The following is a 72,089-nucleotide window of genomic DNA, read 5'->3' as shown; positions in this document are numbered from 1 at the left end:
AGTCATGATTCAAGTCACATCCTTCTGCATTAAAATTCTGAAAATTAATACATAACCTCAGTGGCATATCCTCCCAAATATATCTCACATTTTAATACTCCATGCAGGGTTGACACACAAAAGAAAATGAAAAAAAAAAAGTTGATCTCCGCGCGACAACTAAGGGGATCGAACCCTTGACCACGGGATTAAAAGTCACGCGCTCTAACACTGAGCTAAGTAGGCATATCAGATGACCCATTTCAATTAGCTATTTATCATTTCGGAGACTAAACATAATTACATTACCAATTAATGCACCACCATTTGAACGTCTTTCTTTATAAAATAAGACATGACATATCCATTTTGTTTGGGTAACCCGAAAAACTGTTCGATAAGAGTGTCGAGAACAACGCTAAGTCTATACCCTTCTTCGTTGAGTTGTGATGTTGGAATGTGATGGTAACGGAACTATACAATGAACAATCGCCATATTCTTCAATCGTCGTAAGTCATCCTCATGATATTCTTCCATCCAGAAAAGAAAACCTACACCTACCTCATGGAAACCACCACCATAGCCAACGCCACGGCATGAATACGAGCAAAGTATGTTTGATGACATATTCACCAGCACACATTTCTTTAGCTTCTTTCTTCAATTCAACAAAGAGATCACCTTCTTCATACATCAGAGCAGTGTTCGAAATTGCCACCAAAAGTTCCAAAGTTTTCCAAGTTTTTAATTACTCTTAAACTTGCAAGACTTTTACTTATATACAATTGTGGAGTCCTTAGCAAAGGTACTTATATATAGGGGTGTAAATTCGGGCAGGTCGGACCGCCCGACCCAAAAACTAAGACAGGCCGGGCAGGTCAGGCTTAATATTTGTGAGCCTGTAAACAAATTCAGGCCGGACAGGCCGGGCACAAGTAGATAATTTGCTACCCAAAGACCGCCCAAAGCCCGCTTTTTGTACGGGCAGGCCAGATCGCGCCGGACAGACCACTATTTTGATTTTTTTTTTTAAGTTTAAATTTTCAAATGAACGGTATTAAATACAATATCCTTTCCTTTCCAACATCGCATATCATAAGTGATAGTATTATTTTATATTTAAATTACACTGACAAATATTTAATTTTAACCTATAATAAATAATTAATTAGAGTACAATAAACTTTCTAATAAGAAAATATATTACCATTAATTTTTTGAAAAGGTTAATTATAAGTAAAAAAACAATTATATATTTTATTTTTCTTGACACAAAATTGACAATTATAAAATTGTAACTTTTAAGTCTTTTAAGAGGATATTAAATGATTAATGACACATAGAAGGCTTTCAGGCCGGGCACCGGGCCGGGTATCAGGCTGGGCATCATAATTAATCGCAAAGCCCGAGACCGCCCAATAAATTAATCCAGGCCAGGCTGGGTGGTCCATGACGGGCCATAACAGGCTTTGGGCTACTTCGGGTACAGGTGGGCTCGGGCGGATACAGGCAGGCCGAGTATTTTGGGGTATTATTTACACCCCTACTTATATACAATTGGAGAGTCCTTAAAAAAAGTGACTATAACCTAAAAACGATCTTGTATCATCCCGTATTTACCGGGATCCGGGAGTTTTCATGATAATATGTAAAGGAGAGGCCCATAAATTGTTTTTTTTCACTATCCACTCCAAAGTTCAAGCCCATACCTTGTTTTGGAGGTGGATTTTTTTTTTTATTTATTTTACGAAGGAGAATCTCAGGTCTGCTTCTGAGAAGATCCTATCCCCTGAATGATTCCAGCCTCAAATTTCAACTACGTTTATATGATGTTTCAACGGGAAGTTACCTCTGACCATCTCCAAAAGAAAAACCAGAAAGGTTTTACAAGAGCACTACTAACACTACCACCAGGAGAATAACATTTTCGACCTTTCTCTCGCAATAAAGAAGAGGGAATACGATCTCCATTGTAGTAGACAGTGGGATCACGCGTTGTCAACTTTTCTCCAGAAGATGAAGCGACAAGCAAATAAAAACAGTATCATCATTAGGGGCTCAGAAATTTGGACCACTCCTACGTTTGTCCAGATTAAGTTTACAAGTTTGCTCAATGTTGGTATATCCGTATATACCTTCTTCAACCTCGGTTTGGCAATTTATCCCAGCTTCAGTCGGTTTGGTTTTTCGGAAGGAGAATAATACGAGAAATTTTGAATACTAACAACTCGTATCAAGCGAACACTAGTGTTGAAGTGGGCAAGGACAGCTGGTTTTAGTCATCACATGAACACGTACGGATCAAAATAGATATTATTCTAGCTAAATATCTTTCACTAACTATTTTATTCTCCACTAATCACCAGTTAAACAACGTTAATTCTATAACAATAGCCTTAGATATTATCAACAATTTATCATTCGTACAATAAATTAATCAAAGCTCACCTACCATTAATTGGTGCATTATCAGTTATCTCGCATTTCCTTCAGTTCTTACCCCGGTTGGCGATTAAAATGATGTTTAACCACTGATTATTACGTAACTATGATCACCGTTCATGCGACAAAAATTATATGTATCTTTTTAGTAAACGTAATCTCTTACGAAAGCAGTGCACCCAAATATCTAAGTAAAACACTACCTCGAGATGAAGTCTTTACGTGAAACACGCTCCTGGTCACACGTAAACTTCCGCTTTCAAGTTATCGTCACTGTTTGATCATTTTGCGTACATATAATAAGAAGATTAACTACAAATCGGCAATTAAAAAGGGTTTAAATACACAGAGATCTTCTGTCGTTAAGGAAATCGAAGTTCCTAGAAACAAAACCGTACGAGATCCCATTACTGAAAATAAATATAAATGAACAAGTTGATGAATTCTGCCAAGTGCATTCAGTTAAGGATGGATTAGTTTATTTGATCATTAAACCATTAAATTTGTTGATTTGCTAGCCAATATTTAGTAAGCATTGGACCAAAACAAAAAAGGTTTATAATAATCGGGATAGCGCCTTTTTAACGGTGCCATTAATTAAAGTCAATCAGTGTTTAATTAAATTCAAAAACATACATTGCATAAAGAGATCAGTTTTAATCTGTAATGTTAATGTGAATCAAAACCAGTACTGTATCATGTTGCTTACCATTGGAAATCTCTAGGATGTACCTAATCGAACCGGAAAGTAGTCTAGTGATGGTCTGAATTTGTTCTATTAGTCTGCCTAAGCAAATTGTTTACGGGTTAGGTTTAACTAATAATTTAATCTTTAATTGTGATTTTCACTTAAGAGCCAAGCAGCCATTGACCACTAATTTCAACCTAGCCAAACCGGTGCTTAATAACCTTGACAGCATTATAAAGGACTCCACGACTCGGGTAACGCATCTTCTTGAAAAAGAGCAGTTGGTCTGGAGAATGAGCATCTGTAAGTTATCATTTGTCCCCGCAAATCAACGCTAGATGGTTTTGGCGGGTTGGAGATTTAGTGTGTTGATACGTGATAGCTTAACACTTACTAAGTTCTTAAAAAGGTCGATCACTTAAACCCTGCTCACATATAGTCAACCCAACTATATATGGATAATTAATTTAAGTTTTTTGGTAAAGCATAAAGGGATATAAAAAAATAACTCAAATTCCCCCTCTTTGGTTTTTCCTAAATAGTAATACACTGACCGACTGACGGCAGGTGGATCAGTCCATCTATAGATATGCAGGTTGAGCTGGCACTAATTACAACGGCCGGTGGCCCGACTAGAATATGTTTGTTTTTTTGCTGATTCGACGTTCGAATCTGATTCGGCTCAAGTCAGATGTTAGGTCATTTATTTTTTATTTTGAGTCAGATGTGACTCGCGGTCTAATTCAGACCTAACTTCTGACTCGAACACATTTCACTCATGGAATAAAATGTCCCTAATTCATGGATCCAAGCTACTGATTCACATATTTTGAGTCATATAAGTCAGATCTGAATCAAAAAAACAAATATATTGAATCAGGTGATATCAGTCAGATCTAAATGAGTCAAATTTAGACGACTCAGATGAGTCAGAAAAAAACAAACTCAATCGTAGATTTCATTTCAGTGGGAAAATTAAGGATAGGATTACACACTTTGTATACTTACTAGCCCTTAACCCGTGTCGTAACGGTACGTGCCATGATGTTGGTTCATTTTTAATATATTGTATAATTTTTATTCCGAATACTTATCAACTCCTTATGATTTAATTGGGTTTGTCATAAAAATAGTCGGGATTTTCCTCTCTTTTTTTGTTGTTTTTTTCCTTTAATATTTTACCGCCGGATATTTACTCAAACGAAAGAAATATAATCTTAACTTCCAGACACTTTTTTATTTAGGTTGATTGTTGTTGATGGTGGTTTTTAACTTAGGGTTAAAATCGTAAAACCTTACGTCTGACATGACGTCACTAGGACCACTAGCGCATTTATTGAATCATTCAATACGCCTACGTAAGAATTACCATGGTACTTTTTTTTTACATATATATGTGTCATGTCCCACGGTAGAACCCTTAGTATTAACCGACATCACCTTCGTACACCGAACCCTAAATTCTTACACCAACGTGCCAATGGAAAACCATGCCAGCCACGTCTCCACGCCAAAGCATGCCAACCTTGCCAGCCGCGCCACCGTGCCAATGGAAAGCCATGCCAGCTACGTCTCCGCGCCAAGGCATGTCAACCATGCCAGCCGTATCGTCGTGCCAATGGAAAACCATGACAGCCACGTCTCCGTGCCAAGGCATGCCAACCATGCCAGCCGCACCACGGTGCCAATGGAAAACCATGCCAGCCACGTCTCCGCGCCAATGCATGCCAACCATGCCAGCCGCGCCACCGTGCCAATGGCAAACCATGTCAGTCGTGTCTCCGCGCCAAGGCATGCCAACCATGCCATCCACACCACATGTGCCAATGGCATGGCGTGCCAGCCACACCTCAGCGCCAAGGCATGCCAACCATTCCAGACGCGCCACCGTGCCAATGGAAAACCATGCCAGCCAAGATTCCATGTCAATGCAATGTCGACCCCGCTACATGCCGCTGGCTGCCAAAACGAAGGCGTGCGACAATCAACAGCCACCCTTCCATCTTAGATGCAAATCTTAGCCGTCGAAGGTCATCAACGAACGCATGGTAACCTTTGGCCCAATGCCAAAACCCTAGTTTTGGCCACGCCTAAACCGCACCAACGCATGCCGACCATGCCACATGTGACAATGGTATGTCGTTTCAGCCGCCTTGCCTCGCCTAAACCATATCGTGCCGGCCTTCCCCTCACGGCTGCCAAAACGAAGGCGTGCGACAATCAACGGTCACCCTTCCATCTTAGGTGCAAATCTTAATCGTCCAAGGTTACCAACCAACGAATGGTAACCTTTGGCCCAACGCCAAAACCCTAGTTCTGGCCATGCCTAAACCGCGCCAAGGAATGCCGACCATGCCATATGTGTCAATGGCATGCCGTGCCAGCCACCTTGCCGCGCATAAACCATACCATGCCGGCCTTCCCCTCACGGCTTCCAAAAGAAAGGATGGCGACGATCAACGACCATCCTTCCATCTAAGATGCAAATCTTAGACGTCCAAGGTCACCAACCAACGCATGGTAACCTTTGGACCAATGCCAAAACCCTAGTTTTGGCCACGCCCAAACCGCGCCAAGGCATGACAGCCATGCCACATGTGCCAGTGGCATGCCGTTCCAGCCACCTTGCTGCGCCTAAACCATACCATTCCGGCCTTCCCTTCACGGCTTCCAAAACAAAGGCTTGCAACAATCGACGGCCAGATTTCCATCTAAGATGAAAATCTTAGCCGTCCAAGGTTACCAGCTAATGCAGGGCAACCTTTTGGCCCGACGCCAAGCGCTAGTTTTGGTCGCGCCCAAACAATGCCAAAACCCTAGATTTTGGCCGCGCTTAAACTAGGCCATATTAAATCCATGCCGGCCATGGTTTCATGCCACTGGATACCAAATGAAGGGTTGCAATAATCAACGACTACCCTTCCTCTCAAGATGCAAAATCTCCACCGTCGAAGGTCACCACCGAGCCGGCAAGTATCCCAAGCTCAACTTGCCGAACAACAACAACATGCTACATGTTTTCCACGAAAATACTCGAGACATCAACACATGTCACAAACTGGGGGATGGTCATTGGGTATTGGTTTGGCGGTTTACAGCGTGCGGCGTACACTACGCCCGTAATAAGACAGTGTCACAAGGATGAGGAGGTTAGTAAATACAGGGATTAATGGTGAAACGTTTTCTTTTATGGAACATCAATTTCAGGCGTTATCGGTTACCACCTCCTCCCATTTACTCATCCGTTTTCCATATCTTACGAGACCAGAGTACGTTTCACTTCGACTTGTATAAATAGGTCTTACCTATTTCCACCGAACAACAAGTTCTGGTCAGGAGTATATAACACTCAGAAAACATTTGTTAGATTTCCCATCTGTTAGCTTCCCACTTTCTGATGCAAGTCACAAAACAACTACTCTTCCAGGATCAACTATTCTGGTCTCAACACTCTCTTCGCTTCCGTCCCCAAAACCAACCCTTCTCTTCCTCTCTGTGACCGAAGCAAGTCTGGAACGGTCATTTCTTGGTTTTTTCCGGATTTGTACAGATTGATATTTTGAATCTAAAGTACTTCCTTGAAGTACATTGTTTAGGGTTTATACTCGTTTCTCATCACACGCTCGAAATTACCGAAATCAGCAGAAACCGTTTTCACTCTCAAACAATTGCTTATAATGAGATAATGCTCTACATGAACATGGAAGTTTAAATATTTTTTGGAAATATGTCGTCAGCGGCGTTCATCTCAGTGCAATCAACTAATCAATATCGTCCATAAAAGTCTCCCCATGCTCCTATTTTGCTCCAGCTACTCATCTATCATGGTCATGTTATCGATCCTCCAAATAGGCAGAGAATAATATTTTTTTGCATCGAACGGATGATACAGACTCTCCAATATGACATGATTTTCCTGTAATTTTTCAACACTCATTAGATGACAATGTATAAAATGTGTACCAATTACCTTTTCGAATGGATTGTATATATGCAAACCTCTACCATTAAATCTTCAACAAAGTATTGTGCCCAGCAGTTCGTCTTAACGAAGGATTTGGTAACTTCAAAAGTCTTGTACATTTTTTCACTTCCATATGTTCCTACCTTCACTTAGAATACAATCTTGCGACACATTACCTCATAAAGAATCTTGAACACATATTGTATTCCCTGATCCTATTTCAAATTTATAGGTTGTCAATAGATCCTTTACCAAAAGTTGACATCTTCTACGTTGAATATTTATAAAAAAAATTATGATATTGTGGATCGTTGCTTTCTAAGATTGTAGTTTTCAAAATTGGCCTCTTCAAGTACCACGGCTTTCTAAGTTTATATATCCTGTTTTTTTTAACATTTTAGTTAGCCATATTATGTTTGTTAATAACTTTAAACTTGATGTCATCTTCTACTGTGAACATTATATGATTTCAGAATCGAAATAGTTATACCTCTTTCATTCGTATCAAGTAATCCGTCGTATATCCCAACAATTCTTCTACAGAAATTCCTTTCTTTTGTCGTTTCCGGACCATCGGTAGCCATTATTATCAAACGCAATCTGTCTAATTTTTGTTGATATTATGTATTTGCAATGTTCATTTTTCTTAAATAAATAGATTGTGGAAAAACTACAAAAAAAAACATATGTATTACATCGGGTCTAAGTTACTATATCCAAAATACTCCGGACACTGCTTTTGGTGCCTTGTTTCCTCAAATTCATCGTTGCATTCTAGACAGTACATGCAACACCAATCATTTGAGAAGTGAGCTATTTACGCAAGTGTGGTCAATGTATCCCTCACCTGTAATAATAATAACAACACGTCATTTTTTTTCAAGGCGTCCAGTTGTAGATGGTACGAATATAATAGATTTGAATTGTACTTCAATCTTAGATATCACCTTCTTCCCGCATAACATAGCAATTGAGGAAGGACAAATCTTGACCACTCTTTACATAGGCAGAGTTAGCCAAACTATGTTTTTGAAATTGTCTAACGTGGAAATTATTATTAATCCATATTTTAGTCGGCTCCTATCGAAGCCGATCTAATTAGTCCTATAGAAAGTTAATCTTAAAATTTTGACCTTATTTCTTGACCAAATTATTGAAGTATTCTCAGTCATGTTCTGTTTTGTGTGATCTACACATCTGTATCTACTCTACCTTCTAACCCAGTGAATGAAACCTATACATATTGATCCGTAATTTGATATTGTTGATTTGTAATCAAGAGGTTGTATGATTTGAGAATGTAAAATATAAAATATATTTTATAAACATCGGAGGAGAAATTTAAATTTATGATTTAGAGTTTTTTAGGATAATTTTGATGAACAAACATAATTTTCAAACAGATATTTTATAATGTTTTATATCGGGAGTTGAGTGAAAGTTGTTGTCTTTGTAGGTAGTTGTCGCGAAACAACTCGACATTGATGGTCTTTCAGGAAAAAAAATGTAATAGTACTTGAGAGAGCGATATCGTTCTCTTACGCGGGTACACCAATTGCCTTTATATAATACGGATACCGTTTCGGTGATCCAACAGTCATGATCATATTGTCTTATACGTTCCGGTATCATCCTCGAAATATTTGATTTTTGTCCTTATCAATGGTGCTAAAAACAACTAATTACATCTTTCACAATACAATGTTGCATGTTTTGTGAAGATTTTTTTTTCTCGGTCAATAAAACTCACTAAAAAGCAAAAAAGTTATTATCCACTACTATTACCAACACCCACCACCATAAAAACCATACTCCGCCATTATTTCTTCCACCAATAGTAATGTTCCCGCCTCCACCATTCACAAACACCCGTCACCGTTTATACTAACCCTACTTCCACTACCACCATTAGAATTAATATAGCTTTTAGTACAATTATTTATTGATAAAATTATGTATTTATGTTAGATTATTAAAGGAAAATTTATAATAGAAATTTAATTAATCATTATGGACAATCAATGAAACACTAATTAAAAAAATATTTAAAAATGGTTAAGTTAAACAAACTCCAGCGATAAAATTATCTTTGGCAAGGAAAAATCCTAACCACTCTTTATATAGACAAATCGATAATAAATAATTTCATATGTTTTGATCTTGATTCGTATCGTTCGTTTAGTTATTACATAACATGGCAATTGATATCACCAATTTTTTAAAATAGATATGTGTTTTATCGAATTTATTTTGAACCCATAATTAGTGGATACTCTTAGAAATTGGGAGATATTCAAAAGTAAAAAATATTACAAAGTAATTAGAGTACCCCGTATCCAAAACAGAATAGGTATTGGCTTCATCAATATACCAATATTATTGAAACAGTCGCTATTGTCTTAATAAACATACCAATACCGACTGTAATTATGATCATCATAACCACAAACCCTATTAGACTCGATCAATAATTGAAATGAAAACTCATCATGCTTACTCGGTTGAAGCTAATTGGAGATGGAAAACCAAATATCAAAGACTTTCGCTTCTGTAGTTGAAAGTCTACAATTGCTGCAACAATCATGATGCCTAAATTATTTGAAAATCCAATTTTTTGTTTTGTAGTTTATGTCCTGTCACGAGTTGAGTAATGGTTTACGAGATAATTGGTACTAATTAATACAAACGAAGATTAGCAAACGCACTATTTTCAAATACCAACACAATACAAGATTGGTATAGTGATTGTACTACAGGAATAGTCAAATTGTATGAACTCATAATAGACTTGGTTGACGGTTTTCATACTTGTTGATCTTCATTGCCATCATTTCTAAACTTAATTTATGGATTTATGTTTTAGGGATTTCTTGTTTTTTGTTATGGTCAAGGAAGGGAAAAAGAGAATAAGAAAAAAAGGGGATACTAAAAAAAAGGCCCCTTAGCTACAATCTAATCCCATATAGTGGTTAGTATCCCCCAATTTACGAGAATATCTACTAATTGTGAGTTCTTTATTTTAACATTAGAATGATGAACCACGTTTTATACTTTATAATATAACGTTATATATTTTATGGCGTTACGAAATTAGCATAATATGTTTTTGTTCACCAATACCCGCCACCACCATAAAACCATATGAATCCATTTTTTTTATCCACCATCACCTAGTGGCAGAGCCAAGAGTTGACTAACCTGGCTCTAACCCCTTAATCTTTTTAATAACTACATAAATTTTTTAGTTTATTTTATAAATAGTACTTTGTCCATATATATTTATGGTTTAGTCCACCAAAGTTTACATGTTTTTTTTTTAAAAAGTAGGCCTCCTAAATGTCAATTTTTGACCACCACTGCCACCATCACTGCCGCTCACCCCGTGTAGGTTGTTGGACGCAATTCTAATTTTCAATTACAAATGCCTTGTATGAGGTTTAAATTGAACAAAATGTCGTCTATTGATTAGTTTTATTAATTTTTTTCCGTGTATATATTCTTTTTTGTATTGCAATCAATTTTATTTTAACATTAAAAAATCATGATTTATACGATATAGTATGGTACAATTTGGGTGATCCAACTACGATCATGAAAATATTATCTTGTATGATATCATCACTGAAATATATGGTACTTTCCTTTATCAAAAGTGTTAAAAACAACCAACCACATCTTCCACACTACGATGTTATCGATGCTGTAACGACATCATAAAATTAATATTGTCCATCACTACTCACCAGCACTCGCTGTCACTACTTCTTCCACCACAAACCAGGGGAGGAGCCAGGATTTTGAGGAAAGAGGGAGAAAAAACTCTTGGAAAGTTGGATACATGTGAAAAATGGACTTTGTATCCCATTTTATGATAAAAGAACAAAAATAAATATAATTGTGCTTGGCGCCACCCTTAACCACCACTAATCTTTCGGCTTCCACCTCTTCTACTACTCATTGTCGCCAAAAATGTCTATTGATATTATTTATCAAAATTACTTATTAATAGAAATAAATATTATAATTAATTAAGAAAACATTTATAATTAAAATATGATTAGTCATTTATTATGATTAATTAGTGAAACACTAATTAATAAAACACTTGATAATGAATAGATTATTTATTATGTGCAATTAGTGAAACACTAATTAATAAAGCAATTATGATATTTAAGTTGAACAAACCACCATGGTTGATTTATTTTTTCTATTAATTCCAACCAAGGTGGAACACTGGTTAGAGGCCACTCTTATGACACAATAGGTCATGAGTTCCAACGTCCCCATTATAATTTTTGAAAATCCATATCTTGATTTGAGTATTCATTTTTCATTCGTAATATTGAAATTAATGCCACGCGTGCGAGTTGTAGGGGTGGTCAGGAGAACCACAGCCCTTGATTTATCTTTGTTTGGACAAATCCTAACCACCACTAACACATTACTAACTTAGCCTAACTTTGTTTTATACTAATGATTTTGTAGGCCGTCATAAAAGCACGTGAGTCTAAAAGATTAATCATCCATGTAACTAATATCACCTCCGCTCCCGAAAAAGAGATATTATCATTCTTTTTATTTAAGCTTTAAAATATATAGGCCATCTATAAAAATGATAGTATGTCTTTCCATAAATGAAGGGAGTGTTAAATTTCAAAAACGTCTAGGTTCGAATTAACATTGAAATTCAAAATGTGTCATTTAAAAGCTTGGTTGGGGTTCTAACAGCCTATTATTACATTGAGAAAAAAAAACTAAAAATCTAAAAATTATGCGAGATGTTACTAATTTTCATTGAAGAATGCAAAACCTCACCATCTACGGCTACAACAACAAATTTTTTTTTTTTTTTGAAAGTTATGAGTTTGAAATATTCTAAGTTCGCATTTATATGATCGTTGCATACATATGCCACCAAGATTCGTGAGAAAAAAGTGTCATTCAAGCGTGGATTAATTATCATTAGGAAAAAGAATCCATCCTAGGTCGCTACCCAAACTGAGTGATTTTCCATTTCCCCACAAATGAAAGAAACAATTTAAAACAAGAAAAGAGGTCAAATTTCGGTTTAGAATGTACCTATCTTACTGAGGTTGACTAGTTAATGGGCTCGTGGCACTAAGTTCTTAATTTTATGCAATTTAGGGACCTATCTCAATTCATGGGGTGAATGATTATGGCACTCAACAAAACTTAATCATGATCATTGGTACTAATGATGATTTTCGTTTGCAAACGTAATTCATTAACGCTTGGCTGATTTGACTAATCCAGTCACCAACCGTATTATGAATAAAGCTAGCTGAATAAGCTTGCCATGGAGCACTTTTACGCGCGGCTATATGGATTATGTTTCATGGATACTTAAAAGCTTGATTCAAACTTAAACCAACATAGATTTTGGCTCGGTATTTTTGGAAGTATGTATCAAATATAATCCAACTTTTTAGATAACTGGATGCTAATATTCTTACTCTTCCTCGAATTTGTTGTCAATCAATTATTTCCTGCTCTTTGTGAGAGAATATGCAACCTAGTGGCTGTCTTACAAGTCATGGTAGTGTGTAAGCACAATCTTCAGCACTAGATTTGGATAATTGTCATCCAGACCAAGTTGTTATTTGTTAATATGTTTAGCTGATTAAGCAGCCTCCAACAAAAGTTATGAACACTGTTGCAAGTGAGGTAATTCACGATGTTAGTCTTTTTCTTTTTGTTTGTCATTCCATTCTGGCGTCACCGGAGATATCCTTGTATTTTAAATTTCAGCACATTAACTGACACTTGGAAAAGTAAATAAAAAATCAACTGACATTAGCTTAAAAAGATTCATAACTGCTAGACACTTCTAAATAGATAATCAATAAACTCCACCAAAACGGATTTGGGAGGACTGTTTACGATAGGTTTAGACGTGTTTCCAACACACTGCAAAAATCAAGAGATAATATAATACAACTAAATGGCTTCAATTTGGTTTGATAATAGTTGGTTAATTTTCATCCACATTTCTTTTCTTGTATCTTGTAGAAACCATAAAAAAGTACACCACTTGTTCAGTTATGACGACCTGATGCTTTCCTTTTTTTATATTTGATTAGCGGACAGGCGCGCACCTTATCTCGGCGGCCAAAGGCTCGCTAATGTCATTTGAGTTTTACATCCTAATCAACTAGGTGAAATTTTAGAAAAACATTTGAAATTTTTGGTCAGTGGAGGGAAGGCCATTCACAGTAATTTATAAGAAAACGGATTCGGGAACACTTTTCAAAATACTTACTTCGAGAAGACATATATGGGGCAAGAGGTGACGCCTCTCCCCATCGTAGATTAGCGAGGGGTGCTTTTTCACTTCAGTTTCTTGTTTCCACGGGAGCATCCTTCGAAGTTTAAAATAAACATGTTTAACTTAAAATAGTAAATAGTAATTAAATACCACACAAACACTTCCCTGTTAAAAGCGTATGCACACTGCACTTATGAGTCTGCATGGCAGTAAAAATGTTAGCGGCATTAGTCAATAGCAGGCCGTTGGCATGCTTTTATGAGAGTGAAGCTAAACTAGCATTATCCTGCAGGTTAAAAGACGGATGCAAGAAAAGCTCATAATGAGAGGACCAATCACTAGCATATATGTAATGTACTTTCATCTGACAGCCGCATTAGATGGGAAGTTACATTATTTAAGGGAAAATGATAAAGTTACCGATGCCAAATCCTGCAAGACACAGAATTTTTGGTGGTGCCCAAACCCATCCCCTCCATTGTCTCCCTGGCCTCAGGGGCTGTGAGTATGCCGGATTTCTCGGGAGGGAATGCTCGGTCAGTGTAGCATTCCCCTTATTTAAGTACTAAAAAGAGGTGTGTACTACTACTATTTACTGGACTAGTAGTCATGATTCAAGTCACATCCTTTGCATTAAAATTCTGAAATTTCGGCTCATCTTACAAGTACCATCATCATCGTTTACCTTCTTAATCATGATTCTCGATGGCTAAATTTCTGTGTTTGTCTTCTTAAATACATAACCCATTGGCATATCCTCCCAAATATATCTCATTTTTATACCCAAAAAAGGAGATAGTCTATCTCTTTGATACGTGGGCACATTTTAATACACTCCATGGAAGGTTGACACACAAAAGAAATTGGAAAAAAAAAGAAGTTAATATGCACGCCGACTAAGGGGATCGAACCCTTGACCACGGGATTAAAAGTCACGCGCTCTACCACTGAGCTAAGTCGGCCACATCTGGCAGCTAAATTAGTCTATGCTCTTCAGCTCTTTCAAAGAATGAACACTAAGTTTGGTTACCAGCTAATACCCACTAATGCATCATTTGATTATACCAAGAGTTTATGTCACGCTTTCACTTGCTGGATCGATTAGAGGTTCTCTAATCTCAAACCTAAAACATGGGTTTGGTCCGTTTGGATGTCGACAGCTTACATTTCTTTCCACAATCTTGAGTTTTTCATTTTTCCCAAAAATGCAAAGAAAATTTTACTGTTAACGGTGGGTTATCCCGCGTGACACAATCATCATGTGTCCCCCAACAGTTAACTGGGGCGGTTTTTAGGATTGGGGCAACCTTGACTGTTTCACGAGGGATAATCCACGGTGCCCAAATCAAAGGGGATTTCGGCCCGTTACAAATAAAAGAAGAAACAGACATTTCTGAGCTCTATAGTTTGCCGGGTACAAAATTAAAATGGACTTGTACTCCTATGAAGAAATTTAAACACGTGAGTGGGGTCAACGGCTACATCTACTCCCGCCAAACATACATATATACATGTTCATGCCGCCCCACGATACAAACCAGTGGTAGAAACAATGGTTTGACGAAGATAAATTTTCCGAAGTTGCTGTTACATCAAAATTTGAACGGAAGAAAAGGGAAATGTCTTTGCATCCTTTAATTGTGGACGGCAAGTCATTTATGGTTCCACATTTCCACTTGACGCTTCCTCAGTTGAACGGTTGGATAGTCTAGTCACTTTCCGATAGATAGTGAATCTCGATGAAGTTACAAATTTGAGACTTTTAAAATCTCAACATCTTGTAACGTACGCTCAAGAGGCGGAAACAATAGGTAGGGCAAATGGATACAGCGTACACTTCCTCTTTTCTTCCGTCTCGCTCCTCCCCCATATATGGCGCCCCCTCAAACAAGTAGAATGGCTTTTTTTTTACTTTCTGATAAAGCCTGCAAATAGATAGCAATAGATAACATCTTCATATTTTATCTTTTTCATTGATGCACTGAAGAAATGAGAAGAAATTATTGGAGTATCAAAGATATCTTTGATGACCCATCCAGTTTAGAAGAAAATGCACCTCATTGACTGACCTCACTAACAATGAAACAACCACTTGCCTTTTTTTAACACTAACATAAAATCAAACACATTTTCTAAGGCTTTCCTCTAATCTTGTTCACATCAATTCTGATTCATCTCCTTCTACACTCTCGCTTCTAACTGATCTGTCCATTTCATAAAAAAGTTGATTTTTTTCAGCTTTTCTTAGTCTTTGAACGGCACCTACAGGGAAGTACATAAAAAATGACAACAAAAACAGAGACCAGGCAAATAGAATTTTCAAACTACTTTTCCATTTCTTCTCCTTTTAGTTCCATGGTTTTCTTGTGTCTTTCCCCACTTCTACAACGTTAATTCAATTCGTACAACAACCTTAGATATTATCAGTAACTTATCATTCGTACAATAACTAATAACTAATCAATGCTCAACTACTATTAATTGGTGTATTATTAGATGTATGTCCCATTTCCTTCAGTTCTTACCCCCGTTGGTGATTAAATGATGTTTAACTACTGATTATTACTTAATTATGGTCACTAAGACGAGATACTTTCATGTATCTTTCTTGAGTAAATAGTAAACTTAGGGTTTGACGGTAAGTAATAATCTCTTCCGAAGGCAGCGCACCACAATACCGAAGTAAAACACTAACTGAAAAGGAAGTCTTGACGTGAAACATGCTCTTCTTCGCATTATGTAAACATTTGCTGTCGACTTATGTCACCGTTCGATCAATTTACATACACATAATAAGAAGATCAATTATACAAAGAACGTTCATCGTTAAGTAAAACGAAATTCCAAGAATCATAACGGTACGAGATTCCATTGCGAAAAACAAAAATAAATGAACAAGTTGATATACCTGCCAAGAGCATTCAGTTAAGGATGGATTATTATTACTTGATCATTTAATTAATTTGTTCATTTGCTGGTCAATATTCAATAAGTATTGTTCCTATTGGACGAGCGAAAGAATGTTTATAGTAATAGGGATTGACGGTGCCATCAATTAAAGTTAATCCGTGCATAATTAAGTATATATATTGCATAAAGACATCAGTCTTAATCTGCAACTTGAACCTAAACAGGTATCATGTTTACTTACGATAGCAAATCCCTAGACTCACCTATATGAACCGGAAAGTAGTCTACTGGTGGCCTGAATTAGTGCGATTTGTCTGCCTAATTTGGCAAATCATTTGAGGGTTATGTTTAACAGATAAATTGAACTTCGATTGAGATTATCACTTACAATCGAGCAGCCCTCGAGCAACACCTGGAACCCAGCTAGTCAATACGGGATGCGTACACTACAGGAAACTTAATCTATTGTAGTACCCAATGGCATAAGCCCCTATTAGTGCCGTGATAACCTGTGTAGCAAAAAGTTTATTGTTGCATCCACTCTCAATTACTGTAGCAAGAGATAATTTTTTTTTGCCACACTCTTTTCATATTGTTGCTATAATTATATGGGAAAGTTTTATTTTGCAGCAATAAATTATAGCTTATAGCTTGTACCTGCACCTGAAAAGTATTGTGACTAGAATCTTTTTTAGTGTAACAATAGGTAAATTTTCTTGTAGTGGTAATAACTTGGACCAATTATTTCTTCCTAAAAAATTCTTGCAAGAATGGAGCAGGTGATCCGGAGAATGGAGACTTCCAAGCCAAATATTAAAACCCTAAAAGGAGCCATTCTGAGACCTGACGGTTCAGAAAATCTCGCATATTCCGATCTCGCTGCATAGATTTATAATATGAAATACATTTATAAACACCCAGTGATGGCTGCACTCAAATGTAGCCCATGATTAGTGAGGGAAAAAAAAAGTCATATAACCATGGATTAGTCATCATTTGAAATAAAAAAGAAAAGAAAATCCATTTCATTTCGCTTTCCTAATTGGTTGATCTTCTCATTCCCCTACCAAAATATAAGAAGAATTTTTAAACAAGAAAAGGGGTCAATATTTGGTTTAGAACGTACCTATTTTAGTGAAGTTGATTAGTTTATAGGAATATCAAGATCCTTTATGAGAATATTCATAAAAGAAAATTCTCATATGGAGTATTCATAGAGTGTTGGAAGATATTGGTCATGGCACCCCAGTTCTTATATAGGATCAATAGAAATTTAGGGTCCTATCTCAATTATGGGGTGAATGATTATGGTACTCAATAAAACTTAATCATGATGATTCGTACTAATTATGATTTTCGTTTGCAAATGTAACTCTAATTATCGCTTAGCTAATATGACTAATCTAATCAGCAATTCACCATATATACCTGATTAAGTAGTGCAGGCCATATAGCACTTTTAGGCGCCGCTTTACTACTTATGGTGTAAGGATTATATTTAAGGGACGCTTAAAAGTTTAATATACAAACTTAAACTATCAGATCATAAGCACTGTGGCACTGGAAATGAAATATGAAAAAGAGTCAGACATGCGATATATGCTAGGCAATCGTGGAGATTTTGCACCAGTAAGCACAAGTTTCATTAGCACTAGACTTTGAATAAGCACAAGTTTCATTAGCACTAGACTTTGAATAATTGTTTGACTACTTAAAGCACAAGTTGTTATTGATTAGTAGTTTAATTTGATTGATTAAACTGCCACCACAAAAATTTATTAACACTGTTGCTGCTGCAAGTGACGATTCACGGTTTCTTCTCTTTCTTTTTGTACATCTTATTAGTCTGGCGTCACTTGAATTAAGAATTATCTTGTATTTTGATTTCACCATCAACTAAATACTCGAGAAAAATAATTTGGCAAACACATTTTGCCATCTAAGAAAAGTAATCCGGCAAACAACATTGTGGATCACTACTTTGGCTTGGTATTTTTTGTTTTTGTTTTGGAAGTTATCTTGGAAGTTATTCAAAAAGTTATTGTTTTAGAATTGTAATCTCCAAGTAAGGGAGTTCTTGTATATACCCCAAAATTACTAGTGATATCCCTTTATCTATGTACCCATTGATTTTTTCTTTCTACCCCATCAAAAATATAAATTTTAATACCCAACGCATCAAGAAATAGAGAACCTGTATACCTTAATCTTTTAGTTTCGACAATCCCCGATCTCTCTCTCCAGGGCGTGATAAAGAATAAGTATGTTATTTGGCAATTATTATTAGAAGTAAGGAAATCTTAATCCCTAAATCATTATTGTGAACACGTAAATCACGAAGGCATCTATATGTTCACAAACAATATTCACACTCTAGGTACCGACTCGTGCTGATAATACAATGGTATTGATTCCTTGGCTCAAAACCTTCGGGTTTATCATAGCCTCATCTAAGAACATCGCGAGTGGCGTTTACGCAGGGGAAGATAAAGAAAACGAAGCATAAAAGTAAAACTCATGGAGAGTTAAGCAAATATAAACTGCTGAAATGTAAATAAGACTGGGATTTACGTGGTTCAGCACTAAGGCCTACATCCACGGGGTTGTTGTTTCGCTATGTACTTGATGGTTACAAAGATAGTCGAGTGACTTTGGGGTTTACATAGGTCTGTATATTGTAAAGGACTAACTTACACTCACAATCTTTCTCTCTCCTTCTCCTCCTGATTTTGCTGATCCCCTTACTCTTGGTGGAGAGGGGGTATTTATAGGGTAAGAGTGTGGGACCCACCTCTGAGGACCGTTGGAACCTTATCTTCTTGTGTTTTGTGTCCATCACGCGGGGGTCTTCGTTTATTACTTCATCACGCAGACTCGTCTTCGTTCGTTCCACGGGTTGATCGACACGTATGTTGCTCAGAGTGTTTAATGCGGGTAGTTGAGGTGCCTGCTCGTGTCAGAAAAGTGTCTTCTGCCCCTGTCACATCCATGTCAGTTCATCTTCTCTCCACCGTTGATCTTGGCTTCTTTTGGGGATGAGATAAAGTAACTCTTCGGGAGTTATCTGGTGCTCCGCAGTACATCGTATTACCGGTACGTCTTTTTAACTTCTGCCCTTAGATTTGTTTGGGCAAAGATCCAACGTCGGCGGGATGGGTGGGCACATGTCATCATGCTTTGATGACTTTGTCCGCATGCTCTCCACGTATGTTCCTATATACACGTGTTTGATGATGAAATATGTGCACACAATTATAGTTTTATTTATTTTTAACGAAGGTTGCTCTTATCTATTTTTTGATCGGTTTGATATTCCTTATAGGCAAGGGGTTCTCCTCTTTGCTATCTCTCTCAATCAATCTCTTGTAATAACTCAAGGTTTTAGAAACTAAACATTCAAAAACCCAGAGCTCTTTGGATTTGGCTCTGTATCTAATGGTGATGATGGGTTCCAAAAATTACAAGCCACTAATGGGGTTAACAAGAAAAATGAAATTGGAGATTGTTTCATCGATCAGCTGTTGCTCATGAACGATTTTGTTTTATTGAAGTTCTCAATAACAACATCACCAGTTATTTGTGGACTTTAATCTTAATCTACCGTATATGTCAATTAATTTTCCTTTTCATAGAGAAGGGGGTACATTTATAAAAAAAAACTTGAAGAAGTAAATATTTTTGCATTAACCATATTTTATTTAGTTATTCTAGTTAGAAGGATACCATTAGTAAAATTCGTGTTACAAACAGGAACGCACCCCAAATAAAGGTCAAAAAGAAAAGAAAAAATAGACGTAAACTTCATCTTTTTTTTGTTTTTTTAAGCATAGACTTTACTAAATAATTTAGCAATAAATTCAGTTGACTTCCGCATGAAGTGACATAAAATTGGCAAAATGTAGCTGCTACATTATCTCCAAAAAGAACCACCACTCCACTTGGCCTACTGCAAACAGCTAAATGAAGCAGAAGGTAGGCGCATCTGCACGACAGCATACGACCGGTTATTGATCGGGTGTCTTAGCAACCAAAGATATAACAGTATAACACTATTGGCTGGACGGAGGTTTTTAATTAAGTCAGAAGGACAAGTAGAACTAACTACGTAACTACAAATTCTTGTTAATTATTTAAGCGTATGTCTCGGTAGTACAAGTATATCTGTATAGGGTATTGGATTAGTTGTGTTTGGCAGTTTGTACTAAAAATTCACATGTGATTATCACATTATGGTTGCTATGATACTATTTAATTTTCCGTAATTAATCATATACGTAATCATTCAATAAATACATTTGAATGAACAACCAAAACCGATTGGCCCCGTTAAGATTAACATTTTGCAAATGGAAAAAGAAAAAATAATAATTATGGATTGATGTTCTACGCTATGCTTGGACGCGTTTCCACCTCAATGCGAAATCAAGAGATAATATCAGACATATAATACACTTGAATGGCTTCAACTTGCATTGAAGATTTCAGGTGGTTAATTTTCATCCACATTTTTTTTCTTTCAGAAACCATAAAAAATAGACAACTTGTTCATTTTTTTATGTTTCGTTTTTGTCTTTTTGGTAATTTGCGGATGGGGAAGGAAGCACCTTACTCAGCTGCCATTTGAGTTGACATCTTTATCAACCAGATAAAATTAAGAAATATATATATTATATAGTATTTGAAATGGGAAATTTTGGTCAGTGGGAGTAAAGATAGTCTATTCATAGTAATCAGTAAGAGCATCCACAGTGGGCGAGTATAACCAAAAATTTGGGATGAGATCATAACGCAGTGGGACGGAGTAAAGATTAAATCCCAGCCAAAGATCAAATCCCAGATCATATTTGGTCGCGACCAAATACCAAATCCTAATATAGTCGGGCGTAAATTTAAAGTACGCTTGTTGCTGGGCGGACACCCAACCATCCGCCCGTTCACTTACTCATCAGGCGGGCACCAAACCATCCGCCCCATTCAAAATGAAATTCATCAGGCGGACACCCAATCATCCGTCCGTTCACATTTCGTCAGGCGGACACCAAACCATCCGCCCCATTCAAAATGAAATTCATCAGGCGGACACCCAACCATCCGCCCGTTCACTTACTCATCAGGCGGACACCAAACCATCCGCCCCATTCAAATTTCGGGCGTAAACCAATTTTACGCCCCATTCAAGCGTACACCAAATTTACGCCCGTTTTCGTGCGGTGATTAATTTTACGCGTGACCAAATTTGGTCTTCTCCCCATAACGTCACAGTACAGATTAAACTCATATTTAGTCTTTTTTTTTGGTCTTTGATCTTTGAGTTTAGTTGTACCATTGCAGTCGCTCTAAGAGTAAGAGCGTCCGATATGGACGACTAAACCCAAATATAGTGTCCAGTGGATAGACGTAGTGGGACGGATCATCAATTAAAATTTGATCAAAGACTAAAATCCAGACCAAATTTGGTGGGCGACCAAGACCAAATTCAAATATAGTCGGGCGTTTATATAGTCTACGCCCCATAACCAGGCGGACGTATAGTCCACATCCCATCCCAGGCGGACGTATAGTCCACGTCCCACACCAGGCGAACGTATAATGCACGCCCGTCTTTTTTTTTTTTTCTTTTGTGTGGGGCAGGCTTAATACCTCCGCCCCACTCTTTACAAATTTCAAATGCATGGGGCGGGCATGATATCTCCGCCCCACTTTTTTTCTTTTTGTTTAATTTTTTTTTTCTACACCGGGCGAACGTATACTCCGCGCCCCACACCAGGCGTTGGTATATTCTACGCCCCACACCAGGCGTTGGTATAATGTCCGTCTGACCAAATTTAGTTTTTCCACCGTAGGGTCACACATAAGATTAAACCCAAAATTTGATCTTTTTTTTCCTCTTTGGTCTTTGGTTATACTCGCACCACTGCAGTTGCTCTAAGATATGGTTGAAAGTAAATCTAGAAAAAAAAAACAGTAAAAAGAGGAGATTTGATCTTCTTCACTCCCCAACCTAACACGTAATTCAGCATGACAAGCTTCATGATCCTGAGTTTCTGACAGTACTTACTTCAGCTGTTGTCTGAGCAGCTATGCCTATGCGTACTTTGTACTGAGAGTCTACCCACTATTTACTTCAAAATAAACATGTTTGACTTAAGATAGTAAAATAGAATAGCTGTTCATGAAGAGGTAGATTCATACTTTTAGCAGATGGATAGATTGACATTGAATCTTCCGTAAATAGTGAAGTCTACACTTCTCTGTTAAAAGCTAGATATATTCATGAGTGCATGGCATGGCAGCACATACACAATTAGACATTACACAAACAACACGAGTGTTGGCGGCGTTAATCAATGGTAGGCTGTCTGTTCTTTAGGGTGGTGAAGCCATGCAGTCTAGCATTATCCTGCAGGTTAAAAGATGGTCGCAAGAAAGGTTCGTATTGATAAAGATCACTAATCACTAGCATATATTTAGTTATGTACTACACATCTGACAGCCAATAAGATGGGATGGGATGTTACATTATTCAAGTCTTAAAAAAGGAGAGTTACTACTACTTCCTAGACTAATAGTAATGATTCAAGTCACATCCCTCTGCGTTAAAAATCTGAAAATTACGGCTCAACTTACAAGTACCATCATCATCATCATCATCATCATCATGTCTATCTTCTTAATCACGGTCTTCGACGGTTATGTTTCTGTATTTGTTTTCTTAAATACATAACCCCATAAGAATGTCCTCAAGAAAAAAAATTTGCCCCGAAAAAGAGATGGATTCCGTGTTTTGATATTTGCTTCACATTTTGATACTCCACGAGTCCACGGGGCTCGACAAACAAATGTATAAAAAACACACCCACTTATTATTTATTATATATCAGTGAATAAATATCTGATTTGATTGGGGTATACCACATAAGACAAAATAAGGTCATTTTGAAGTAAAACACAGAGCCCCTTATCCACATATTTACAAAAATGGCTAATATTCTTGATTAATTAACACTAATAGATGTGATTAGGATAATTAATTTAATTAGTTAATTAATTGATTAAAATTTTGAAATTAGGTTTTATTTTAGATTGAACTCATGGATGTGGGTAGATTTTTGAGATTTTTTTTTTTTTTTAAATTCTACTTGTAACGAAAATGAAAGCGTACTACCAAACACTTATAAATATGGGATTGTAGAGCTGCTGGGCGATTTTATACTCAAAATTATAGAAGGAATCAACATTTTCAGTTCTGAAAGTACGAAAAGTCGACAAGGTTTACGGATGAAGAACATGCCGACTATATCTGGCCGGCAAGGTCTGCGGATGAAGAACATGCCGACAACTTATGGCCGGCAAGGTCGATAAAAGAATACCATGCCAACTAAAATATAGTCGGCAAGGTATAAAGATGGATATCTTGCCGATCCTGTAACTGCTAATTTCAGAAATGAAAAGTCGGCATGGTATTCAACCTTATACTCTACCGACTATATTTTGGTCGGCAAGATCGACAAAAAAATATTCTGCCGACTGTTGGTTCGTTTTGATTCTTCGTTTTCTTTTTTTTTTTTGATTTCACATGTATAGCTAGAGTGTAGAAGAAAGATTTTGATTTTTTTAATATGTTTTGGTCGGCATTGTTTTTTAGTATGGGCAATTTGGTCTTTTAACACTTTTTAGACACCCCTTAGCACACTAGTTTGGATAGGAATAAAATGAATATATCCTAATCTTGCCAGGAATATATGTCTTAGAAAAAAAAAAAAAGGATTTTTATGACCTACCGCCGACTAAGGGGATCGAACCCTTGACCACGGGATTAAAAGTCACGCGCTCTACCACTGAGCTAAGTCGGCAACATCTGGTCATGCTTTTCTATTAGTATATTCCGAGCTTTTCCCAAGATTAAACACTAGATTACCAACTAATACCCACTATTATCCAGCAATGCACCACCATGTGAATATCTTTTTAGCCTTAGGAGTGTATTATACTCTTCATAAGCTGAGCTGAGGTAGTCCATTTTCATAACTCTACTGATGATTATGTCACCCTTTCACCGCTGTATCCATTTCGTCTAATTTCAAACCAAGAATATGGGTTTTCCAAGTTGACAGACAAGACAGTCACATTCCCACCAATTGTGGTTTTAGTTTTCTCCGACTTCCAAACGTATGAAGAAAATTCTATGTGGTGTTTTCGTAGTTCTCTTTAGATATAAAGGATAGTCTAGACACTTTGGGTGCTCTACATTTTGTACGAAACTGAATTAAAACGAAATTGTACCAAAGGAAAAGAAAGTTTGAATGAGTTGAACTTGAACACATGAGTAGGGTCAGCTAGATCCGCAAATCGGTTGAAAGGAACAAACCATGTTTTTTAGTCCCCAGAGAATTTGATGCTGAAAAGCTATAGCTTAACTTAAGTCGCAGGTAACATCTCTTAATGATTTATTTTTTTTCTCCTTTTTGCAAAATGAAAGTATATTAAAGACGGATAATACGAGGGGTTAGCAACGCAGTTTACAGAAAGAGTAGATCCATCTAATGGGGAAGCAGTGAATGTCTTCCTTGCATTAGATTTATCTATTTCTAAAGCATTGGAAATGCAAGCGGGGAATAAGATCCCAATTTAAATTATATGAAAGTGTTTTGCTTCTTTTGCCAAAATTTCTGCTATATTATTTGTGGTTTTAGGGATTAGGAAAGTGCCTAAAAGATTTTTGCAGTCACTGACTACCAATTTTGCTTCTTCCACAGTTGTTGGTTTTTCAAGGAGATGGATTACTGGATATCGTTGAGATGGTCAAAAAGATTCTTACAAATTCTTGTATGTTGTAGTTAGAAAGATTAAGCTCTTTTTCCTATTTTGTTGCTTGTAGAAGACCTACTGCTTCTGCTTCTTCCGGTCCTGCTCTTCTTTGTGCTACATTTGTATATATAAAAAAGGAAATTCGCTTTGGTTACAGAAATGATAACATCCCGCGGGTTGGATCCCACGTGTTGTGCCGACAGAGAGAGTAGATGGGAGTCGTTTCCGATCCGACGGTTTAGCACAAGTTGGGTTTAGGATGGGACCCACCCCGACTGTCTTAATCGGGACAATTTGCGGGATATAAATCATTTCCTCTTTGGTTATGGGCGTCAAGTCATTAATGGTTCCATATCTCTCTTCATTTCCGCTGGAGGCTTCCTTAGTTGAAATGTTAGCTATTAGTCACTTATTGCTACCTAGTTGTCAAACCAGGTGGTATGGTAATATAGCTAGATGATGCTTTGAACTGGAGTCCAAGAGGGTGTTCTGAAAATTTGATACACAATTTCATAATGGCTTTAAAAACAAAAGCATCGTGTTCAGGTCCGCGGGCGTCCAACTGAAAACCTGTCCCCAATGATTAGAGCGGTCCTTCCATATTATATTTAAATTAATTACACGAAATCTACGATGTGGGACTATTCCTTCCACACATCAATGAACGGAACGGCTCTTCTTTATTATAGTTAAGTTAATCAGCAATGTCGGACTATTTTCTTTCCACACATCAATAAAATTATCTTTATTTCTTATTTTTGTTATTGACTTCTGCTCTTTGAGAAGCAAATTGATTTCGCAGCATAGCATTGGGTATGATTTTTGATAGTGATAAATTTGTGATTTCCATAATCTCAATGCTATAGTACAGGCTACCCCTACAAAAACAAAATGACTTTAAATCTTTTAGATAAAGCCTGCAAATAGATAAGTTTTGGTACTCTAAAAATGAGAGTAAATTATTGGCATATCAAGGATATCATTCATGCCCCATTTCAAAAGAAAATGCACCTCACCAACAATGAAACAACCACTTGCCATTTTAAAAACAAACATGAATTGCAACCTCATTTTCTAAGGCTTCCCTTTAATCTTCTCCACATAAATTCTCCCATTCATCCCCTTCTACACCCTCTCTTCTTAACTCATCTGTCCATTTCACAAAAACGTTGATTTTTCTCTGTTTCTCTTAGTCTCTGAACTACACCTACGGGAAAGTACACAAAAAGGACAACAAAAACAGAGATCAGAAAAGCTAAACAAAACAGAATTTTCAAACATACTTTTCTATTTCTTCTCATTTCAGTTTCATGATTTCCTTGTGTGTCTCTCCATCTCCATGTAAATTTCATCCTATCATTCTCTTCACATCCTTTCTTTCCTCTGTATTGCATCAATCATACAGTATTCCTCCATTTTTGCTCTGTTTGATTGAAGAAACCCCATTACTTGAAAAACCTTTGATAATTACTTCAAGTTAAAGAAAAAATCCAACAAATCAAAAAATTTGAAATATCTTTTAAACTAATTTTATATTATTAATATCAAATATTATCTTTTGCTGTCAAATTCCCAACAACTTGCAAGTATTTGTAATTAAAAAACACTAGATCTTGATATTTTTTACTGTTTTAATAACAGAGACAGGAATTAATTGTTTATTGCAAAATCGTTTTTTTTTTTACTTGCATTGTTTCCGGGCTTACTTATAGTTGTTTTCTTTTAACGTTGTACAAAGAAGAAGAAGAAGGAAGTGGGATCTTCTTCTCTAATACAGAGAATTTAAGACCTCTCTCTGTTTCTGATATTTCAGTTACAAAATTTTAGCAATGAGAACAGAATCTTCTTCCGGTAATACTATGAATTACAAGGTATGAAAATTTCTTAACTTTCACTGATTCAATTTAGCTCATTTCCTGAAGAAATTGTTACTGAATTGGGTGTTCTCTTCTTGTTCTTCTGGGTCTTGTTTTAGTCATCTTGGCCAAAACAGGTTGTGAGGAAATGGTTAAACATTCAGAGTGGAGCTAAAGAGTTCCATTCTGATTATGAAGTTTCAGGTAATTTCTTGGGTCTGAGATTTTATATGTCCAAGACAAACTAATTCATTGAATTTGGGTTTTGAATTGTAATGGATGGATTTTTATTTTGTAGAAATGGGTGGAACAAATTCAGTGGAAGATCATTATGGTTTCTTAAGCGAAGAATCACCAGGTAAGAAAATCATTTGGTTCACTTATTTTGATGATTATCACTACCTATGATCTAGAGCTGGTGGTGTTTCATCAATCAACAGATGAATGATGGATGGTGTTGGTCAGTTACCAACTGATAATTTGATAATTACATGCAATTTTTTCTTCTAATTGAATGTCTTAATCTCATGATGATTCAGAAAAATGGCTGACTGAGACCGCCCCAGAGAGTTTGAAGCGTCCAAGGATTGAATCAGACTCACCACCACATGTTTCAGACCCCCTGAATCAAAGGTACCCTTCAGTCAATGAAAGACAGTCTTTGTTGACTGTCTGATTTTTTTGTGTGCTTTTTTTGGTTCTGTTTTGTTCTGTTCCTGTTGTTCTTTCAAACTTGGGCCATTTTTTTCTACAGAGACTGAATCAAAATTCTAACAATAGCCATCAAGGCATTTGAAATTAAGAGCCATTTACATGAAAAAATTGAAGCCATATCTACCTAATTTTACTAGTCCTCCCTTACTGCAAGAATCGGCAAATTAGTCGCAACTAGGAGTTTTTGCTGCAATGGAAAATTTTCTAAAATTACTAGTCGTTGATGATAGATATGAATTGCTTTGTGGATCTGAGTTGTTGCATCATGAAATAAATTGAGCTACAACGTTTGCAAATTAAATGTCATAACCCACCTCCCACGCGGTGGATCGCGACTTGATTAGGACAGCTTCACAAAGTTAGTCATGGGTTTGCAATCTGATACAGTGAAGCAGCCGTGTGCCAACTTGCATTTTTCGTAATTGAATTTAGTAACTTAATTACCAACTTCTGTTTTGGCTTGCTTGGACTGCAGGATGTTTGTGGGTACATGGAATGTTGGAGGAAAATGTCCCCACGAAGGGTTGAATTTAAAGGATTGGCTACTTACTCCTGTCCCTGCAGACATTTATGTACTTGGGTAATTTTCCGCCACCCATGAAAAATTGTGCTTTTCAACGTGCGAATTCGATAGATAGGATAAGTTTGAATACTAATCGGGTTTGTCTGTTTCTTCCATGTGCCAGGTTTCAGGAAATTGTACCATTGAATGCAGGGAATGTATTAGGTGCAGAGGACGATGCTCCCGCCTTGAAGTGGCTTTCACTTATACGCCAAGCTCTGAATAATACTGATAAGAATACTGAATTAGCCCAAAATCCTCCAAGGCGCAAAGAAAATAAGAATTTCAAATCTAGAATTAGCTTCTCCGATCTGATATCATTAGAGGATGAATTGGATAAGGAGGATTTAGAAAGACATTCAACTTCGAGTCCGAACTCAGACATAGAGGATGAGCCCTCTAAGTTTTTGGTAAGGCATAAATCTCCAAAGAATACTAGTAGTCGTTACAGCTTAGCTGCAAGTAAGCAAATGGTTGGCATCTTCTTGTGTGTGTGGGTTCGAACTGATCTTAACCAACATGTTAGCAATTTGAAAGTCTCGTGTGTTGGAAGAGGCATTATGGGGTATCTTGGAAATAAGGTTAGACACGACACTAATGACATGAAAGATTTCGGATCAGAGCATTTTACTGTTAACATTTTCGAGTTAGACAAGATACTAATGAAATGAGTGACGGGGTTTAATTTTTGCAGGGTTCTGTATCGATCAGTATGACATTGAGTCAAACAACCTTTTGCTTTGTGTGCACCCATTTAGCTTCTGGTGAGAAAGAAGGTGACGAGGTTCGGAGAAATTTTGATGTTATTGAGATATTGAAGAAAACGAAGTTCTCTCAGTCCCAGAGAGTATCTGGACAACCATTCACACCTTCCCCTGTTAGCATTCTAGAACATGAGTAAGCGTCTATGCAAATTTTGGTCATTTTATTGGGGAAATAACACGATGAATGTCTGAGATTCCCTTTCTTTGATGATTTGCAGTCATACTATTTGGCTTGGAGACTTGAATTACCGACTCGCCTTTCCTGGTGGCGACACAGATGAACTTCTGAAAAATAAAGATTGGGAAACCCTTCTCAAGAAAGACCAGGTGAGAAAAATTAGAATAGAATAAAGATGTGGCACACACTTTTGTTTTTGTGCGACATTAGATTTTTAGTATTTTTCGATTAATTGGTTAGAAATGGTGACTGCAGCTCATGATAGAACAAAGAGCTGGCCGGGTGTTCAAAGGATGGGAAGAAGGAAGCATAAGTTTTGCCCCAACTTACAAATACCTTGATAATTCTGACCAGTACGTTGCCCAAAACCAAACATCCAAATCAAAAGAGAAGAGGAGAACACCTGCCTGGTAAAATTCTTCTTCTTTTTTCATTCTGCACTACTTGGTCTACGTGTTCCAAACACAAGGCGTGTAAAGAATCTACTCTGGTTAGTTGCATAATGGTTGTTTCTGAGGAAGTTGATCTTTGTTGGTTGTGCAATGCAGGTGTGACAGAATACTGTGGACAGGCAAAGGAATGAAGCAGATGTGGTATGTAAGAGGCGAGAACAAATTTTCAGACCATAGGCCTGTCTACTCCTTGTTCTCAATACAACTCGACTCCCCAATTGACAGAAACAAAGTACAGAAATCAACCAGCTCCTCATCCTCTGCAGTAACGACCACAATAACGACTCCTACTTCTTTTTCTTTGAAAAGTACAACTTCTACTACATCTACAAAGGGAATGCATTTGCCAACAGCATCCGTTGCCAAAATCCAAGCTGAAGAGCTGTTGGTACTACCTAAAATGACAAAAGATGCTTTCAGTTCAGGTTTCTGAACATCCCATGACTAAAATCGGTACTCGAAATATGATTCAGTTATAACGGGAGGTAAATTTGTAAATATATGTTGTGCTGGATATGGGGTGGTGTCTCGTAATTTTGGTTCTGCATCACTCACTGGATAAGTATCTACAAAGAGTATCTACTAGACCCCAAAGAGATTGCGATGAAAAACAATGGGAGGCTTGCAGGTATGATGCTGCCAAGACTTGAGTGGAAAAGCAACTTTCATGACCTATTGGAGGGCACGAAGACATCAAGCATGCTTCATGTGGTGTATCTCTATAGCTAATTTTGATGTCAAGAATGGCTTTAGTTTTAATATTTTTTTTATCATAATTTTGCTGCTAAAAGCCTAAAAGAAAATGAAAGGCTTAGGAAAAGGGTTAATGTAAAGAGTCTAAAATCAATATATCTAGGTATAAAAGATTAATTACTAGTACTTTGCCAGGTTCGTATCCTGTAACCGTTGAATTCCCCTCCTTTGATATCCTCTGCGCCTTTGGATATCAAAAGCAGAAGTATGGCTTCCCAAAAAGTTGATTTTCTTTTTTCTGGAAATTGTCTTGAAAAACCCCACATTCTTCTCCTCCTTTCATTCTGCACCACTTTTTACTTTTTATTGAAATCTAGGCCAACTTGCCGGGATTTGGTGGAGAGTAATTAAACAATGCTATAAGACGTATAGGAAAAGGGAAAGGAGAATCTGAGACAAAATGGAGAAGTCGATATGAAAACTAAGGAAAGGAGAACTAATCGTAGTCCTCAACTGGCAGGTTTCTGTGACGAGGTGCAAAGTATCAGAGCTGAGGTTATTGGAGTCCACCACCTCAACGATGGGTCTGAGAGACCATAAAACAAAAGGCATAAAAGAAGCAGCGTAATATTAGATTGTGATGAAGATGATGACGAACACCTCAAGAGTTAAAGAACCTCTGACGAAGATAAGTAGGTCATTGATATGAAAACTACCAAGATCATGGTACAGTGGTATGATAACAACCGAGATCTAGGAGGTTTCTTTCCTATTTTCTCTGCAAATGCTTAATCGAAACCAAGGCCCATAAATGTTCAGGCCCAAATTCTTAGGGATCCCTAAAATTTGTAATTTTACCCAAAAGTTACTTACAATATAATGTATTTTTTTTTTTATGGTATCTAGAATCCAAGTTTAAGCCTTATAAAGATCATTTTTATTGTAAGCTTTTCTATTCCGTATAGCTTTTTTTTATGGTATCTAGAATCCAAGTTTAAGCCTTATAAAGATCATTTTTATTAAAAGCTTTTCTATTTTGTATATTTGTCAAAAAAAATTCTAGGGCTCCGAATAATTTTCTACTTGGACCGTATCCATATGTTATAAAAGCTCCAATGTCATTCCTTTATGGAAAATTAAATTTCATCCTCTCTCACAAGCAAATAACACCCAATGCAAACATTAAGATACAAAATACTTAGAGCACGTGAGGAGAGAGAAACTCTGAGGTGGTGTGATTGAAGGCGTTTTTTAGGTTTAGCCTTTTTGTGGTTGTTTCCTCCTCCCTCCGCCCCTGACGACGGTATGTCGACGGTGTTGGGTGGATTTCTACCTCTACTGAACGGTTCCGGTGATGCAGAGGGTAATCGTAAAGGAGATCTCAATTGTTTGCTTCAATCTGGTGCTAAAAGTGGTGTCTTCGGTACACCGAAGGTTACTCATAACCCATTTTTTAATGAAGATACACCAAATTTTGGATCAATTACCTGGTCGTATTTTCTCTCGGAGAAGAATACTCAACCAAAAGAGGCTGAGTTGAAATTTAGGAACCTTGGTATTGTGAATTGCAAGAAACTTGTTTCTCATTCCTTCACAAATTTCTCTGAAGACATTCAGAAATGTCAAGATCTGGTGGTGGGTGCTTTTGTGGGTAAGAGATCATCGTTCCTAGTGGTTAAATATGTTGTCACAAGGGAATGAAACCCTAAAGGTGAGTTTAACATGACTGTTCATGGTGATTCTATTTTTGTATTTAATTTTGCTTCCGAAGAAGATCGAATTGTTGTCTTAGAAAGGAGTTCTTTTCATATCTCAAGCAAATTATTTATCATTAGACCTTGGAGTAGAAACCTTCAGAAAGACTTAGAGGAATTAAGTACAATTCCTATCAGGATGAACATCAGAAAGGTTCCTCTATATATGTGGAATGCAAAAGGTCTGAGTAGTATTGCTAGTTGTGTGGGTGTTCGTATTATGCTTGATAAGGAGACTTTGAATAGAACTAAAATTATCTATACTCGTGTATGTGTTGAGATTGATACTTCTTGTGAATTTCCTAGCTCTATTCCTGTGTACTTGGATGGAGCTCTTGTTTTTGAGGTGACTATTGAGTATCCATGGAAGCCATCTATGTGTACTCATTCTAAGAATTTTAATCATTCTTCTATTGTGGTTACCCAAGTTCAACAGGTTCCATTACCTCAGAAGAAGAATGTACCTGATAAGGAAGATTGGGTTGTCAAAGGTTCTAAAAGACACAGAGACAACATAGAAAATGAGGGTGCCAGTTCTGGCCATCCAGTTATTACTGATTCATCTGATGTGGGTTCTTCTGGTGTGGGATCTTCTAGTTTGGATTGTCAAATTGTTGATATTGAACATCTTATTCCTGTGATCGAGAGGAATAAAGTTGCTCCTGATTTATTGAAGGAAGTGAGTAATGGTATTACTGAGACTATCAATAGATTGGAGGTTTTAAGTGAGCAAAACCTTAATATTTTTCCTACCCAGCCTAAGAAAAATTCTGGTGGTGAAGATAAGGGTACTGATAGTTCTTCTTCCCTTTGTGCTAGTGATGGTGGAGGCATCAGAGCTCATTTTATTATTAAACCTTCAAAGTATGCATTGGCTTCAAAAGCTTAGATCTTAAGAGATCTACTAGAGGTAAGAAATCAAATCTTACCCAAATCCATAATGTTTAAAATTGCAGCTTGGAACATTAGAGGGACTAATGACCCTCTAAAACAAGTATAAGTAGCTTCTTTTATTAGATTGAATAATTTATCAATAATTGGTGTTGTTGAAACCCATGTGCAAGATATTTTTGCTAGTAGAATATGACATAAAATAATGCCTTATTGGCAATTTTTAGATAATTATAATAATGATGATTCGGGTAGGATTTGGATTGGGTGGGATCCTAGCATTGCTAAACTCAGTGTTCTTCATTCTGCTTCCCATTGCATTTTTGTGTTAGTTGACAGTGTTCAGGTTTTTTCTTTTGTGGCTACTTTTGTCTATGGTGACAATAATAATCTTAATAGAAGATCTCTGTGGGAGGATATTTGTAACTTCAATCTATCCAATACTAGGCCTTGGATTGTTGTAGGGACTTTAATTCTATTATGTCTCCCACTGAAAAAACTTTTGGTGATGAGATTAGGCCTTTTCATTATCAGGATATGAGTAATTGTATTCAAGATTATCCCACTGAAAAAACTTGGTTTAACAAACAAAGTGAGACTAGAATTGGTTCTAAGATTGATAGAATCATGGTTAATATGAATGGATTGATCAATTTGTGGATTCTAATGCAGATTTTCTTCCTCCTGGTATCTCTGATCACTCCCTTGGAGTTGCTTCTATTTTTGAAAAAAGAAAACATGGTACTCCTTCTTTCAGGTTCTTTAATTTTATGACTGAAGAGCATGATTTCCTTGATCTGGTTAGAAAGGTGTGGATTAGCAAGGTTAGGGGTAATCCTATGTTTATTTTTATGACTAAACTCAGAAAGGTTAAGGCTCCTATCATTGAATGGAAAAGATTGAGATTTAAGAACCTCTATGAGCATGTTATGGAGGCCAAAACTGAGATGATTTCTGTTCAGCAGCAAGTGCAAGTTTCTCTCCTTTGTCATATTCTGGTTAGGAAGGAGAAAGAGGCGATGCAACATTATGAAAAGGTAGCAAGGTATGAGGAGTCTAAGAAAAAACAAAGATCTAGAGTTCATTGGATTGAGTGGCTTGATTTGGGTGATTCAAACACTCATTTCTTTCATAATTCTTTAAAAGAAAGGAGATTCAGGAATAATATCCCCGGTCTCACTTCAAGAGATGGTGATGTTCTGGTGGATGATAAGGAGACCAAGCTTTGGAATGTATTTTCCTTATTTTCTGAGCTTTATGATGAGAAAGGGGTTGTTAATGTTGAGTTAATTGAAGAGTTATATTTTGATAAAATGATAAATGAAGAATCTAAAAATGATCTTATCAAACCTGTCTCAAGAGATGAAGTTGTTGCTTCTCTTTCCTCTATAGGCTCTGGAAAAGCTTCTGGTCCAGATGGATTCTCCAGTTATTTTTTTAAAGTTTGTTGGAATATAATTGGTGATGACTTTGTTGCTACAATCCAGAATGTCTTTAAAAGTTCAAAACTCCTTAAGGAAGTGAAAAGTACCTTTTTAACCTTAGTAGCTAAAAAAGAAAATCTGTAATACCCCGATATTCGGCAGTGGTTGGTCGAATGGAATATAAGTAATGATTTGTCCTTTCCTATCACCGAGGCCTTTTCAATACAATTGGCTCCAGAGTTGGCAGAAAACTCTGCAGTTAAGGGTGCTCGGACGGGTGTAATCCAGGGATGGGTGACCATCCGGGAAGTTTCTGTTGGATTACCGTAGCGATGCCAGTGGAAAACCCAACACTGCCGGATAACCGCAGTGGTTAAGTGGGGACAATATCGGTTGAGGGATGAGTCATTACAAATGGTATCAGAGCCGACGACGGTTCACTTGTCGAGGGTGAGAAGGTACGCTGGACGGGGCTGGTCCAGGTGCTTCTCATGAGGGGCAAGGAACGTCGGAGATCTGGGCTTGTATATATATTTCGGATCCGAGGACGGCTCCAATTTAAGGTGGTGGTATTGTAATACCCCAATATTCGACAGTGGTTGGCCGAATGGAATATAAATAATGGTTTGTTCTTTCCTATCACCGAGGCCTTTTCAGCATAGTTGGCTCCAGAGTTGGTAGAAAAATCTGCAGTTAAGTGTGCTCGGGCGGGAGTAATCTAGGGATGGGTGACCATCCGGTAAGTTTCTGTTAGATTACCGCAGCGATGACCGTGGACAACCCCACACTGCCGGATAACCGCAGTGGTTAAGTGGGGAAAATATCGGTGGAGGGACGGGTCATTAAAAAATCCTTCTAGAATTGTGGATTATAGACCCATAACTTGTTGTGGGGTGGTTTATAAATGCATAACAAAGTTCTTATCTCTTAGAATGCAGATTTTATTGAAGTATTTGATCCATCCATGCCAGTCTGCTTTCATTGCAGGGATATCTATTCAATACAATATAATGTTGGCACATGAGATTGTCATGAATTACCATAGATCATCTGGTAGCCCAAGATGCGCCATGAAAATTGACTTAAGGAAAGCTTATGATACTGTAAGCTGGAATGTTGTTAGTACTACTATGAGGAAAACGGGTTTCCCTGACCTTTTCAATGGATGGGTTGAGCAATGTGTTACTTATCCAAAATTTTCTATTCTCATCAATGGCTCACCCTATGGTTCTTTAGTTCTTATAGGTCCTTGAGACAAGGTTGTCCCTTGTCTCCTTACTTGTTTGTTATGGTGATGGAGATTCTTAGTCTCATTCTTCAAAAACAGGTTGGTGATGGTGCCTATGGTCTTCACCCAAGGTGCAAGTTAACTAAACTTACTCATCTTTACTTTGCAGATAATGTTATAGTTTTCTTCAAAGGTACTAGTCAAGTAGTTGTTAGTCTTAAGATAGGTATTGTGGATTTTGGTGACTGCTCTGGCCTTCATATGAATCAACATAAGACTTCTTTATTTGCTTTCGTTGTTGCTGATAGGATTCTGCAGGATATTCTCTCTATCATGGATTCTCAAGAAAACAAACTTCCAGTGAAGTATTTGGGTCTTCCCTTGCTCTCTACTAGACTTTATTATTATGATTGCCATGTTTTGATTGCTCATATTAAAGATAGAGTTCAATCTTGGAAGTATAAGTATTTATCTTTTGCTGGTAGATTGACTTTGATAAAACATGTTCTTTCTGCCATGGTTTTTTATTGGCTTTCTTGTTTTATCCTTCCCAAAAGAACGATAAGAAAAATTAATAGAATTTTTAAGAGATTTCTTTGGGATGGTTGAGAGATTGGGAGAAAACATTGTCCTAACAGCTGGACCACTATTTGTATGCCTTATAGTGGGGGAGGTTTGGGGGTGAGAGATGTTGAGATTAACAATGTTTCTGCTAACTTAAGACGTCTATGGGATTTGTTATCTGATAAAGATTCTATCTGGAATGATTGGGTCAAGAAGAACCTCATTAAAGGTAAAGACATTTGGTCCTTGGCTATTCCCCAAGATGCTTCATGGTGTTAGAGGGGAGTTTTGGATCAAAGACAACTTGCAAAAGATATGATTTTTATTATTCTAGGAGATATAGTTAATACTAGCTTTCTTCATGACAAGTGGCATCCTCGGGGAAGACTTTCTGATTGGATTGATCCAGTTATTATTCATGAGTTCTTTCCTAATGTTGAATGTAGAGTGTCTGACTTCATTAATATGAACGAATGGAGTCTCTTCCTTCTTTCTCTGACCCTAACATAAATGCAGTTTTTGATCAGGTTGCTTCAGCTGATTTTTGTGCTTTGGAGAAAGACAGGGTGATATAGAATGTTAGTAAGAATGGTGAATATTCAGTAAAAGAGACTTATAAAGCCTTGTTCCATCATAGTGAGCATATTTCTTGGAGTTTTCTTGTTTGGTTTAGTTCTAACATTCCCAGACACTCCCTTATTGCTTGGGTTGCTCTCCATGGTAGGTTGAAGACTAGAGATAAGCTACTTCAATGGAATGTCATCACTTCTTCGTCTTGCTTGTTATGTGGTGCAGCTGAAGAAAATGAAAATCATTTATTTCATGGATGTGAATTTGCTGGCCAGGTCTGGAGAGGATAAATTCTTAAAATGGGATACCTTAGAGACATCTGCAGCACTTGGCAGGAGGGAATTCAATGGTGTGTTTCTCACTTTATGGGAAAATCTTGTGTTGCTTTGATTAAGAAACTGATTTTTAATAGCTTCATCTATAATATTTGGAGAGAAAGGAACTCCAGGATTTTTGAAGCTAAGTACAATTCCATTGATTCTGTTAGCTTTCTTATTGTGCAAGAGGTGTAGCTTAAATTGAGTGCCCATAAGCTAAAAGATGAAGACTCTGATGCTAACATGAAGTTCATGGAAAGATGGACAATAAGCTGTGATTTCATTCTTAAACAACCAATTTTATGTGCCTGGCTAACTCCAACTGGTTATGATGTTATGCTAAACACTGATGGTTCAAACTCTGACACTAGTGCTGGGTTTGGAGCCATTATTAGAGACTCTTTGGGAGATCAGTTGATTGCTGCTACAGGTGGTAGTTATCCTATATCAGTCAGTGCTCATGAGATGCAAGGGGTTGAGCTAGGCTTAAAAATTGCTCTTGAGATTGAAGCTCAATGCATACACATGTGTGTAGACTCTATGTCTACTTGTCTGCTTCTGCAAAACCCGGATCCCAAGCCTCCCTGTGAGGCTATTCAGATATGGAGAAGAGTCAAGGTGCTTTTTGGAAAATTTTCTTATGTTAAGATAAGTTACTGTTATACGGAAAGTAATAGGGCTGCTCATTACCTTGATGGGTTATACCCTAGCTCAAACTATGTGAAGATTTATGCAGCTGAGTCCACCTTGGAGTTCAAATTAAATCCTTGTTGTTGATATAGCAGGGTAAATTTTTATTAGAAATTACGTTTGTTTATTTTTTTATTTTTCTTTCCGGTTTGTTTTGGGTCTCCTTAACCCAGCTTGACTAAAGGAGTGAAAGTGGTCTCGGGATTCAGCCAGATATTGAAATGGAAAATCCCATAGATTAGGGGCTAACCAAATTTGGATGCACCTTGGTAGTTATTCGGGTCAACCAACAAAATGTCGACACGTATGGATCTAAATCAATATTATTGTATCTAAATATCTTTCACTAACTATCTTACTATCGACTAATCAGCAATTAAACAACGTTAACTAATTCAATAACAATAACCTTAGATATTATCAATAGTCACAACCAAAGCTCAACTACCATTAATCGGTGCATTATTAGTTGTGTCGCATTTGTTGGTGATGATTATAACTTATATTAGTAGAGACGTAATGTCTTACGAACGCAGCGCACCACAATATCCAAGTAAAACAATAACTCAAAATGAAGTCTTTACGTGAAACACGCTCTTGCTCGCATGAAAACATTCGCTTTCAACTTTTCGTCACTGTTCCATCAATTTCCGAACATATAATATAAGAAGATTAATTATAATTCACCGGTTAAGAAAGGTTTAATATAATGCAAGGATCTTTCGTCTTTAAGGAAGTAGAATATCCAAGAAACAAAACTGTACGAGATTCCTTTGCCGAAATAAATATAAGTTAACGAATTCTGCCAAGAGCATTCTGTTAAGGATGGATTAGTTTATTTGATCATTTAATTTGTTGATTTGCTAGTCAATATTCAATAAGTACGACCGAAAGAAAGAAGGTTTATAATAATCGAGATTGCGCCTTTTTAACGGTGCCATTCATTAAAGTTAATTCGTGTTTAATTAAGTTCGAAAAAATTGAAAGTATTTGCATAAAGAGATCAGTCTTAATCTGCAATGTGAACTTAAACCAATAACATGTTACTTACGATAGCGAATCTCTAGGCTCTACCTATATGAACCCGAAAGTGGTCTAGTGGAGGCCTGGATTTATTCTATTAGTCTGCAAAATCATATCATTTGAGGGTTAGGTTTAACTAATGGAGATTTCACTTAGAATGGAGCAGCCCTTGAGCACCAATTGCAACCTAACCAATACCTGGTGCGCGCTTAATAACCCCGACAACCCATTTTGTCATTCCACGAGAATTCCAGTTATGCATCTTCTTAAAGAGGGAGCAGTTGGTCCGATAAATGGTGACTCGTCGTAGATCACCCGTAAATCGACCTAAGAGATGGTTTTGGCGTGTCGTGGGTTCACTGTTCAGTGTTGTGATAGCTAACCCTGACGGCCTGACTCACCCTTTTATTTAAAAAGGTCGACCACTTTATCCCCGGATGGGTCAACTCCAGTAAAAGTTTTAACTTCTAAGTGGCTAATTTATTCAAACTTTTTCTTTAAGTGGGAATTTGTATTTGATTAATAGAAAAATTTTAAGAATTCAAATACTTATAAACAAAAACTAATTCAAGAATGCTTTTCTTTTTATGGATCTTTTTTCATTACTTAACAACCTAATAAGTTGGTTGGAGACCAGCATAGGGCAGATTGGGTATGATTACATGGGTCAGAAAAATCAAATCCTAACTTTACGTTTTTAGGACCTGGTTAGCCATCTCGGGTACGATACAAGACGTGGTCCGCCGTATGAGGTATCTGTATCATATATGGCATTCATGAATCCAGATAAAATAAGATCCTATCAGTGATGCTGACCAAGGTTCGTAGTGTATCTGGTATCGGTGTCGTATCGTTCCTTACAGATACGTATATGATACTGGAGCGCTAGTGATACCAAATGAAACAAACCATACCGAGGATTACAGTCTAATTAAAGTATTGTCATCCACCATAACTATGATGTCCCAATTAAATCATCTGCTTATCTAATAGGGTTATAATATAAATTTGAAGCATCAAAATCTAATAATAAACACATTTTGCATCCAACAATATGCACATGACACAAACAACCGACATAACGTGCATATGAGTAGTTCCCCAAGATATACATATTGTATGTATAATATTGCCAATACCGTTAATAATAATATTGCCAATATCGCTCATATCTTATAGATAACATCATACGGCCTCCCATGCTATTTCACAATATTGCAAATCCCGCTAATAAGACTTATCGAGTAGTAACGGAAAAATCACAGACACTTCTCGCGGGGAAACTATACCATAGACATCACACTGTATACCAACATGATTCTGAAATTACTATTAAAGCATACAATAATCAAACAAACAAACATAACATGAATATTGACATAGCATCACATGCTAGTAGTAATATTGCAAATTCGACTAATAATTAAATACCATTAAATAAAGTTTCTAATTCCGCTAACAATAATATTTTCAATCCCATTAATAATGGCTTAGTAAGGAACTGTAGTGAAACACATATATTCCTCGTGGGGAAATGTAAGGATCCTCAAGCTCGTCAACGCTATTAGACTAGTCAAGAGACGATTAAGCCGCTAAGGACTCGATTAGTTTAACACCAACTTTAATTAATAAAAATTAATCTAACAACGATTTAGATACGGTACTAGTATCATTAGATAGATCTCGAAAAGTTACGTGGAAGGACTACTCGAACGTGTCAATCGATTACCAGACGAAGAAGAAATCATCGGAATAGTGAAAAGGGCAAAATAGTATTTCTGCCACTAGACACTGGGCTCCCCACATCCAATTCAACGGGTGTTCCATAAACTTCCTTTGGTATTATCTAGACCGGGTTGGGAAGATAAACTCGATCTCTCTTCTTTTCTTCTTCATTCTCTTCTTTTCTTCTTCTCTTTCCTTCTTCCCCTGTTCTTCTTTTTCTGCCGACGTTTGAGAGATGAGATTGAGAGTTCGATTTGAGAGATTTAATTGAAGAAGGAGAACATGTTAAGTGGAAGATTATGATGATGTTGTGGTTAATTGAGAACGATATGTAGAGGATTGAGTTTCTGCTGTGAATTAAAGTTATGGTTTTCTGGAAGATGAACTTTGATTGAGGTTTTGTGGAATTCATTAGTGTATTGAGTTCCTGATGGATGAAGATTGGAAGGGTTGAGGTTTGATTGAACCTGTAGATCGTTATTTGAGGATTAAATCAGTAATTGGGGTTTCATAAGAAGAGACTCAGGGAATATTTAGAAGATGTATTGATGTTCTGGTGAGATGAATTGAGATGGGTATTGCATGATCGAGTGGAGTTGAGTTGAATTGAAGATGGAATCAAGTTTCAAGTGATGAAGTAATAATTCAGAGAGAAGTTGGGGTTCCAATTGAACTGGGGATAATTAATGATCTTGTGATGGTTTGTTGAATTGAATCAAGGTGAAGAAGAGTTTGATCTCGATTGCTTCAACAAGACTAATGTTGGGGTAATCCTGTTTGTTGATTGATCTCACCTTTGAAGTTAAATTAGTTAGTTTTTATGTGATTGAATATATAAGTAGTGATTATGGGTTATGGTGGTGTTATACAATTGTGGTTGTAAACATAAGTAGTTATTATGGGTTATGGTGGTGTTAGAAGGGTTACAGGTGGTGACTGAGAATAAAATATGTTTGGAGTTGAAGTAGTATCTAAGTATAATGATGTTGAACTAGTAGAAAGATTGTTAAGTTGCAGGGAGGAGTTGAGCTGGTGGTGGTAAGAAATTGATCAGATTGTAGAATTGGGAAGTTGTGGTTTCAAGTGAACTACAAAGAATGTTGATGTTGTTTGGTTGGTAGAGTTGGATAAGAGAGTCTCAAGTAGATGGGTTTGTTAGTGTACTGGAGTTGTGTAATTGAAACTGTAAGTTATTATGCATGTGGTAGTAATTAGAGAAGATGTGCTTGATATAGTGATGGTGCTGCTGTGTTTTGTTTGATTGTGCAATCTAGGGAAGAGCTCATAGTAGTTCTAAGATTGATCATGTTGAGTTAAGATTGAACATAATGGTAATAATGGTGGTAAGTTAGTGTAGTACTGTTGGGATGGATTGTGTATGAATGAACTGTTGGTGTTAATTGTAAAGAGATGGAACTGGATATGGTATTGTCTGTGATGAATGATTAACTGCAAGTGGCCAGACGAAGTAGATTTGCAGTTGTAAATAAATGTAATGAGTTACAAGTAGTGGTGGTATTGAATTTTAGTTGTAGTTGATCTGAAACTAGTGGTGATTCAGTTTAGTGGTATGTGTAGCTAAAAGCTGCAATTGCAGGTAATAAGAGTTTTTATTTGTAAATGAAATTCTATGTTGTTTAGTATTTGAATTCAAGTTGAATTGCTAAAATAGGAGATGAGAATGTAAGAAACATAGTTGAGCTTTTCTGCAATAGAAGTTTGCATATTAGTCATCCCAGTCAGATGTTTGTTTAGCTGACTAGTTTTGCTGACTCAATTAATATGACTAAGTCGAGTTGAACCGTTAACCTGAGTTGAATCGGTTTAACTCAGTGAACCTTGGACTCAGTTGACCAGGACCTTGACCTTTAACTGACGTTGACTGTTAGTTGAGACATTTGACCGTTGTTGACCATTAGTAACCGTTAGATGGACCAGCCTTGTGTATTGGGCTTGTTTCATAGACTTGGGCTTATGACTAGTTACCCTAGATTGATGTTTGGACCCCTTATGGTCCGAATTAGCCTTCGACTTATTCTACAAAGTTGTAGATATTCATAAGACTTAACTATGGACTATAGAATCAATATAATTGGATTAGTTAAACCTTTAGATATGCAAGAGATGGATAATGAAGAAGTGTATAACCATAAATGGGCTTAGAATAATTAGATAGACTTGTATGATACTTGTGTGAGCCATTTTGGCTGGATTCTTAGAGTGCTTGTGTGATTAAGAGTTAGTTATTAACAACGATCAATTCAAAGGACGAACCAGTGGATCGTGGATCTCGAGGTAGGCGTGGGCTGTCATCAAAAGAGGTGAAAATTTACATTTAACTCTTTTGAAACCATTGTTGTTTCTTTTACAAAAGTTTATGTTTTACAAACTCATGTATTTATTGTATGTCCATTCCATGCTTTGTGTAGTTTGTATCATGATATTTCTGTTGATTCTTTTAATCTTTCCATGGTTTGGAAAGGACTTGTAATGTTTTGTTGTCGTCATGAATTGTTATGGGAAATAAGAATTTCCACCTGTGGTATATAGGATACGCTCCTTCACATTTATACCTAGAGCTTTTATGATATATTGGTCGACAGTTTGCGAGTTCGGAATTGTCGACATCCATACATACGTTTAGGTATGTATTTGCGAGTTCGGAATTGCACAACCATATTATACATTGTTTGAAGAAGGAGTTTGTCCATATATAAGTTTGTTTCTTACAGTGACTTGGTCACTTTTAATGTTTGGGAAAACATGTATTGTTTTCCATGTCTTGCCATTATTTCTTGAAAGTTAAATGTTATTTCTACTGGGCACCCCTTTTAAGGATGATGTGCTCACCCATTCCCACTTTCAGTTTCAGAGACAAATCAGAGTTGCACAGCGAAAGCTTCAAGGGTTGATTTTGTTAGTTGGTTAACTTCTACTATGTTTACTATGTTGTATATTATGTTTGTAAACCAAATGACTATTGTATATGTATCATTTGAGAGGAGTTCTTATTTATATATTTCTGAGCGGGGTTAGTTATTGGGTTAAATGTTGTAGAAGATTTCTTAATTGAATGTTTAAGTAAATGATTTAGACTGTTAGTGCCTTTTTATTTGTTAATCACTTGGATTAGTCAGCTGATAGCTTTGGGAGCGCTACAATGTTGGTATCAGAGCTCACTATTATATCTTATATGGGAAACAATATAAATAGCCAGTGCCAGTTAGTGAACTAGATTAGTTTAGAACTGGATTGGGTTTGTGAGATAAATCTTAATCACTAAAAGCTATCAATAATTAAAAGATTTAATTGATTGATGGATTGTTTGTGTATGTAATGAAGTTAAAATTTTAGGATACACTAGTAACTTTGGTTAATAAAGGCTAGAGAGTAGTTAGTCTAAAAAGTATGATCACGTAGACAATCTAATATTATGAAAATAATGAGATTAGTATTATTGAGAGATCTTGTAAATCACATAAAAAAACTTATTGCTATGACGGGGTCACCCTCGTGATAGCTTCTGTAAGAGTGCACTTCTAAACCCTTGGATATTTCATCTTAGATATGCACACATCCCTAGACAAAGATTAACTAATTAATTTATTTTTATTGTTTTCTTTTATCTTTTAAAAGTTTTTAAATTCCTATATTCTATTTTATTTGTTACTTAGTCCCTTTAAATGACCAAACAAATTCTCTTCGTCTATAAGAAGATCGATCCATGGATGTTTCCATGTCCATGAAGTTAATAATCATGAAAAGAGTTATTACGACAACGGCTAACAAACAACTAAAAAAATTAGCAAGGGATTATCATAAAGGATCATAATTTAAAGCATGGATTCGTCGATTCTCTGTCAAAATTCATTCATCCTCCGTAATAGAGTTCTTGACGTTATAACCGTTGTTGCTTTCTTCCTCTACATGATCTGAAGATCAAAAATTAAAAACTAATTAATGTTAATATAGAGGATGCCCAAAACTTAACTATACTTTGTATATATTTATTCATGTAACGATAAGTGGATATTATATGTTTACTGTTCTACTTTCTTACAAAGAAGAAAAAGATAAACTTACACATACTCTATGTTGTTTAACCAAAAGAGAAAAAGGACGTACATTTATATGTTTCTTGAGCCTGATTAGTTCCTGTCGCTGCAAGCTAACATAACCAGTTCTTCTTCATCCATATTGGAAGAATTTTTCTTTATGATTTTTAGGGTTTTCTTTTTTCGATTAGATGATTTCTAGGTTTAAGAAATAACAACGACAATAATAATGATTTGATTGTGACCGTGAGAATGAATATGATTTGTTAGAGGGACTGATGAGGAAATAAAATAAAATTAAGGGATGTGAAAGAATGGAAAATAATGATAAAGTAAAAAATAAATAATAATTTCTTAAATATTGTCTCGAGATCCAAATTCATCTAAGATGAAATATCCAAGGGTTAAGAGGTGCACCCTTATGGAAGCTATCACGAGGGTGACCCCGTCACAGCATGACTCCTTGACTTAAATGAAGAATCAACAGTTTATAATTATACAAATGTTAATAATATTTTTGGACTCAATAATATTCGAAAGAGTAGTTAGAATAATAGTTCGACCATCGATGATAATAATAAAAATATTATTATAGTAATTATAGATGATAATAACAGTAATAATAATTTTAATAAAGTAATGAATAACATTTATCAAGTAGTATCATATCGAACTTAACTTAACTAAAATTTCAATAAAGATATATAATGATAAAAATAATAATTATGATTCGATAGCTACAAAAAATTATTAACGCTTATCTACAAGCCTTGTGGTTTAAACTAATGACAAATTATAAGTGTATGTTTTGCGTTTAAATTAGATAGTTAATATAATATCTATTAGCCGTTAGACGTAAGAAGGTGAGGATATAATGCATAAAATAAAAAGACTCAACTTGTTAGTAATCTTGAAGACCACAATTATCTTTAGTCTAGCAAACGATCCTGTAAATCTTTAAAATGAAACAAATATACATGAAGTAGTAATAATAGTATTCAGATGTTTAGTGTAAGATCATAAATAGAAGAAAATAAATTCATATATTAATAGGATAAGCAAAATCTAAAGATTATTATGATATATTATGATTTTATGCAGACTCAAATTTAGGTCATATTAGATTACCAACGCCAGAATTTAACAAGATATAGTATATGGATTCAATCTGAATGAATAAAATCGGTTATATCAACCTTTTCATGAATGTAGAATTATATTTAGAAGATTAAGGCTTAGTTTACTAACTGGACTAGCAACTTAAGAATAATGAGAATAAAAATACAATTGATAATAGTATAGGAATAATTAGGCTGGTCGTATTTATATAATACTCGGAAAACTTATGTGTGGTATTATAGTAAAGTTAAAATTATGAAATATTATAAATTAACGTAAAATCGAATTGGGATTACCTATATTGGTAAAAGAAATAAATAAATAAAAATTTGATGATTAAATTGCTTAAAATGATGTGAACTAGTTATATATTTTACGAAGTAAATTTAACAGAATTACACCAGTTACAATAAAAGTGTAGAGACTAATTAATCTTAATAAATTAATAAATAGATAATCCAGCACTAGGGAATAGTGAAGGTTGTGTTTCTCTGTTCGTAGGAAGGCATTGTTGGGCTTGGCCAACCTTGAAAGGGCAACTGCATTCAGAGATGACTGATCATAGAAGTATGTTATAATTATTTTAGAAACCGAAATTCCAATTTCACTAGAAAGACTTGTAGGAATCTTCCTTGAAGTTAGAGACAAATATATTATAAAATAGAAATTAGTTTAAGAAACTTAAACTTCCCTATCTGATAGAATCTAAATCAGTGTAGTTGAACTTAGAGCTAAAATTTTTAGATTTTAGTTGTAGAAAATCCATATAGGCTTGTGCTTTGTTTTATGTTGTTTGCATGTAGACAAAAGATGATGTTTCTGTATAAGGTGGGGAGTTTTTGAAGACCAGAAAAATGGTTGATTTTCTAGGACAAAAATGAATAAGGTGGGGAGAATGTAAGGACCCTCAAGCTCGTCAATGCTATTAGACTAGTCAAGAGACGATTAAGCCGCTAAGGACTCGATTAGTTTAACATGAACTTTAATTAATAGAAATTAATCTAACAACGATTTAGATACGATACTAGTATCATTAGATAGATCTCGAAAAGTTACGTGGAAAGACTACTCGAACGTGTCAATCGACTACCAGACGAAGAAGAAATCATCGGAATAGTGAAAAGGGCAAAATAGTATTTCTTCCATTAGACCCTGGACTACCCTTATCCAATTCAACGGGTGTTCCATAAACTTCCTTTGGTCTTATCTAGACCGGGTTGGGAAGATAAACTGGATCTCTCTTTTTTTCTTCTCCATTCTCTTTTTTTCTTATTCTCTTTCCTTCTTCCCCTGTTCTTCTTTTTCTGCCGACGTTTGAGAGATGAGTTTGAGAGTTCGATTTGAGAGATTTAATTTAAGAAGGAGAACATGTTAATTATACGATGATGATGATGTTTTGGTTAATTGAGCACGAGATGAAGAAGATTGAGTTTCTGCTGTTAATTGAAGTTAGGGTTTTCTTGAAGATGAACTTTGATTGAGGTTTTGTGGAATTGATTAGTGTATTGAGTTCCTGATGGATGGAGATTGGAAGGGTTGAGGTTTGATTGAACCCGTAGATCGTTGTTTGAGGATTGAATCAGTACTTAGGGTTTCATAAGAAGAGACTCATAGAAGATTTAGAAGATGTATTGATGTTCTGGTGAGATGAATTGAGATGGGTATTGAATGATCGAGTGGAATTGAGTTGAATTGAATATGGAATCAGGTTTCAAGTGATGAAGTAATAATTCAGAGAGAAGTTGGGGTTCCAATTGAACTGGGGATAATTGATGAGCTTGTGATGGTTTGTTGAATTGAATCAAGGTGAAGTGATAGGATCTGGAGATGCATATATGTGATAACCGCAACCGCACGGTGTCTACAATGTATACAGAAGAAAGTACGGGTCGTTCCCACGAGGAGCGGTGGAAATACTGTAATCATTATCTCTAATTGATTAACCAGCAATGATATTTTTGGATTTTTAGAATTGAAAATGAAACAATAAAATGAAATTAAACTAACAAAGTAAATTTGCAGAGAATGTCGGTAACCAGGGTTTATAGTAACCACCACTATTTATATTCAATTACTAAAATGATACATAACTCCTGAATATTTGTCTATTATCCGTTCTATCGACATCACCTATTATCAGTATTAGAATCGCAAATATCACTGGGACACCCTAAACATGGCACATCAAAGGATTAAACCTAAGCATGCACCATCAAATTGCGTTAGCGAGAAAATTATACGAAACTAAATTTAGGTTCACAAATAATACCTGGCTATTCTAAGCATACCTCATCAAAGGATTTAACCCAAAATGAAATATCAAATAAGTAGACAAATATATTTGTGTTCCTAACAATTATGCAAAAAGGTTATTGTATACAAAACCGGTGAAGCAGCAACACATATCATCATTAAATCAATAAACAAAAATCAAGAGATAATCTATTCAATTCATAATAGTCTTTTTCTCAATTTTATTCAATTCAAAATAGCCTTAAACTCCATGTGATTTCAAAATAAACCCTAGCTAAAAAAATCTAGCAAAACATAGCTTTTTCAAAATCCATAAACATATCCAAGAGAGATCGATTAATCAAAATGGAATAGAAAATGAAACTTCAAACCCTTGACTTTGGCTGCAGCTTCCAGTCGTCGGATATCTTTTTCTCTCCTTCACGGCTCCAGTAGCCGGCCTCCTCTCTCCAAAACAGAACTCCAATACCCGCTCCGCTTCTTTTCCTCAATTGAAGCTTATATCTTGCGCATGAGTCTAAACCTAGCACAATAGTTAGGCCCAGTCCAGCCCAAGCATCAAAACCGAAATCCATATCGGACTACAACACCCATTCCATCTTCTGTCTGTCAAGGCTAAACTCCTAGCTACCACTGCCGATTACGACCATCTCAGCCAACTAGTGTTGCCTAACCATCTAAAATATGGTTTAGTCCAAAAATGCGTCAAAAAGTACAATTTAGTCCAGGCCGAGTCAACTAGGTACATATTAGTCCAAAAATTATTCAAAATATGGAAAATACACAAATAACCTTCCTGGTTTACAATTTAGTCCAAATATTTACAGTTTAGTCCAAAGTGACTCATAGTGATGTCATCAACTTTAAATAATATAAAAATAATTAAAAACCAATTTATCTTTTGAACCACTCATCCAAAATTCACAAACTTTATATATTCGGAAAGCACTTTCCGAGATCAACAAAAAGAGTACCCATATGACTATATAATTTTCATTTTTTAAAAATGTTGATTTACGCTAGGGTGTACAACTATGTTTGACAGGGAATATAGGCAGTGAGTTAAAAGTAATGCCTACTGCATCAAATGCTACCTCTGCAGTGAGTTAAAGTAATGCCTACTGCATCAATTGCTACTTCTGCATGACCTCTAATAGTAATTAACGAAGATTCAGTGAGACAGCGATATCCTTGTTCAGGGGCGATAAGATGTAATTGGTAACCATTTGCTTCAGTAATTATCTTTCATAAGTTCTCCATCACGAGTTGCTTATCAAATTTCAATTTTTCAGAGCTGCAGGAAGTTGATTGTTGAAATTTGAAAACATTTTAGATTTTATCAACACCTGAGCATCTGCAGACAAATACGAATATTAAACAAAAAAAGTAGGCATCACTTTGTACAAATAACAAAAAACCAGATAGTAAAGAAAAACTGCAGTTACATACATGTCGTCAAGATGTTCTTTGTAAATTTCATCGAAAAGAAACATATACAAAACAATATTTAGGTTATGCCATCCCATAAGTCACCCCCAATGTATGAAATTGAAGTCCAATTTTCGACCATAATCATAAAAGTCAAGTCAAGGGCTTCATAATTTAAAAACTATAGTCAGCTTCAAAAACAATCAACATGTGTACGACTATGTACACATTAAAAATAAACATATGTAAAACTATTTACACATGTTGGATAAAGAGTGAACACTTTTCCAGGAAACAACGACTACTAACAAGAACTGAGAACATATAAAGCTATAAGTATGCCAAAGGTTCTTCAACATTTTGTTATCAGGAAAGCTCAAGCATACACCGAGATGAAATGAAAAAGTTGTAATTAAACTCAAGCTATTATTGTATCATGCTCCTACAGAAAGCTTACAAAGAATCAAGACATTGTTTTACCTTACTATGTACACATTTAACAACATGTGCACATATACATGTATACAAGTATGACATAATACATCAGTGTACATGTACACCTACAGAAACGACACATATCCAACATTGAAAACTACAATACATGTCATATGTCCATCACATAATGCATCGGTGTACAATAAAGTACACATCTACAAAATCTAACAAGCTTAACGTCCATGCTCACACAAAACTGACTAGATCTACTTTCATCCATGGCATAACACACTGGAGTAAAAGTATGTACACATATACAAAAATCTAACAAAATCCAAGAAAAATAATATAAACAAAGAAAAATGAAAGCAACTACTTGCAGATCTCCGGGATGGGAAAGTACCACCCCAATAGGAGAATTGCCAGAAAGGTCAATATCAACTACTCCACGTCTCTTATTTCCAATGTCGGTGGATCCTAACCAAACAAAAAATTTGAATATACTGAATATACAAACACTATTACATACCTGGAATTGAAACACTAATGCAGAGATTGGACCAACATCAACTGAGTCGTTGGAGTCTAAACCATTCATTACCACCTCCATGTAAGACCACTTTGACATTCCAATGAATACTTCATCTGTAAGATGAGAATTCATCCACTACTCATTTTAGAGAATCACTCATTTATACAAAATTACAAAGAATAAAAATCCAAACCCAGAAACGAAAAAAGATTGTTTGCTAAAATTTAATTAAGAGTCCTAGTGTGGGGCATGTGGGCTACTAAAAGCACATGTAATTTCTGTCACATGTGTACAACAATATACACTTATATTACAGGTGTACTAATATGTTAACTTTTGTCATAACCAACAGTCAGTGACTCATATAAATCCAAGAAATGAAAAAAGATATTCACTAAAATATGATTAAGAATTATAGAGTGGGCTATTATGTACACACGTAATTCTGTAACCTGTGTACAACAATGTACACTTATACTTCAGCTGTCGAAGCTAACTCTTATTTTGGAAGCCTAATATCTGATAGGAAATAAGAAATGCCAAGACATTCCAAAAAGCATATATTTATTCAGATGAGATCGAAATTAAAAATAGATGAAATTAAGTTTTTTTTGATTGGTAATAGAGACTAAGATGCATCGATCTCGAATATGAAGTCCAATTTTGGATTGTAATCATATATTGAAAACCAGATCAAATTCTTCATACAAAACTATGGTTAACTTCAAAAAGAATCAATATGTGCATAACTATGTACACATTAGCAATCAGGTGTACAACTATGTACACATTAGCAATCAATAGGTGTACAATAATGTACACGTTAAGAATCAATATGAACTTACCATAGTGGCTAAAGTTGCAAAAATAAGAGCTTGAATCCCGTCACTGACAACCTTATGCTCATTGTTTGAAGGCCTCCAAAGAGAGGATATCTTGTCACTACGAAATATCTCTGGAGTGTCCACTAAAAAAAGAAGAAGAAGAAGATTGTATTAGCAATTGAACCCAGTATGTATATGTCGATTGAGGACTTTGCAGCATGTACTGATGAAGTTGGATGTTTCTGATCTGCATTTAATGCAGTCTCTAAAAGAAAGTAGATAAAAGTTCAAGAAGAAACTGTCTCTTACCTGATTCCAAGCCGAATTATTAAAAATATCGTCTTCAAGAAGCTGGTGACAGTAATCAAGTTCACCTTCCCAACCGCCTAAGGCCTGAAGCACCCACTGGAAGAACCATGCCTACTTTCAATCTCATTAAGTTAAATTTTGGTGGAACTAAAAATTTAAACATGACAACTGCTGAATGAACTTGAATACACATTCGCCAATAAAACTATTCCTCTTACAAGCTAAAATTACATGGTCCACAATTCTTCACGAATGGGATAAAACAGAGGAGTACTGTCAGTGAAAAACTTAACCCATTAATTTGCTTTAAAGTGTTACTCTCGACGTCCAGTCCAACGTATGTGGAAATCAATGAGAGAAGATCTAGTCATCTAGGAATAGTAGAAATAAACTACCACCGTTAAAAAATAGGAAAAACTAAACATTTTGGATACCGAACAAATTAACTTTAAGGGAAACAATTACAGATTCTTTACATGTTTATTTGTGAACCATCAGTAGGAAAAACGGATACCTGCGATGGGAACTGCATACCTGTCGGTGGGACCATGCATGATAATTTTTCGCAACAAATCCCACCTTCCCTCGCTTGGTTGCTGAGTATTTGAATCCCATAATATTGATACCAGAACCGCAATGTTTATGCGTCAGTCAGTAATCCAAAACCAGTAAAGTTAAACATACGACTAAGAATCAAGATAACATATATAATCTAAGAATCAACATGTGCACTCATTAACAATAAACGGGTGTAAAATCATGAGCACATTAACGATCAATAGGTGTACAACCATGTCCACATTAAATCAACAGGTGTACAACTATGTACACCTATATTATAGGTGTACCAATATGTCACATATGTACAACAATGTACACCTATATTATAGGTGTACCAATATGTACACATGTACAATTTAATAGATGCTAATCTACAGCATTAGAACATCCTTGTTATTTGGGAATGCTGGCTTACTACTCTCCCCGAACTCCAACAATATAAGGTTCACATAGAAGTAGTATCAAAACATACACAAAAAACTGACCAAAGTTATTATGATGAGAGATACACATACTTTCTTGAAAAAATGCAAGGTATTTATGGTTGTATGAGTGAAATCTACTTCCAAATAATATATGTTATGCCTGTTCAAAACCTGAATTCTTTTTGTCAGACTATTATACTTGTAATAGAAGATAAAATCGAACACAGGTCCGAAAGAGCGTCTATTAATCTATGGAATACTAAATTAATAGTTGCTATAGCAATCCCTAAAGCCAAAGATCAGTAAATAACATTTCTTCCAAAATAGAGAAATCTAATGTGCAGACTACCAATACAGAAATTTTGTGACCTACGTAAAGATACCATACTACAGTTAGTTGAATATGTGATTTTTTTGTCCAGTAATGCCAATTTTTGAAGCTTAAATAGGTGTTTAGGAGTAATTGACTTACTGATTACATTAACTATCGGCGATACTATATAACTTTTCATAATATAAAAGCAGTGTATTCATCACTACAAACACGGAAGAGTTCTTTAATAACTAACACTTCATACTTACCAGAGCCATAGACATCCTCATCTGCATAACCGAGTTCTTCAAGAGCTTCAACAACCAGGAGCAACTTTTTCCTGCTAATGAGTTTATGTTAACATGATAAGCGTATTAGTCAATTATCTAAAGAAAAATAATGAAAATTTCATCGAAGCAATATGATACTACAAATATCTAAACAAAAACAGTTCCACATGTACAACACCTATTGGCTATTACCAACCCATGCTTGAACTAAATTATAAACCCTCGATCCCTCATAATCCCTAACAAAGAATTCTACTAATAACAATATAAGCTATATGAGTAGGAACTTAAAAGGTGTCAACATTTACCTCATGATCAAGCAACAAATTCTCGTGCTTAATATCTCTATGAAATATTCTTCTCATGGCAGTAAGATAATGCATTTCCAAGGCTTGCAATGTACTAAATTACAGGCAAAACAAATAAAGAACCCAGCTAACTAGCTATGTACTAATAAGAGAAAGACAATACACTAAAGCTAGATTTTCATGCACAAAGAACTATGATGATACGATTCGTGAGATGAGTATAATTTACTGAAATTAGAAAATAACTTAGAACATGGCTCCCTAGTTGAAAAGTAGGGTCAAGAATCGAGATCATCCGGTCATTCTAGATCCTGCATGGAAGGTCTCAGAGATGCCTATGTTGATGGTACAATTGAAGTAGACAAGATCTAAATTTGGTAGAGGTCAAAATCCATAAAAAGAATGAAGAGAGTTACGCGGGTATTTGAAGTTTTGGGATGTAAATTTTAAAATGAAGTAGTTTGTATGCAGAAACAAAAACGAGTACCTAAAATGAGTTACTCTTCATTTGTTAATGCTGCAACAAAGGAAAAGTGGTAGTAAATAATTTACACCCATATGATCAGTTTGTCCAGAGATACACACTTACATGCACAGTATCCGCTTTGAATGTCCAATAATGTACACTGTTATGGTAGTAAACAAATTAATAATTATTCTTGGGATGAAAAATCTAGCCTTTAGTGATTGTCTTTTGCAAGGGTTGCGATGTACTAAATTTCAAGTAAACTAAATCATTGTGTATTCTTCTCATCTTCTAATATAATCTCTTTCTTTAAACATTGATTATTACTATCTATCCTAGTAGTGCATCAACCCTACTGCCATACTTTCAGAACATCGCCAAATCAAACTAGAACATAAAAAATCTAAACTCATTAACTTACCTTAACACCTTCAGTTTCCTCATAACTTTCACCGCTTCTCCGACATAAGATCCAGGCTCCTGAAGGAACCATAATTATTCTTTGGGCATCCTCACTGTGACACTGTCGTAGCTACACACACATCATATGAGAAAATTTCATTCCAAATACACTAAAACCCCACCCTACTCATGAAATTCTAAGATCTCTCTTCTGTTAATAAAATCAAAACTCATAAGATAATAAACTATCAAAACCGTAGTTCAGCAAAAAATTGAAGATAAAAAAAAAAGGAATCCACAATGAATTTAGTGTAGAACAAGTAAAATCACCTAAACCTAACACAAAACCACAAAAATTAAGCAAAAAATGAACTCTAATTTGACGAAAAATTGAAATTAGGTTTAGCCATTTAAGTAGTGATGTTAAAAAGAGAAGTCGATTCGATTATTACCTCTAGAATTGAGATAAATATGCTGAGCTTCAAGACGATTTAAATAATGAGATCTCGGTCGAACTTGAAGTTGGAGATCGTGAAGATGTTGAATGTAATATTATTTTCCAAGACCTTCTCCTGAGTTACGCGTAGCAGTCGTGATATTCTTTAACTTCACTGCATCAAAAAATGATGATGCTCATCCAATTATTTCTACCTTCTTCCCTTCTGCTTCTACTACCGCCATTGAAGGTTTAAGAGATTTCATTTTGTTTCATTACTCTCCAATCTGCAAATGGCCTTTGGTACTGTTTCTCTCCAAAAGTTTATGAAATGAATACGGAAACCTGGAAAGGGTAATTGAGGTAATGAGAAAAATAGATATTTTCTAGATCGGCTGAAATTTGGACTAACTAGTACCAGGCTTTTGATGAGAGGACTAAAACGTCCAAATCCCAACAGATCTGGGACTAACCGTTAATTTCTACAACTTGAAAAAGAAGTGATATCCTTTCACCAACAACCACATAAGAAACAAAGGAAAGAAAACGATCAAAATAAAAAAGTTAGGCGATTCTTAACTTAAACAGACACAATCCATTTGGACCTAACTGCACAAAAATTAATATGGCCTCATACGATCCCAATACAATGATTTATTGCACTTTACCGAAAATGAGATTATTAAATGAACATGTTTCCACTTTCTATATATCGATCACTAATGTTAACGAATCATTAGAATTCGTGAGACAAGACAAGATGCACCAATTTGTACACACACAACTAGAATCTTGTACCTTAAGCACCAATAATAGCAACATAAACACTACTACATGCTTATATCCCTAAACAACTAGGTATATGAAGAAAAATTGTGAAATAGTATGCTAACAAAAATTCATATCAGCAAACACGAACCAAAGTTTTCCTTTCTTACATATCAGTGACATGCTGCAAACTAAAGTGAAATATTCTAGGGTACAATACAACTTCCAAAACACAAAAAATATAATATCAACGAAAAAAAAGAACCATAACTTTGAAACATGCATAAATCCGATAATTCACAACCACACACAAACCTATTTTTCATGGGAATCATACAGGTGCACCAATATGTACACCGTTGTAAAACATGGGAAACCTACTTTTTCATGCAAAATACACAGGTGCACCAATATGTACACCCCTTATAAACATGCACAAAACAATCACTCGTAACCACCCACAAACCTAATTTTTCATGGAAAATACACAGGTCCACCAATATGTACACCACTACAAAACACGCACAAAAACGATCATTCATAACCACACACAAACCTACTTTTATTTGGGAATTTTACGGGTGCACCAATATGTATACCCCTGCAAAACATGTATAAAATCTAATTTTTCAGCTAAGATATTGATAGACACATTTTGTGTCTAATTTGTCCTTAATGTCCGTATTGTTGGAACTCTATTTTTGTACTAATATTGTGTTTTTATGTATTTTTAGGAAATAAATATTTTTGGAAAATTCGGCTCGAAAAGTCGATTTTGGCACCCGGAGGACAAGTGTTATTCAGACTCTCACTTTCGGATAAGGGGTAACCTAATTACTAAGGGGCAGCCCCAGGTCACCCCCAAGGCATCTGCTATTTGCAGCCCAGTTCAGGATAGGGGGCATATCATCTTCAACCTTTTTGAATTTCAAATTTTGGCATCTTCAAGTGTTGGATTCGGTCAAAATTGGTTAGATAACCGGTGGGAATCAAATCAAGGAAAATATTCTAAAATAGGAAAAATATTCTATTCTTGGAATTCTTGGATGGAAGAGACGTGCATGGGTTGATTCTATTGGCTGGAAACAATCCCTACAGCTCAGGGATGACACGTGAGAAGAGATAAAACAGGGAACAATCCGTAACAAATCAGAGAATTAAAGAAAAAATATCGGGAATATTTTCATTCACTTCCGAGTAATGGAAAGATTTTTTGGATTAATGAGAAGTTATTCTTGGTCCAAAGGTGTATAAATATAACTCTTGGGTTAGCATAGAGGGGTGTTGAGAGTTGGAGGTCGAGAGGATAGCTCAGGAGCAAGAAATCACGAGTTGATCAAACTCTGTTTCTGCTTCTGCTGATGATGAAGGACACCAAGAACACGAAGAACAGACTAGCGTAGACAGTCGTTAATCAACAGTGTCTAAGACGCACACTAGAGGGTCGCAATGCAGTCTCAACATCAGCAGCACCTGTCTCTTATCGTTCCTTTTGTGACGCCTTCTGTGGGTCGTACATTCACTGTTTTACTCATTTTTATCATTTTAATCTACTTTTGAGCAACAAACATGTATTTTGAGCAAGTGATTAATATGAGAAGCTGAATCCCAACACTGGGACGACGGATGGAGCCCTATTTCACGCATGTGGTAATTTTAATAATTCTTTTTATGACTTTTGCACTTGTTTTTAATTGATTTATGGTTCGAATTAATTAGTTATCATTTTATTTGATGGGTCATGCTTGCTTAAATGTTTGATGTTCCATGCTTACGATTTATAACTAATATTTTGAGAATCTATATTGGCAAAGAATAAGAGTCCATATTTTTAATATTTGAGCTATAATTGCATGAAATTATTATTTGAATCACATGAGTGGAATTTGGTGAAATTCTTAGTCCCAGTACCTCTCACCATTGTTAATATTTTTATTGTATATATTTATATTTTTTATTAAGTTTAAAAAATTATCCTTCACAAGTCCGAGAGTTTGAACCTCATTACTACAAACCAGAGTCAAAAACTTTAAATCATTTTGGCGCCGCCGACGCGGATTTGTGTTTAGGTAGAATTTTTAGGTTTTTATTATTTTTTTTATTATTCCATTTGTTCGTTTTACGTCTCTTTGGTATGTCTTTGTATTACAGGTTTGAAGTTGGATACTAAAGACCTTGGAATCAAAGCTTAAAGCTAAAAGAGAAGGAAAAAAGACAAAGCAAAAAAAAAAGAAAAAAAAGAAAAAAGAGAGAATTATTTTTTTTAAGAGACTTTCCATTTATTTATTTTTGTAATTATTATTATTATTATTTTTATTTTTATTTTTTTTTCTTTTCTTTGGACTGGACAATCGGGACATTATTTTTATTTATTTTTTTAAACCCTACAGAAGGGTACCCTTAAATACAAACTGTTTGCAGGGAAGGACGACGATTACTATATCGTCTCGGCCCCTCGGGTTCGCACATGACATAGGAGTGGTGGCCCGAGTCGACTTCAACGGTTCATCCCCCGTCTGGTACGGGAGGTAAGTCCATCGAAACACTCGCGAATCTCCTGTAAGAGAGTTACTGTATTCCTTAAGGTGATTCACTGATTGAGGACGAATTTGGACTGTTTTTAAATTCCTAGTAAAGGGCAAGGCCTAGCCAATATAAGATAAGGGTTCGGATTTCATCACCGCTCCCTTCTTTCCCGCCTTAGGAAACGAAACCTAACGCGAACCCAAGATTAAAATTTGATTAGAACGAGACCGATAGGGTAACGAGCTTGGTAGGAAAATCTTTCGAAAAATATTGGTTACTCTTTTTAGCATACTTCGAAGTTCATGATGGTTTCTGTGAGTTGAATGCGTGACTGCGCCGCCTTGTGATAGCGGTGAGGCCTTGGGTATCAAAGCTCCACTGAGCTTCCCTCGCCTCAATTCAACTTACTTTGACTCGGATTGATTCCAGAAGGATTTGCTTAAATTGTAACGAATTCCCTTTCGAAGGATTAGAAGCTGGTCTAGAAACAATCTAAGTGGAGCCATCATGCTTGTTGTTTGCTAGATTTTATAGGTTTGATTTGGTCGATTCAGCCTTGTTTGTGATTGTGTAGAATTCCCTTGCAATTAAGAATGTCGAACTGGTATGATAGAAGCCAATACAATGATTATCGACCTGAATTTGATTATGGACATCATCCTTTCTATGACCATGTTGGGAATAGTGGTTGGGAACGCCATCCTTTGGAAGGATATGGGCCATACCCTGGTGAGCCCAATTACTATCCACACATGCATCAGTCTTACGAGCAAGAAGATTATAGTACTAGTTCTTCGTCTCTAGTGGATACAATCAAACTATTGAAAAGTAGTCCTTTTTATGATCCCTCTGTTCCTATTCCTCCTTTAGAAGAGTCCCTCAGGGAGTTAGCTGAGTCGACGCGTAAGTTAGCTGAGATGAATAGTGTAATTATAGAAGAAAGAACTACAATAATGAGTGAACTTTCTATAGAGGAATCCCTCAAGCTGATAGCTGAGACGAACAAAAGACTTGCTCGAAATAATCTTACTTTCCAATATAGTGTTTTCAATAATACCCTTAAAAATGAGGATAATTATTTTCATAATCAAGATGACAAGGTTAGAATTGGTAGCACTACTTGTTTTGATGAGGTTCGATCTTTTTCATGTTATTATGATGAGGATAGTGTTGATGGAGAATCATACTTATGTAGGAATAGTGATCAGGAAATGGTTACTCCAATTGAGCTTTACAATGATAATATTATTTCTAGTTCAAATACAAATAATTTTAATAATTATTCACCTATTCAAAAGGACGAGGATTTGACTAGAGATACCCTCGTTTTAGACGATGTAGTATTTCATGTTTACAAAGCCGATAATGATTTAGAGGAACGAGTTTATTCTGAGAATAATGTTTTAGAGTCTAGCGATAATGATTTAGAGGACGAAGAATACGAACTCGTAGAAATGAGTGAGGATGAACCCAACTTAGAAGAATCTATTGACCATTTCCAGGAATCTGATGACCTAGAAATTAGGGAAGTTGTGACTAGTCTTTCTAGAGACACATAAAACTCTAAGTTTGGGGGTGATTATCATTCTCCGTGTGCTTTAACTCTTAGAAAGTCCCTTCACTTAGGACTTGATATCTTTGCCTCGACAATTTTACAAGATTACCTTCATACTCGTTTTCCCGAACCTAATGATGTCCAGGAAGAAGTTCAGTCGTTAGAAACCCATCCTCTGGTTGATGTGGTTTGCCTAGGCTATGATACCCATATTGACTTTGTTTTCCCACCAAATAGTTTTCTTCCAACTGTGGGAACGTTTATATTCCAAATGTGTCGAATATTAAGTTGTGAGACTAAACCTAAATGCTTTAGGAAATTAGAATCGACACATTTTCTTAAGAATGACCACTACTCTCATTGTGGTCAATCATGTAAGTCAAATCTTATTGACTTAGAGGATCCTCAGTTATTTAGGTTATTATTGTGCGCTTCTAAGATCATATTTGAGTTTTTCCAGACTCTAGGACCTAATGATTCGGATCCCACCTATGAAGAAACGCAGCCAATGAAAATTTTCTATTTAGACCCTTTCATAGAACCCGAACCTGAACTACAATTAGATATAAATTTCTGAATCAGGAAACTAAGTAAGGGCATGCTAGTCTTGTTCACTTTCTTGGTTCATTGCAGTTTCCTTTGGTCAGCTCTATTTAGTTTTGAAGACCCACAGTTATTTCGACTGTTACTTTATGGTTCGAGTTGAATAATCCTTTCCTAAGTCTGGATGAAGACTTTAAACTTAGCACTTCTTGGGAGGTATCCCATTCTCATGCAACACGGTAATATCTTTCCTTAACTCTTTCGCTTCAAATGGTAACAGTTTCTCCTTGTTCATGCTTTTAGTTTCATCTTTAGAACATTGAGGACAATGTTAGATTTAAGTTTGGGGGTATGGGAGAAACTTTTTAGTTGCAATTATTAAACTCCAGAGCCTAGAAATTTATGCCTATTAAGGTTTGCACTAACCAATCTAAGTGGATGGGAACATCTTGGTTATAGGATTTGAGGAACCAATCTGATTAGATGGAAACATCGAAAGAGTCTATTCATAAAAGCACATAGCTCAGGTGTTAGAAATAACATGATAGTTGCACCATATCTCGTTGAGTACTTTTCATTTCTTTTTTTTAATTTTATTTTTCACTATGTTTCTCTAAGTGATTAGGTGGGGCACACGATTCAAGTTGTTACCACTGCTAGGGTGAATTAGAGTGACTGAGTTACTAAAAAAAAAAAAGACCGGACCAGTTAGACCAATCGGAATAAGTATTAACACTTGGATAGCAATATGCGTGTGTTCTCCCTGTTTCCGTAGCCTAAGCAAGCGTGGAATGCAGGACCCGTGGGAACTATCGTGTAATCTGCTGACAAGAAGCATGCGCTTGGATCAAAAAGATCTATTCATGACGTTTGTTAACTGCTGGTTCCCTTGTATTTTCCAGTTTGTTGATCTAGATTTAAGCTATTGACCACTAGTTCCCTTGTATATGCAAGTTGTGTTGATATTAGTCAGACCGGTATCTCAGTCCATTAGGATAGGTTCATTCATGCAGTGGCCTTCAGACAGATATGTGAAATATCGATCATTTGGTTAACATCAAAACCATCTACATTTTTCTATTTCCATCTCCTTTTTCTATCCATATGATTAGTTTGACTCCGAATATGATGTCCATAGTGCAACTATCTGAGTAGAGCTCTGTCACTTTATATGAATTTTAGTATGCTTGAGTGCAAACTCGTGTACAACAATTGGAATTTCGGATCAGGGTACTTCCTCCTATAGTCAGTAAGTATGCCAACCAAGGAGATTCTTTAGTTCCTTCCAAGGTTCTGCATAGATAAGCTAGGGTCTGGAGTAATGGTTTTGTGGGCACACCTCTGGAAAAAACCCTCCCGAGATTAACTCGGTTTTATTTATTTTTTATTAGTTTTTGCTCGAGGACTAGCAAATAATAAGTTTGGGGGCATTTGATAGACACATTTTTTTGTCTAATTTGTCCTCAATGTCCGTATTGTTGGAACTCTATTTTTGTACTAATATTGTGTTTTTATGTATTTTTAGGAAATAAACATTTTTGGAAAATTCGGCTCGAAAAGTTGATTTTGGCACCCGGAGGACAAGTGTTATCCGGACTCTCACTTTTGGATAAGCGGTAACCTAATTACTAAGGGGCATCCCCAGGTCACCCCCAAGGCATCTGCTATTCGCACCCCAGTTCAGGATAGGGGGCATATCATCTTCAACCTTTTTGAATTTCAAATTTTGGCGGGAAAAATTGTTCTTGAACTGCCGTGACTAGGGTTGAGGATTTGAAGGTGTTCCAGTGAGATTCAATGGCCCAAATTAAATGGGTTTGTTCCTAGGGCCTAGATAGAGCTGGTATGGGTGTTGGATTCGGTCAAAATTGGTTACATAACCGGTGGGAATCAAATCAAGGAAAATATTCTAAAATAGGAAAAATATTATATTCTTGGAATTCTTGGATGGAAGAGACGTGCATGGGTTGATTCTATTGGCTGGAAACAATCCATACATCTCAGGGATGACACGTGAGAAGAGATAAAACAGGGAACAATCCGTAACAAATCAGAGAATTAAAGAAAAAATATCGGGAATATTTTCATTCACTGCCGAGTAATGGAAAGATTTTTTGGATTAATGAGAAGTTATTCTTGGTCCAAAGGTGTATAAATATAACTCTTGGGTTAGCATAGAGGGGTGTTGAGAGTTGGAGGTCGAGAGGATAGCTCAGGAGCAAGAAATCACGAGTTGATCAAACTCTGTTTCTGCTTCTGCTGATGATGAAGGACACCAAGAACACGAAGAACAGACTACCGTAGACAGTCGTTAATCAACAGTGTCTAAGACGCACACTGGAGGGTCGCAATGCAGTCTCAACATCAGCAGCACCTGTCTCTTATCGTTCATTTTGTGACGCCTTCTGTGGGTCGTACATTCACTGTTTTACTCATTTTTATCATTTTAATCAACTTTTGAGCAACAAACATGTATTTTGAGCAAGTGATTAATATGAGAAGCTGAATCCCAACACCGGGACGACGGATGGAGCCCTATTTCACGCATGTGGTAATTTTAATAATTCTTTTTATGACTTTTGCACTTGTTTTTAATTGATTTATGGTTCGAATTAATTATTTATCATTTTATTTGATGGGTCATGCTTGCTTAAATGTTTGATGTTCCATGCTTACAATTTATAACTAATATTTTGAGAATCTAAATTGGCAAAGAATAAGAGTCCATATTTTTAATATTTGAGCTATAACTGTATGGAATTATTATTTGAATCACATGAATGGAATTTGGTGAAATTCTTAGTCCCAGTACCTCTCACCATTGTTAATATTTTTATTGTATATATTTATCTTTTTTATTAAGTTTAAAAAATTATCCTTCACAAGTCCGAGAGTTTGAACCTCATTACTACAACCCACGAAAATTTTTAAATCAGATATCCTAATGCACAAAATCCTATTATCAACTGAGACCATCATTAAGGTGGGCATCAAAAAGGGAACAAGTATACAATTAGACCAAATACCTTTCATCGTGTTGCAACATCTTGGGTTGCAAGCATAGCAGCATGAAGCGATAACCCATCTTTATCATCTTTGACCTTCATTCCCCTTACAATTGAAAGAAAGAAAAAGGTTCAGAATTAAAGACATATATTTTACTAATGATCTAATGCCTACACAATCAATTGATCCAATCCACATCAAAAGGTTTGACATATAAGATAAGTGAAAGACAAACATAAAAACAAGGCTCAATCATCCATGGGTGAACAAATATCTCATAATAACAACATAAACACAACTACATGCATAGCAGTGAAAACTACTAGGATAAATCAAGCAAAATTGTGAAATAATTAGTTAAACAAATTCATATAAGAAATAAAAATCATAGTTTCCCTTCCTAACAAATCCGTCACATGTTGCAAATCAGATTGATACATACTATGGCCCAATACAGATGTACGGCTATTTGCAAATTAATAATATACTTATGTGCAATGATGTGCACAATAATGATCAACATGTGTACAATTATCTTCACATTAACTAATAGGTGTACAACAATGTGCACATAAAAAGTCAATGTGTACAATTATATACACATTGAGAATCAGCATATGTACAACTATGTACACATTAACAATTCAATATAAAAACAACTGAAAGTCAAATTTTACATGAGACCTGATTCATTCATAAACAAAATCTGATTTTGTGTAATTTGTTTAAAACATTATTACTGCAGCTACAAAGTAGAGGTGTTTATGGGTTTGATTTGAAACCATCCATAAAAAAAATGCTACATTTTTTATGCTCATTTATGAATGAATGAAACACAATAAAAGTAAGGCCTAATTGAAATATTCTAATCAGATGCATTTCTAAGTCCATTAGTTGGTATCTCCTAAAAGTATTTTTGCGATCTTAACAGCTAGTTTGCAACAGCCCTATCTAAAATCATTTACCAAGCCTATTTATCACGATCATAAAATTCATTATTACAAAAAGAGGGATACGCATAATAAGAAATATGTATAACACCTAACTTCTAGGAAGTCATCCAAGAAGTATCAAAGATAATTCTTCTGGAGAATTTGTAATAGCAAACCAAATAAGGCGGGAAAAGAAATACCACTAAGATGCAACCAATTACTACAAAGGCAAAATTATGTGCACATAAAAAAGTTAAATCTAGGATGTGTTCTTGAATCTGCAGGTGGTCACTAAACTTGGTCATTTCCTTTACTAGATTTGGATTTTCTACAGATAAAAAGGTTATAGACACCGTTAGGTATAAGTCACCGAAGAAAAAATATGTGGTTTTGATTTTGTCAAAAATGGTTAGCTAGGAAAAACATGAATAAAAAAAACTAACCTTATTTATCCAACTCATTAATGCAAACACACAATAACATGAGGTAACATATCTAATATAAGTCATAAAGATCGTTACATACCCATTTCATCGTGAGGAAAACCATGTTTGTCATGAGTATAACTAAAACCATTTCAAGATGCCCACGAATCATATATATAACTCAAATTTTCAAACAGATTCAAGAGGAAATTCAGTTTTCTTCCCACGATGAAGGAACTGACTTAGGTGAACAAAATGTTTCCTGATGTTGCGATGTATCTTCTTGTACACTGGTTATGTTTCCCAGGTTTCGAGTAATAAAGTTAAGTGTTTGGACTCAACCAACACCTAATAAGATAAAGATTCCGATTAAATATTTCATAGAGACATTTCATTTAATGTGGCAATTATATTGTATGACGGTGACAATAAGAAAGTAAAGGTGTTTAAAACTCAGAAAACGGAAAGATAGAGATAACTTACAAGCCAAATAAATCTGGACAACAGAATCAACAGCTGAAGTAATGTGTTTCAGGGTAAAAACAATCAACTCCGTCAGCCTTTGAATGCTTCAGAGATCTTGCGAGTACATAGTTCTAGTAATCTTGCAAGAGAAATCAAATATAATGTCATATTTTCTTTGCTGCAACTCCATCACCTGCAACACATACTCTGTCTATAAGCTACATAACACATGGATTCAGGTGTTGAGAAGTGCACCACTCTACATATTGAAGTTGCAGGCGTACAATTATGTACACATTAACAATAACCAGGTGTACAACTATGTACACATTAATATACAACATGGGTACAACTATATACACATATACAACACACTCGACAACTTATAGTTTGAGTAAAATAGGAAAGTGATAATCCTAATGCTGTACAAACCGGATTTTTTTCATATAATTATGTAATGTTTAAAAAATAAACAAACTATAAAATGTTATTTTTTCCTCGCTGCCTATAAAACAATGACCATCTCATTTTCATTAAATGACGATTGTAAAAATGATTTACCCATCCATCATGAAATATTACTAAAATTCTAAAAAATGATTTTCAAACATATATAAATACAAAGGGGATGCAAGTATAACAAATGACTGTTTTATGTAAACGAATCGAAATCACCATAATCCTAAACAGGCAAAAGTTGTAGTGAATCTATGCTACTAACGGAACTCACAACCATCGGGAATTTATGTACCAAAAATTGGTCCAAAGAAAATGAGCTTCTAACAGAAAAAAAAAGAGAAAAAAAATATTAACTCACAAATCTCATAGCTTAACAGAGAATGGAGAATCCATACCATGATAATACCAATTAGAGTTTTCATTATTGACAACTAAATATACAATTTAAAGAATAAAAAAGTTTGCATTAATTAACAATAAACAAAAGTTTCATAACCAACAAAGTCAACAAAAGCTCTTGTTAGTTAACAACACACAAGGAATTTAATTGGAACTATTAAAGCATTCAAACAAATTAACAAATAAGTGAAAGAAATTTTCATTTCTTATCAAGCATGTGTTGTTCCTATTGCAAGAAAACAATTTCAAGCCGCTACCGTCATTCCCCTTAGTTCTATTTTTCATTCTAGGATGAAATAGTAAGAAACAAATCAATGTTAATAGATTTTAAAACACTTGACAAATTAAGAGATAGTTCTGTATCAAAATATCCACCAATGTGCGACATCTACAAATTTAACGCGATACATGTGGAGGCATATCAAAAATATCAAATATGGAAACACATACATGAAGTGCATATGAAGAACCTTAAATTAATCCCATATGCTTGTTTTCAAGTTCTCGGGGAAAACTTCTAAATTATCCCGTGTTTGAAAGTATTTCATTTCAAAATTAATTGATGAGTAATGAAGATTCAGATTCGCTGATTATGAATATGAAATCATATTTTAAGATCGGAAAAACAGATTGAGAGATCAATCAAAACTTATACATGAACCCTAAAAAATGAATTGTTTCCCGTAAATTATAGGTCAAAATGAAATAACGATGAGATAATCTTAGGTTAGAAGGAAATAAAAATTTAAGAAGAAAAAAATACATTTCTCTCACCAATTTTTAGTGAGTCATTGGATTTCATCCGCAATAGGGAAGATGATTACAAATATAATCATCAACTATAAGTAATTCTTCTTCGGGAACAAAGATCAGATCGATTGGTGTTTACGATCAAAATAAGCGAAAAACAGTAACCAAAATCAAATTTAAACCTGAAAAACTTTCTCCATCAAAAATCGTCTCTCTCTAACGCTCTCTCCTACAGACAAAATCTCCGATCTAGAGTAAAAGTATTGAAATATAGATTGAAATACTAAAGGATATTTTGGGTAATAAAATAAGGTAAGAAATATAGAATCGGTGAGAATTTGGACTGACTCGTCCATATTTGGACTAAACTGTTGGAGGCGGGGATTTTTTGGACTAGAGAGTACTAGGCCTGAGATGAGTGGACTAAAACGTCCCAAACCCAGTAACTTTGGGACTAAACGTAAACTTCTACCCCCAGACTAGCAACAGGTTACAGGTCGCCACCATTCCTTGCAGACTTTGTATCCCTAACCAACTCATTACAGATAATCCAGCTAATACCAGCAGTATTGATGTCGCCGGCAATTCATTCTTCATCCTAGCTTCAGTAATATTAATTAATCACAGTCCCACTATTCTCCCCTTAATTTACAATTGAAACTGAACCCAATGTTCTCATTAATGATCGTGACCAGCTCGTGCAAATCCTCTCTGCATAATATCTTCGCAAAACACATGTATTCTCATGCCTTCTAACACCTTAAATCAGCAGCAACACCACATGCCTTCATCACGAGCTGCACCACCACGAAGAGACTTCGCAGCACCTCTCAGCCGTATTCAGTCCGGTCTTCTGAATTTCTTCACCGGCAGCAGCAGCTTCTTAGTTTCTTCTGGTTGCTGCTTCACTTCTAAACCATTTATCACTGCATAGCTCATTGCTCGCCACCACCAGTCGATACAAGTCCCTAGATAGAACCTTTGTAGACCATCGAACCAACCATTACTGCTGCAATACATTCTCTCCATCGCGGCTATGGCAGCAACAAACAAAACAAACCCCAAATAAATTTCTTGCTAACAACCACTACTCCCTGCACTTCCTGAAGCCATTAGAACACTCAAACTTTGGCCATGAGAAACTGTTGTCACTGGATTGAAGTAAAACTCTCTAATCATCAGTATCTCTGTCTTGTTTTCGCTCCATTACTGATTTCAATTCCACCAAGAAATGAAGACAAAAACTGCTCCTCATAATGGCCACCTGCTTGAGACTTTCTTTTGTTTGATATAACAGTATGAAATTTGAGGGATAGGTGGACACGTCACTTGCTTATATCCTCTACTGGACTTGTTTTAGGTGCACTCCATGTGACAAAAAATGCTAAAAGAAACTGACTTTCATTTTGGTATCACTGAACGTGATGGCTAGGTGGAGGTGTGGTACACGTACTGCATTTTTGGTCAAAGACAATCTCTTTGCTTATCTTGATTTGCTTCTCTTGATAATTTATTGGCCAGGGAATCAAGTAATCAAGCAGGTTTCCGTGACACAATTACTCGGAATCGAACTCCATCTGTGAGCCACTTTGGTGATTTTTGCCGCAAACGCCATTTAAGCTTCAATTTAGTCGTTTATTTTTCGAACGATCGAATTCACTCGTACTTTCTACAAAAGCACTAAAATAGCATTATTAGCAACAATATCGAGTCCTAACTAATATAAATATGGGTACAAAATGTAGTACATACGTGCTTATCATGAAGAAGAGTTTGATCTTGATTGCTTCAACAAGACTAATGTTGGGGTAAGCCTCTTTGTTGCTTAATCTCACCCTTGAAGTTAAATTAGTTAGTTTGTATGTGATTGAATAGATTCAGTTGGTTAAGTAAGTTATACAATTGTGGTTGTAGACATAAGTAGTGATTATGGGGTATGGTGGTGTTAGAAGGGTTGCAGGTGGTGACTGAGAAGAGAATATGTTTGGAGTTGAAGTAGTATCTAAGGATAATGATGTTGAACTAGTAGAAAGATTGTTAAGTTGCAGGGAGGAGCTGAGCTGGTGGTGGTAAGAAATTGATCATATTGTGGAATTGGGAAGTTGTGGTTTCAAGTGAACTACAGAGAATGTTGATGATGTTTGGTTGGTGGAGTTGGATAAGAGAGTCTCGAGTAAATGGGTTTGTTGGTGGACTGGAGTTGTGTAATTGAAACTGTAAGTTATTATGCAGATGGTAGTAATTAGAGAAGATGTGCTTGATATAGTGATGGTGCTGCTGTGTTTGTTTGATTGTGCAATCCAGGGAAGAGCTCATAGTGGTTCTAGGATTGATTATGTTGAGTTAAGATTGAACATAATGGTAATAATGGTGGTAAGTTAGTGTAGTACTGTTGGGATGGATTGTGTATGAATGAACTGTTGGTGTTAATTGTAAAGAGCTGGAACTGGATATGGTATTGTCTGTGATGAATGATTAACTGCAAGTGGCCAGATAAAGTAGATTTGCAGTTGTAGATAAATGTAATGAGTTAAAAGTAGTGGTGGTATTGAATTTTAGTTGTAGTTATCTGAAACTAGTGGTGATTCAGTTTAGTGGTATGTGTTGCTAAAAGCTGCAATTGCAGGTAATAAGAGTTTTTATTTGTAAATGAAATTCTATGTTGTTTAGTATTTGAATTCAAGTTGAATTGATAAAATAGGAGATGAGAATGTAAGAAACATAGTTTAAGGTTTTCTGCAATAGAAGTTTGAATATTAGTCATCCAAGTCAGATGTTTGTTTAGCTGACTAGTTTTGCTGACTCAGTTAATATTACTAAGTCGAGTTGAACCGTTAACCTGAGTTGACTCGGTTTGAATCAGTGAACCTTGGACTCATTTGACCAGGACCTTGACCTTTAACTGACGTTGACTGTTAGTTGAGCCATTTGATCGTCGTTGACCATTAGTGACCGTCAGATGGACCAGCCTTGTGTATTGGGCTTGCTTCATATACTTGGGCTTATGACTAGTTACCCTAGATTGATGTTTGGACCCCTTATGGTACGAATTAGCCTTCGACTTATTCTATAAAGTCGTAGATATTCATAAGACTTAACTATGGACTATAGAATCAATCTAATTGGTTAGTTAAACCTTTAGATATACAAGAGATGGATAATGAAGAAGTGTGGAACCATAAATGGGCTTAGAACAATTAGATAGATTTGTATGATACTTTTGTGAGCCATTTTGGCTGGCTTCTTAGAGTTCTTGTGTGATTAACAGTTAGTTATTAACGACGATCAATTCAAAGGACGAACCAGTGGATCGTGGATTTCGAGGTAGGCGTGGACTGTCATCAAAAGAGGTGGAAATTTATATTTAACTCTTTTGAAACCATTGTTCTCTTTGCATTCCATGCTTTGTTTAGTTTGTATCATGATATTTCTATTGATTATTTTAATCTTTCCATGGTTTGGAAAGGACTTGTAATGTTTTGTTGTCGTCATGAATTGTTATGGGAAATAAGAATTTCCACCTGTGGTATATAGGATCTGCTCCTTCAAATTTATACCTAGAGCTTTTATGATATATTGGTCGACAGTTTGCGAGTTCGGAATTGTCGACATTCATACATACGTTTAGGTATGTATTTGCGAGTTCGGAATTGCACAACCATATTATACATTGTTTGAAGAAGGAGTTTGTCCATATACATGTTTGTTTGTTACAGTGACTTGGTAAATTTTAATGTTTGGGAAAGCATGTATTGTTTTCCATGTCTTTCCATGATTTCTTGAAAGTTAAATGTTATTTCTACTGAGCACTCCTTTTAGGGATGATGTGCTCACCCATTCCCACTTTCAGTTTCAGAGACAGATCAGAGTTGCTCAGCGAAAGCTTTGAGGGCGCTACAGGAAATTTAGACTAACAAATATTACAAACCATACTCATTTAATTGCACACATTATGCTTATAGATAGCAAAGACACGTCATGCTCACTAATAGAAAGTATAATGATCGCAAGAAAGGTATATAAGTTTCCATCTTATTTGATGACAAATCACGTCTACTTCGAGAATCCCAATCCACAAGTCTGAAATACCGCTCATCACCATCCTCATCATCTTAAACTTGTAATTATCATCTGAATTAACATGACAATGATACACAAATGGTTTTTCAGAACCCAGTCCATATCCTTTGCTTTATCTCAGTGTTCTTTCTATTATTTCGCTGTCTCTTTCTTTGTTAAATTTCCATTAATAGTTTTATGTCCAAATCAGTCATCAAAGGGATAGGAAAAAATGCCCGGAAACAGGTCGGAAAGTCTCCAGAAATGTTAACTTAGGTAATTCGTAAACTAACAGTCAAATTAAGGATCAATTAGGTCAACTAATGGTCAACGTGTGGTAAACTATCAAACGAGTCAGGTAAGCCAATTCCGTTTCAGACTGAGCTAAGGTTAAACAGGGTCAAAGACTCAGTCAATATCATAACTATTCCACCATTATTATAAATCTCATCCTCTGAAACAATCTCATCCATAACACAGCCACTCCACCATCATTCCTAGAAGGCCCGCAACACCACTAGTTCTAACTATCACCACCAATATACCTAAATCCTATATCTTTATTATTGTTTCCATTCTACACAACATTACCACTTCCATTTCAGTTCTTCGATTATAACCCCAGTTAAGGCGACCATCATCAGCTATACTTCTTCAGATATTCTTCCCTATAATAGCTTAGCATCCATCTAGCTCTGTTAATTCAATATTCAGCAACTATTCCATCATTTCTTCCTTCCTGTGAACTTGACACAACCCTAAAGTACAATTACCTATACCATTTCATTTACCATCACATAAACTCAACAATTTGAACAATTGAATTTAAATTACCACATCTAACAATTTAAAGGCTTACTTAAGCATCAACAACTCATTCATGTTTTTCACATGCAACTCATCTCAATTCCCTCATACAAATTTAAGTAATCTTCTTCTTCGGATCTCTACCATTTAATTCACCATAAGACATCCTACCCATCAGTTAAATTAAACCATTACTCAAAATCTTCATCATTACCATCAATACTCAGTCAAACCCAAAAATAATTCCCAAATTCCTTTACCTTTTACTCGATCACAAGACATCCATTCAAGTCGTCAAATCAACAAAACCTATCCTCTAATTTCTTCTTATCCATTACTAATCAAATTCCTTATTTATTTTAGAAACCCTAACTCACTGATTCTTTACATTGAGTTGAGAATCAGTAGCTAAGGCGTTTTCCTTGATCTTAACACGTGATACCCATATGATAAGTGCTTTATTATTACATATTTATTAGCTCTCTATCGTTTTACATATTTGATAATTTTGGTTATTTTTGCAGTTTTCAGGAAATAAAGCTCGACGGGGTAAAATGAGGAATTTCGCTAGTAAATGGAGGAAATTGAGTGATTTAACGGGCTAGGCCTAAAAGAAAAAAAATGAAGAATTATTTTATTGGCTCAATTATTTGACATCATAGGATTGTGGTAAGCATGTAGCGTCATGTGGAGAAAATGTAGAAACCATTTGCAAGATATAATTATGATAAAAGAATATTTGAGGATATTTGG

At 35.8% G+C, this 72,089-nt stretch overlaps 3 protein-coding genes and 3 non-coding genes across 6 annotated transcripts; 2 read left to right on the top strand and 4 right to left on the bottom strand.

Annotated features, from left to right (window-relative positions):
* Nucleotides 1-153: 153 nt before the first annotated feature.
* On the bottom strand, nt 154-225 carry TRNAK-UUU. The gene has a single exon. It is a non-coding gene; the product is annotated as a tRNA-Lys (tRNA).
* Nucleotides 226-14,253: 14,028 nt separating this feature from the next.
* Nucleotides 14,254-14,325, bottom strand: TRNAK-UUU. The gene has a single exon. It is a non-coding gene; the product is annotated as a tRNA-Lys (tRNA).
* Nucleotides 14,326-24,054: 9,729 nt separating this feature from the next.
* TRNAK-UUU lies at nt 24,055-24,126 on the bottom strand. The gene has a single exon. It is a non-coding gene; the product is annotated as a tRNA-Lys (tRNA).
* A 2,081-nt stretch (nt 24,127-26,207) lies between these two features.
* On the top strand, nt 26,208-30,498 carry LOC113343429 (type I inositol polyphosphate 5-phosphatase 8-like). The gene is made up of 10 exons (XM_026587609.1): nt 26,208-26,952; nt 27,057-27,141; nt 27,236-27,295; nt 27,477-27,570; nt 28,127-28,231; nt 28,338-28,794; nt 28,908-29,110; nt 29,196-29,304; nt 29,411-29,565; nt 29,704-30,498. Exons 1-10 carry the CDS (start codon nt 26,911-26,913, stop codon nt 30,038-30,040), a joined length of 1,647 nt encoding a protein of 548 aa, XP_026443394.1. The 5' UTR covers nt 26,208-26,910; the 3' UTR covers nt 30,041-30,498.
* A 2,652-nt stretch (nt 30,499-33,150) lies between these two features.
* On the top strand, nt 33,151-36,440 carry LOC113343484. The gene is made up of 5 exons (XM_026587650.1): nt 33,151-33,367; nt 33,618-34,472; nt 35,357-35,614; nt 35,767-35,962; nt 36,263-36,440. The coding sequence occupies exons 1-5, from the start codon at nt 33,151-33,153 to the stop codon at nt 36,438-36,440; spliced, it is 1,704 nt and encodes a 567-aa protein (XP_026443435.1).
* Nucleotides 36,441-51,161: 14,721 nt separating this feature from the next.
* LOC113343483 (protein farnesyltransferase/geranylgeranyltransferase type-1 subunit alpha-like) lies at nt 51,162-52,079 on the bottom strand. The gene is made up of 3 exons (XM_026587649.1): nt 51,976-52,079; nt 51,442-51,552; nt 51,162-51,275 (listed from the first exon to the last, which is right to left on the bottom strand). The coding sequence occupies exons 1-3, from the start codon at nt 52,054-52,056 to the stop codon at nt 51,162-51,164; spliced, it is 306 nt and encodes a 101-aa protein (XP_026443434.1). The 5' UTR covers nt 52,057-52,079.
* Between the last annotated feature and the right edge of the window lie 20,010 nt (nt 52,080-72,089).

Source organism: Papaver somniferum, unplaced genomic scaffold, assembly GCF_003573695.1.
Source record: "Papaver somniferum cultivar HN1 unplaced genomic scaffold, ASM357369v1 unplaced-scaffold_6, whole genome shotgun sequence".
Taxonomy (NCBI): Eukaryota; Viridiplantae; Streptophyta; class Magnoliopsida; order Ranunculales; family Papaveraceae; genus Papaver; species Papaver somniferum.
The sequence above is the reverse complement of the archived record's forward strand: the minus strand, read 5'-3'. Positions and strand labels throughout refer to the sequence as shown.

Excerpts from the sequence above, each read along its gene's own strand:
- LOC113343429 (XM_026587609.1), top strand. The coding sequence starts at position 26,911 with ATGAGAACAGAATCTTCTTCCGGTAATACTATGAATTACAAG. Across the intron at positions 26,953-27,056 it reads GTAATACTATGAATTACAAG|TCATCTTGGCCAAAACAGGT; the intron begins GTATGAAAATTT and ends GTCTTGTTTTAG. Across the intron at positions 29,566-29,703 it reads AAGAGGAGAACACCTGCCTG|GTGTGACAGAATACTGTGGA; the intron begins GTAAAATTCTTC and ends TGTGCAATGCAG.
- LOC113343484 (XM_026587650.1), top strand. The coding sequence starts at position 33,151 with ATGCCTTATTGGCAATTTTTAGATAATTATAATAATGATGATTCGGGT. Across the intron at positions 35,615-35,766 it reads TGGTTCTTTAGTTCTTATAG|ATAATGTTATAGTTTTCTTC; the intron begins GTCCTTGAGACA and ends TTTACTTTGCAG. Across the intron at positions 35,963-36,262 it reads GAAAACAAACTTCCAGTGAA|TGGGGGAGGTTTGGGGGTGA; the intron begins GTATTTGGGTCT and ends TATGCCTTATAG.
- LOC113343483 (XM_026587649.1), bottom strand. The coding sequence starts at position 52,056 with ATGGGATTCAAATACTCAGCAACCAAGCGAGGGAAGGTGGGATTTGTT. Across the intron at positions 51,553-51,975 it reads ATGCATGGTCCCACCGACAG|GCATGGTTCTTCCAGTGGGT; the intron begins GTATGCAGTTCC and ends GATTGAAAGTAG. Across the intron at positions 51,276-51,441 it reads ATAATTCGGCTTGGAATCAG|TGGACACTCCAGAGATATTT; the intron begins GTAAGAGACAGT and ends TTCTTTTTTTAG.